Source organism: Tetrao urogallus (genome assembly GCF_951394365.1).
Source record: "Tetrao urogallus genome assembly, chromosome: 1".
In the NCBI taxonomy this organism is placed as follows: domain Eukaryota; kingdom Metazoa; phylum Chordata; class Aves; order Galliformes; family Phasianidae; genus Tetrao; species Tetrao urogallus.
The window spans coordinates 143,168,546-143,229,493 of NC_136813.1; the positions used below are offsets into that span (position 1 = coordinate 143,168,546).

Sequence of the window (60,948 nt, forward strand, 5' to 3'; positions counted from 1 at the left end):
ATGACCTTAGCACACAGTGTTGCCATCATTTCTGGGACTGTTGCGGTCTTGAAATGCCATGTGTGGCCACTGTCTGCTAAGAAAGGCACTGGGATGTACCATATGTAACCAAGGCTTCCTTGGCCTCAGTTAAAGTAAAGCAAAAAGTAAACTGATGGCATCAAATGTGAAGTAAAAACTGGGCTGCCCTTTCCCCCAGCTTTCCACTGAATACCACTGAGAGCACTACCCTGTATCCCCCTCCCACAGTCATCTAAATATTGACCTCCAGACAATGTGGAGCCATCTTCTGCTGCTATTAGCCCAAAATGATGGAAGAATCACAGGTCAGAAAAAGCTTTGTCTGATATAAATGTAAATGTCACTTTAAAGAGGACGACTCCAGCCTAACAGAAAATCCATCACCTCTCCCAAAGACTTTGTGAGCTCTTCTGGATGCCATGGTGTAGCTTAGAGAACAAGGTGGAACACAAGTGCTATTCTTCCAGATGCATCTACTCAGCTGCTGTGGTCCATTTAACTGTGGATGGATTTGTCACTGCCACAGGAGCTCCAGCTTTAAAAAGCTACAAAACAAGTGAAAGACAGTCAATAACTCCTTTTTTTTTTTTTTTTTCTTTCACTACCCAAATCCAGATGCCTGTGGTGCTGGCATGAATCCCATCCTCCATGCTACCCTGCCTAAATCCCATCCAAAGTGGTGTCAGGCTGGGAGTTCCCTGGACTCCTGTAAATTAAAATGGTTTTCTGCAGCTGAAACTGATATCCCACCTTCCCAAACTGGATCACTTCCAAGTAGCACAGTAGACTTCAGAAGGCTTATTACTCATTAGGTACCAGATCCTACCAAATAAACCGATGTATGCTACTGGCACCCTTCAGCAGAGCACTGAGAACCTGCATCAGGGAAATCTCAGAGAAATAACCGTTTGCAAAGCTCCCAGGTAGAAGCCTCTTAGGACTTTAAGGGTAAGAGCAGAGAGATGAAAATCTGCACTGGATTACTGAAACAAGCTTTGACTACAGCTCTCTGTAAGCTTCCTCTTTCCCTCCAGGTCTCAGTGGACTTCTGCCCTGTTTCCATGCTGGTGGGAACAGACTGATGGAAACAAAACCAGAAATTCTTCTGATATATGAGAACTGAAAGCTGGCTATACAAAAGAAAAGGGGATGGAGGGATACAGAGGGAACGGAAGGGCACAGATGCCAGGAAAGAGAACACAGGGCAGGAAGAGAAGGGGGAAGCCTGACAGAGAGAAGGGGAGGGATATGAAGGGATTGCCTGATGTCAAATCTGATAGAAAAGAGGATTTGTCTGCAAAAAATAACCTAGATCTAAGCCACAGTATCAGAGCAGCTGTGTACAGAGCTGTAGCTCCCTGTATTTGTTCCTAAACAAGAGCAAAAAAAGGGTTAGTGTTAGCTGCGAGGCAAGGTAGGATTGTGCCACGCCAGGATGCTGTCCATCAGCCTGCACCAAAATGAAGGAAAGGCAAACAAAGAGGGAAGGCAAGATAAATGAGGGTAGAGACAAAGTAAGGTAGGGGAAGGCAAGAAAATGCAGGAAAAGGCAGTGGAAGGCAAGACAAGCAGGTGAAAGCAGGGGCATGTCGGACCCGTCCCTCTCCAGGGTGCTGACCAGAGCTTCCGCCTCCCAAACCCTCTCCTCTTCCTGCTCTCTCCCTGACAAGAGGGCAAGGGCCATTCCAGAGATTTCAAGCAGTTACCAAAGCACTGTGCTCCGAGAGCGAGTCGAGCAAAGGGAAAATGACACATCATCAAAGGGATGCAAAAAAAAAAAAAACATTTTTCCTCTCCCTTACTGTCTTAAGGCAAGACTAGCTGACTGGTAGTGAAATGCAAAGATCAGTCATCATCTGAGTCTCTCTGTGCAGGGTGGACTTCACTATTCCTCAGTCTAGAGGTTAAGCTCTCAGTACTTCTATCCTGTGTTGCCCTGGATGTCTGAGTGCACTTTGAAACTGCTGTTGCTGTCTCCCAGGCTCTCAGCATCCACACTGGAAGAGTAGAGAATTAAATGGGATGATGGACTTGGCCGTTCCTCCTGCACATGATCTGTCTATAATGTATGATCAGGAATTGATTGTCACACAACTGCCGTGCTCTGAGCTACATTCATCACCAGGGAGCTTTTGGTGAAGAGGTTTTTTTCAGTGTCCCTATGGGTTACAAAGTTTTTCGTCTGAAACGTGGTTTTGAAACCACAGTTCACCCACAGGATGGACTGATGCTCTGTGTCCACAGTGGATTAAACCCCTCCTATGAACCATCACATTCTGCAAGATGGAAGGCCTAGAAAGGATCTGGCCTTCTCTGCCTCAGGTCCTGTACGTATCTCTGCCTTCTTCCAAACACAGCCCGGCCTCACCAGCCTTTTTTTTTGTCAGAGAACTGCAAATCAGCTGCCCCACAGAGGAGAAAGCAGTGCCCTAGAGCCTGACAGAGTTGCTTCATCTGGAAATCAATACTGGCACAGAAGAAACCTGCTTTTACAAGATCAGCTTGTTACCACTGTTTAGTTATCAGCAGTTTTCCAATCGGACACTAATAGTCTGCACCAGAAGAGCAGGATTTAGTACTTGATTGGAAAAACTTCTACCAGAAGGGTTGGAAGGGTTGTGAGGTAGCTGCTCCTTCTGCAGGACCAGATAACCCCCTGAGAGATTGATAACACCACCTCCTTAAACTTCTGAGATCCTAAAATGTGACCAAATCAGAGAGCAAGCTCTCCAGCCACAGAGACCATTGTGTTACCAGACTAATAGCTACATAAATATTTCTTTCCAACTTTAAATTTCTAGCAAAATGTCCTTTGGGGATGCAGATTCAAGGCATCAGCTGGGGCCATTTTCTCCTATCCTCAGAGCAGATCAGGGAGCCTCCATCCATCTGGGTCCATATCTCATGAGAATGTGCTACCCACCAGCAACCCAGCTCCACTTAGGGAGATGATTAAAGCAAGGAAAATACACCAGGAAGAGTCAGATGAGAGTAATACAGTCTCAGGCCAGCAAGGATGAACTACTTGTCTTGTGGCATCTCCCCCAGTTCAGGCCTCATTGGCTGTGCTTTGCCCAACAGCTGGCTGAGTAGTTATCCTTCTTTTGTAGACCAGCACCACATATCTATGCTGGAATATTATTTTCCATTTCTAGGAAATTGGATTAAAGGTCAGAGAATACCAACTGTTATTTACCTTTGATTGAAACCACCCCTCCTCCCACTTGAGCTGGAGAGGCCAATGTTGCTGTTATTTACTCTGCTGCCAAATCTGGAGTTCAATGCCTTCCCTGCAGCACTCAATAAAAGCCAACCCGGGAGGTGAGGGGGTACAGCAGGCAAGCAGAAGGGGCTGTGTGGGTGAAAGGGGAGTGATTATCCAGGTCAGTAAGTTCAGTTTGTTTATTTTGCTGTCAGGCTTTGGCTCAGCACGAGCCAGGGCCAAGGGTGCTGCAGGTGCCTACCTTGCTGGCTCACGAAGTCATCAGGGATCTATGCAGGGTGATGAGAAGCAAGCTCTGTTTGTCCCCATGCTTGTCCTCTCCCCTCAGCACTTCCACTGTCAAACTGCTTTCTTTTTTGCTTCTCCTCCTTCTCTACCTTTCTCTAGCCTCCACCTTCACTCTCCCCTCCCATAAGATCTTCCTCACCTCTCTGCTGCCTTTTCCTCCCCTCCTTCCCACTCTCTCCCCCCACCCCTATTTCTCATTCCTTTCACTCCCCCTCCTTCCCTCTTCCTTCACCCTTCAAGCTGCTATTCCAGGACAATAGAGCAGATGGCAGGCTGTTGATTTTATACATCCCTTTGGAAAACCAGCTCAGCTGTTGAATCTGCCACTTTTTCTAAAAACAGACATTGTCCAACTCTAGCTCAATGCCGTGAGAAAAGAGGGGGTTATGGAGGGGTCCTGTTTCCCTGACCATCTGCAAGGATCATACCAGGACTCCAGAAACTGGCCTCTTCAAGAGCTCGAAGTGGAGATTTCTGCCCCACATTTGAAGAAATAACACAAGTGGAGAGAGCTTGTCCAGTCTCTGCAGTCAGCCTCATTGCAGTCAAAGCTGACGGTAACGTGGGAATGGTGGGGCAGTGAGGAGGGCCAGAGTCTTTCCTGTGCATCCTGCTTCTCTGAGTGCCCGTGAGAGCCGAATTGCACCGGGATGTCCCCAGGCAGCAGCCATGCAGCACAGAGCAAATATTGATTCTCTTTTCCAAGCCCTACATTTCCTGATATGCCACTGGGGTAGCAATGTGTGAAAAGCCACAGGTCACTGTGTGGACTGAGGGAGATGCAGTGATGCAGTTCTTGCCTTTTTCTTTCCAGATTTCCCCTCTTTTTGTTGAACACCCAACCCTCAAAGGATCAATCTTCAGGCCAGCATTCATCAGCTACCAACACAGCCATGAAGAGGACATAGATTTTGTTCTGGTTCTTTACCCAGTCTACTTATCTATCCCTTCACCTCTCCATCCCCATCCTTCAGCTCCTTCATGGTATTTGTGGGTGGAGAGAGAGATTTTTCTGTGATTCCTGTCCTTCCCTGTCCCAAACATAATCTTTTTTCCCCCTACTCTGGTATGGCAGCACTATCCCACTGGTTTTATAAGCCTTTTCTACCATGCTTCTGCTTGTAAGGCTTTGGGGCAGGCACCATCTTTCTCTCTGTCCATCACCAAGCACAAGCTGGCCTGGACTCATGACTGGGTCTGTTGGATGAAACACCAGATGTTTTAAGGCACATTCTCCACCTGATGCACTGTGGCCAAGGGCACCAGTTGCAGTTTCTGTCTCTGTCTCATTTATAGAGATGGGAGAGGGAAAATGGAGGTTCAGCATAGCAGCATTTCTCCCCCTTCAATTGCCTTGTCTAGTTCCAATTCTTTTTCTTACACTGCCAAAATCAATGGTATTCTTCTCAAGCAGTGGCTGGAGGGTTAGGGCCATAAAATCCATGTACAAAGTGCTCTGTTTAATTTGTTCTCAAAGTTCTCTACAAATCAGATGCAGCTCCCAGTGAAACCAAAGAGGTTTAACCAAGGAGCAGTCAGACACAACATCTGAAGAGGCTCCTTAGCCTTGCAAAATCCTGGAAGGCAATTTGAGCATGACTGATAGGCAAGCAGCCCATTCTAGAGGTCTGTAATTAAGCACACACATTTCAAACAGAGATACAGATGAATTCCCAGTCTTCTTGGAGTCCAAGCTGGATAAAGCAGGAGTGACAAAAAAACTCATGCTTTCAAGGAATAGCCTTAAAGAGGTAATGCCAGCTGAGTGACAACAGCTCAGACCTCAACTCCTTTAACATCCCAGGTAATTGGGTAGAAAATCTATAGGAAAAATCCTGCAGTAGTTGGTGAAAACAGAAATGGGCATTTATATTTGTCACAGCTCTTGGTTTTGCTTATGTCTATGGCAACATTCACATCCTTTTCAGTGGAGCCATAAGCCCAGATTGAGATTCTTTGTGTGAGACCCCATGTCTGGCACCGACTGAGAGCAGGGGCCAAACCTGTACTCATTGTGTGGTTTGTTGCCTCTAATTCAAAGCTGTGATGGACACATGGTCCTTCAGCTTTGAGTTCTATGATTTAATTGTATATGGAGCCCACTATTTACAGGGGAAATATAGGTTAAATTAGAAAAAGAATGTGTGGTAGATGAGACATGAAAATGTGTCACTATGGATACAGAAACAGGTGATCAAGCATTTTTGTTTTTGTTATTTGAAAACCTAGACCCAACTACCTCACCCAAAGAAGGGCATAAGGCCTAGGAGTCAAAAAGAAGTGTGTAGAGCCCTGGTGGCCAGTAGTGCAAAAGGACAAGCCTGTTGTCCTGTGGGTTTATTCAGGGATTGGAGATAACAGAAAGAAATAAATGAAAAGTGCTGCTGAACACACAGGCACTTAAAGAGGTACCTGCATCGTAAGCATGGGCAGACAAAGACTCAAAATTAAGATAAAACTTCTGTGAGAAATTTAGTACAAATGGCATATCAGCTTTTCATAAGCAAACAAATAAGCAAACAAGCAAATAAAAAGAAGAAAATGAAGAGAGTTGGGGCCAGCCAATCTGACCTCTTCCAAGTTCTACTGCTTGGTTGCTAGTTTCCTTCCAATCTCTTTCTTCCCATTTCTTGCCCTTTGGTTTCTGTTTAATACACTGTTAGTCTTTGGAAGGCTGCATCTTTAGCAAGAGGCTTGGGGAGGGAGCTGTGGCTGCGGCCTTGGTACAAGCTCAGTAGATCCCATTGGGCCACTGAAATCTGTTTTCCTTCAACAGCAGAGCTGTTAAGAGGAATTGGCACCAGAAAAGCATTATATAGCATTACTATTCTTCTCTCCCCCCTTCCAGCCTTTAGCAACAATTGCAGTTTCCCTCCTATTTCAACTAACTTCGGTTTTCCCCCTGAAGAAAGGATAGTCATTAGCATTTTTTGCCCTGTCAAATTGGGCTTTTCTTGTAAAAATTCTTTGCAGTTCAGGGAAAAGCATAAAAAAAGTTATTGTTAACATGAAAGCTCCACTTAATACCTTACATTTCAAATACTGTAACTGGCTTTTTCCCCTCCTTCCCTTTTCTCTGAATCTTCAGTACACAGCTTAAACATCATTAATAGTGTTCGTTGCTATGGTGTTGGGCAGCTGAGGCCTCTGTACTTGAAATCCAGAGCTACACATAATGTTGTACAACAGCAGGGTCATGCCAACACCTTTGGCTTTGACCCCATTTTTCCCAGTAAAATAAAAAGACCACGTCTCCATCCCTTTTAGTTCTTGGGATAGACTTTTTTTTCTTTTTTTTTTTTTTAAACTGCAATGAGAAATGGGAATGTGAAAGAGGGAAAAGGAAAGAAAAACACAACATTTTAATAGACCCAGTGGAACTCTTTCAAAAAAACTCTTGACTGTTACAATCTGTTACATCAGAAAATCATGAAGGAGAATAAAAAAAAAGATCAGCCCATGGAAAGTTTCACATGAGATTGTTACTCATTTTCCCAAGCAGCTAAACATTTTAATAAACTAGGAAAATGAGACTGTAAAACCACAACATCTGACAGCAAGCCCCAGGGGCAGGAACCATTCCTGAAACTAATTTTAACTCAGGTTTTAACACTGATCAGATTTCAAGAGGAGAATGTCCCCTTAAGCTGTTTCTCTGTTCTTGGAGAAGCCGTGGTTTCTTATGTTGACTCTGAAAAGCAATTTTCTTCCCAGTGCATTGCTCTCACAGGTACATCAGGACCTTTCTGTCATTCATTTCTCTACAGCCCGAGAGATGCCCTGCCCAGACATCCCCTCATTTCTTCTCTGTTTTCTTATGCAAGAGGATATTTTCCACAGAAGTGGCACTGCTCCTGTATAAAAGCCTTATCTGAAATGGTCCCCATGCAGCCACTCAAGGACCCAAATCATTGAACAGCCTTACTGAAAGCACTGGGCCAAATCAGAACAGCTGAGGCCAGGATCCAACAAGACCTTCCAGTTTCTTTGAAGGGCAGTGAGTCTGCTGTACCAGCTTCTTCTTCTCAGGCACACAAATCTCATTGTGCTTTGGCTGATACTGGGACATCCACAGATAGGACTGGCATTTTCACAGCAAGACTCAATAGCATAGCTGTGAGTTGAATGAGGATAAAAGATAATATCTGGGTAGCGTAGATTCATAGAATCACAGAGTGGTTGGGTTGGAAGGGACCCCACAGCCCACTCAGTCCCAACCCCTGCTGTGGGCAGGGCTGCCCCCACCAGCTCAGGCTGCCCAGGGCCCCATCCAACCTGGCCTTGAGCACCTCCAGGGATGGGGCATCACAGCTTCTCTGAGCAGCTGTGCCAGCGCTTTACCGCCCTCTGAGTAATGAATTCCCACCTAACATCTAACTTAAATCTCCCCTCTTTTATCTTAAAATCATTCCCCCTTGTCCTATCACTATCAGATCATGTAAAAATTTTGTCTACCTTCTGTATATCAGCTTCCTTTATTTCTTCTCGTGAAAGCATTTTTCATCTTCTAGTTGAGTTCAAACAAAACCATTTGCCCTTTGGGTAGGACTATTTTATGCTGCACCGATTGTCTGATACCTGGGATGTCTCTATTTTGAGCTCCATGTCTCACACGGCTGCATGAGATGGAGCGCTTTGCACTTCTCCCAGAATGGTCACTGCTATTACGTAGTTCCTGCCACTGCTCAGCATGAATTTCCAGTTCAAAGACATATTTTGCAAGAGCAGAAAGAGGGGTTCTTGGCTGCTTCACAAACTGCCTAAAGCTCATAAGAACGACCAGGCTGGAAAGCAGCTCCGCAGGCCCCCTCTTTCTTCTTCATCAGTAATTACAGTGCTCATTCATTTCTAGGTCCCTCTTTGATGAGATAGAAGGTCTTTCTGATGCCTTTTCTCTAGGCCTCAAGCAAGCTGTAGGGGAGATGCTGGTGTCTGAGGGGTGAGGTGGGATGGGAAAATAGGGTGACCAGTTTCCAGCGTGGTAGAGGCATGGCGATAGTCCCCCCTTGGCTCTGCCAGCCCACCAGCAGCAGGCTTAGTCCAATCAGCAGCATCAAAGCTGAGCAGCTCTTTGGAGAAAGGGCACGTGTCCTTTCAACCAGAGATTACAGGAATCTCTCTCTGATTCCAGCAGTCTGTTTTGAAGCACTCTTTAAAGAGAAATACCTGATTGTGGTGCTGCCTGCCATGTAAAACAGCCCCTTTGCCTTCCAGCCTTCCCCGCATTGCTCTCCCCCAGCCATTTATTCATGTGTACAGGCACAAAATGGTGTCAAAGTCCATTCCCCATTGAGTGGAATTGTCTCGCTTTCGTGGCAGGATCTGTGCTGAGAAAGGGGTTATCCATAAACATGCCAGAAAGCCTGTAACCTATTTGGGCTGTCTCCTTCTCCCTGTTGTCTTAAGCAGGGACAGCATGAAGGCAGAAAGCTGCTCTTAGCATCTGGAAGAAAGAAATGCAGAGATAAAAAGCTCTTTGCCCTGCAGTTTCCATTCCTTCATGACTTAATTTTTTTTGGTCAGGGCACAGAGAAGATTTTAAAGGTGTAACCTCTAATCCGCTCCCGAGTGCTCCTTCTCCATCTCTTCCTTTCTCCTCTCTTTCAGCCAGTTTTAATCCTTTATGTCTCCTCTCTCACAGGTAGGAGTTGGAGTCTAATCTCAGACGACAGGTTGATAATTAGAGCAAAAGATTATCCTGACCCCATATCAAGCAGGTAAAAAGAGAGGAATAATGCAGGGCCATACAAGATCAAGCCTTCAGTGTTTAGAGCAGAAAACATCCTCATCTCCATCTCTCCTTCCATGATCCCCATTTCGTACTCTCTCCCTTGTCCTAGCCAAGGAGTGATTCTTGATTTCTTACATTTCTTGCCCACCTCCCCTCTGATGGCCAAGAGCTTTTTCAGCACTCATTCAGCACAGAAATGATCACATTTTCCATTTCTGAAGGGAGAGTGGAATCAGAGTTTAACGAGGCAGAGACTCAGCCAAAGGGCTGCAGCTGGGAACAGTGGGAAATGGGGGAAGCCCAGGCACATACAGAGAAAGAAGCCTCAGAGACTGAAGCCAAGGCACACTTCCAGTGATCCTCAGTCTGGCACTGGGTACCCTGATCCAGCATCCTTCTGATTCAATACAGTGAAACCACAACAAGGAACAGTGGGTCCCATCTCTACCCACATGCCCAGCAGTCACCACCCAGTCCTTAATCTGTTCAGGAAAGCATGCTGCTCTCATCTTTCGTAAGCATCTCAGCACAGATGGGAAGTCCATCCATGTGTCCAGCCCACGTTATCCATCTTTGGTACAGATCTCTCTTCTCCTGTATCACTGGTACTCAGCAAGGACCAAAAAGCCCCAACCACCATAAGTAAGGGGAAGCTGGGAGCACCAAGCTTCTTCAGTGCCCCATCCCCTACATGCACAAGCTGAAGGGATAACACCAGGACTCACTGTAGCTTGGGCATCACCAACCAACAGCCTGAAGGCACCAGGGGGTATCAGGATAGAGATGGCAGTGGAGAGACCGAAACCTGCAGGGGAAAGAGTGAAGGAACATCATGTGGCAGTTTTTACTGCAGAACAAGGTGGGGAGTGGAAGGCTTCTGTCTTGTGTCACATCCCACATCAGATGTGACCTACCACTAGGTATCACACCACTAGGTCACCTAACCCTAACCCTGCATTACAGTGCTCTGGGACCGGCTCATCTTACAAAGTCTTGATTTGGCAAAGCTGAGCAGCCAAGCTTTCCTCCAACACCTGAATCCTGCTATGGACCATGGAGCCCAACTCACTGCTCACCCTCACTGATCGCATTCAGTGAGATGGGGACTGCACCAGACCCTGCTAAACTGCTCTGTAGATGCCCTTTTAATTGCGTGGTTACTTCCCACCCCTTCTATCTCCAGCTAGAAGCTTCCTACCCAAGTTCTGCAAATAACAGCTTCAGGTTTGTTCACTCAAAGCAGAGCAAGTAAACGAAAGAGCACTTTTGTTTGCAGTTATCCTGAAGCAAACCTTTTTCTTTTCTCCCTTCAATTTTCTCACCAAAACAAAGAAAGTAAAATAAAGCAGAATTTCCTCTCCTGTGTTTAGAAGAACATTTCAGTTCCTGTCCCAGAGGTAAAAGGTTAGCTTGTTTTTTTTGTGTGTGAAATGAATGGCAAAACTTTTGGCTCAGTAGCTGTTCAAATAAAATGTTATAACACTTATTTTCTTTCCTTTCATCCAAAGTGGTTTGCAAAATGTGTGTTTGCAAACATCTTAATGTTGGTGTGACCCTCACTCAACAAGACCTGCTACTGCAAGGCTTTTGTCCCTCACTCTAGACCTCCTGCCCCCTATTTAGCAGCCTGTACCTGCCACCCTGCTGTCCTACAGCTCAAACCTCAGCAGTGCACTGAGCACTCACACCCCTACCTTGAGGGATCTTCCTGGGGTGAGAAGGGACCGCTGAGTTTGATAACGTTGAGCTTGTTCTCAAAGACACCATAGCTGAGTGTGACCTGAAAAGAGAGAAAGGGAGAAAGGAGCAGGGAGGGTGATGTGTTCAGGAATCTGCTTTGAGTGACAAAATCTCCCATTCTCATTCCATCTCTGGCGGCTCGGCCCCTGCTTTCCAATTCTCCTCTCCTCCTTTCCATGATGTAATACTGTAAATGCCTCCAGCCCTAGAAGCATTCAAGGCTAGGCTGGATGGGCCTTTGACCAACCTGATCTAGAGGGAAGTATCCCTGCCTATAGCAGGAGGGGCTGGAACTGGATGATCTTAAAGGTCCCTTCCAACCCAAACCATTCTATGATTCTATGGTCCACCATGTGAGTCACCTACACCATCTGTTATCTGCCCATGCAAGGCAGACATGGTGCAAAAATCTTTCCCAACCAGTCAGCGTTTCTCCTTGCCCTGATACCATGATCCCTCCAAGGTCTGCCCCCATCCTCCCCTCACTCCCTCTACACGTTACCCACCATCAATACACAGCAATTGGCATCAGTGCTGCAGGCAACATCTGCTCCTTATTGCAAGGAAGCACTCGTTGGCAAAATATCTTCAGAAGTGTGGACAATTGTTTCAGTTCACATCACTGCCACCAACTAGCAACGTCCCCCACGCCTTTTTCCACCTCCCCTTTCTCTGAAACATGTCTCTTGGTTCTGTTGCTCACCTGCTGCATGAGATGAGAGCTGGGGATGAGTTGCAGATTCTCCAGGTGGGAGTGGAAGAGCATGTTGGGCAGCAGCTGCCCACCAACTTTGCACTCAATGATGTAACCTATGGTGCAGTCGTCTGGCAGACGGATGAGCTCTGAGGTGCTCAGGAAGTTCTTGCCACTGGAAGAGAGCAGGGCTACATGAGTTATGTAAAGGAGTAGGAGGAATATAGGAAACCACTTCACTGAAAACCAGAGTAAACCTTGAAACAAGGAAAAAAATCCCTTAGTCCTACTGCAAAGATGTGGGAATGCGTTTCTGCTCTTCAACCATGTCCAAACATGCTGTCCCACCAATTGCTTGATGCTATCCCTGACAAATAGAATCACAGAATCATTAATGTTGGAAAGGCCAATGAGATCATCCAGACCAACCGTCAACCCATCACCACCATGTCCCATGTCATCATCACCACCACAACCATGGTTGATGGTTGGTCTGGATGATCTCATTGGCCTTTCCAACACTAACAATTCTATGATTCTATCCATGTCACTTGAATTTTACCCTGGATAACAGAATGTTGTCCTTTCTGGATTTTGAACAAAGAATGTATCAGGGTCTTCATCTAAATCAGTAAAAACTGACCATGAGCCACCTGATGTGGACCAGGTCTGTCTTTCTGGGTACGCAAACACTTGGTTAAGGCTGGCACAGATCATTCCTGTTGATGTTTACACATACAGTCTGTAAGATAAACTAGGGCATGCTGGAAAACATCACCATGTAGGTTGGACTAACACATGTCCCCGGGACCTACTGCCATTCCCTATGCATCAAGCTGAGGAGATAACCATGGACACTGTAAGCAGCTGAATAGAGTTTAAGGTGAAGGACTTGGAAATTAGATCAGGAAGGAGGCAGAGGAGGTTGGAAGGAGACAGAGCTCAATCTGAGCATTTACAAAAAGAGCCAGAAAAAGCTGAAAGAAAAAGGAAGGAAGGTTGAGGAATAACCAAAAGATGGAAGGAGTTGGAGGAGGAGTGTGTCATCGTGTGATAATGTTTGCTGATGTGCTATCTCCTGCCTTTCTTCAATCAGGTGGGAGATCCACCCACTACATCCTTCCTTCAGTCCCACACGCTTGCAGAACTGAAGTGTGTGGCTCTCTGCACCCTTTCAAACATCCCTGCAAACATCACATACACAAATCCAGATTTGACATTGGCATAAGTTATTGTGTGTCTGTGTTCCTAATCCCAAAGACTCACATACCCTGTGACTGTACAGCTTACCTGGCCCAAGGCATCATCTTCCTTGCCAGCCTGCGACTGATGCAAAACCCAGCTCCTCCTGTGGCAAACCAGAAGCGTACAGATTTCTGGAGAGAAACAGCAGAGCAAATCAATGGCAGAGGCTCAGATGACACCATGCTCCCTGAGCTGGGAATGCTACAAACACAGCTTTGACAGAGAGATAAAGAGCCCTACTGTCACCCCCCAGTTGCTGCCCAGTACAAGCACCTGTTGGTAACACAGTCCCAATTTTGATCTCCTCATATGGCTGGGAAGTCAGGATGAGCAAAGACTGAAAACATGGCACTCTCAACCAAAGGGAAAAGGAGCCAGCAGGGGTGAGGAGACCACTGGCCAAATTACAGCATGCATGCTAAGAAAGGCTAACTGGAAACCAAGGCTAAACAGTGCCAGCTGGCCCATTCGGAGCAGCCAAGCTCCTGCAGTGGAAAGTAGGCTGCCCAAGGCAGGCTGATCTCCCTGCAGATGGGTACCCAAAGGCACAGCAGAACTGTTGAACATCACCTTTCTTCCTCAGGTGAGATTGGAATGAGTCAACACATGCTGCTACATTCAGACAAGACCACACAGTTTTCAGCTGATGTCTCTTGCTCTTGCGACTTTTCTCTCAATCAGAGTAGAGCTATGGCCAATGAGTCAGAGCATTAAAACCAAACCCCAGCTGCTCCACCCTGCCATAGGCTGTACCATCTGGTTGTTAGACAGTGTTTCAGAGGCTCGAATGGGTCGGTTCAAGCTGGGTTTCCCTAGGTAGACATCCTTCATTGGAGAGTATGAGGACAGGAGCTTCAGGAGGGCCTCAGGGTTCAGATAGTTGTCATCATCCAAATGGCAGAACCAGCTGGAGAGAGATAGGAGGGAGTACACAAGAGATTTGCAGTAAGGAGGTGCCAGCATCCTCAAGAAAAAGTTCACTTTCACAGCAGCCCCAACTCACCTCTGGTCACTAGACAGGAATGCGTCAAACTCTGCAGCCATCTTGCAGGAGAGGGCTGAGTGACTGTGCTCAGTAGAGCAGTTGGTGAACACCACACGGTCACCTGTGGATAGGGAGAAGGCTGTTGCTTGCTGCTGGCCCATACAGACATGGAGAGGACTTCTGAGTAGGATGAAAGAGGTTTGCTCACAACCAGATTCACCGTGGTCTCTCAGTCCAAGCCTGCTGTGATGTTGGCTTCATCTCTCACCTGCTCAACACTTCCCCTCATCAACCTCAAGACATTCCCTCCCTACAAGCCTTCTCAAAAGGCTTGTAGGATAGGAACCTATCCTAACAGACCCTGCCAAAGAGTGTGTCCCATTCTTTCTTACAGCCTCCCTTCAGACATTGAAAGGCTGCTTTCAGGTACCCAAATGGAAAGACATTTGGTCTCCAAACAGTAAGACAACAAACAAGGGTTTCAAACTCAAAGAGTGAAAATTAAATTGTACATAATTGTACATAATAAAATTTTTCACAGTAAAAGTGAAGAGATGCTACTACAACTCTGCCCATGGCCAGGAAGGGTACAGGAATCAAGGAAGGGTTTTCTCCCATGCTGCTTGCACTGTGTGGCTACAGCCTGGAGCTAGCCATCCTGCCTGGCCCCCTCCAAAGGCCATGTTAGCTCATAGTGAAGGCAGAGATAGTGATATAGGAAAGGTGGTTACCCATTCTCTTCTTCAAGGCATCATCTTCTTCATCTGTGAAGACATATGTCTGGGGAGATGAGAAAAGGATGTTACCATCAGGTATGGAGCTGGTGCTTCTACTGCATTTCAGGCACTAGGCAACAGAGAGGAGGTACAGTGGCTGCCCCAGTCCTCTTCTTTCCCACTAAAGCCTCTCCAAACCCTCACAGGCTGTGCATGCAGACCCCATCACCACCATTATCCCCATGCCCTCCCATTGCTTCATGCTGCTTCCTTCCACTGGCCTGGAAGGGCCTGGGAAGCTTGCTTTGCCCTTGCACAGTCCCGGGGGTTGATCCCTGCCCTGAGCAGAATCAGCGTTCCTTTGTCATCCATTACACCCAGCCAGCACCATCCCTGTTTGCACTGCTTTATTTTCTCCTAAAGTTTCAGAAAGAGGAACAAGAGGACCTGCAAAACTGAGAGAGAGGGTGGAGGAGGCCTGGTTTAGGTGTCCATTGAAGAAAAATGAAAAGCACTGTGGCCAAGGAACGCTCAGGCTGAAAGGAGAACATCTGTTTGTGTGTTAAGTGTGCTCAGCCCCCTGCCACTTCCCTGCCTCCTCCTTCTCTTCCTCCACCCCCAGGCTCTCTAATCTGCCTCTATGCCATTATGTGGCACATCTCCCCCTCTTTGGGTCTGGGCAGGGATCACAGCTCGGGAAGAAAAGCTTTCCTCAAGCAGAAAATGAGCTTTCATGAAATCAAAAAGGAGTTGCAAGCCTTAAACAGTCTCTCCACCAGCTGCCTGCAGGCTGGTTAAACACTGCACCTGGGCAGGGACAAAAGGGACGAGGCAGATGGACAGCAGCTCCTAGGAGCTGTCACTGCTCTGATGAGATGTCCTTGCTTCAACACCGCCCCATATCACCGAGTGCTTGGGTTGGGTGATGTGCCCTGCATTAGCAATGTGTGGGAAGAGAAATGATCTGAACACACAAGGGAGGCGATGAAGGGCTCTCAGAGAGCACCCAGTCAAGCAGAGATGGCAGGGTGGACAATCTCAAACATGCAAGCTGTGAGTCGGCAAATTCCTCTCCTGTCTCACAGCTGATTGCAAAAACTGACTGTGCATACAGTCCTACCGTGCCTCAGCAAGATAAGCCCTCTTAGTTTAAACCACTTTCAAGGCGGTCATGGGACTGGAAGCAATTAGCAAAGTCACAGGTGAAGGAGTCCTGAGTCAGGTGACCCTATCTTAATGTTCAAACACAGCAGGAATTCCCAGCAGCATGGGACTCGCCGTGCCAGCACATCCAAAGGCAGAAATTTCCACTATGACAAATGTTTAATCTTAAGAGAACAATTCTGAAACCACTGAAATCTCCTGGCATTCAAAAAACAGAAATGTTTCTAGAAATGACTTGCTTACAGTTGCAAAACCAATCAGAAATCATGTGTCTAATAAACTTAATATCTCATTGCCTATCTACCTTTCTATTAATGGCAATACTCTGAACCACTCACATTCCCCTAGATGCAAAGGGGAATGCTTACTTGCAGACACCTGGCGCACTCCTTTAGGAACCCAAGGCCCATGGACACCTTCTCTGACAGGTGGACCAATGGGCCCACAGAGCTGTCATTCTACCACAGCTTCCCGCTCGCCTTCTGCACCTCACCTTCTCTAAGACCATTTCTCCTGTCAGTGATGGAGGGAAATCACACCAGGATCAGGCTGGAAGACATCCTTCAGTTCTGGACCAGAGAAGTTGGAAAAGATGTTTGCTGGGCGCTAGCAGTGATATGGAGCCACTGGTGTCCAATGGGTTGACCAGGCAGCTCTTTATGAACTTAAGTACACATGTGATGAATTAACACAATATTTAGAGGCTTCCTCAGACCAAACTGGAAAGTGACCCAAGCAAGAAAAATGAGAAAAAGGGAATAAATATGTGGAACCTGACAGTCCAGGATATTAATCTCCCAAGCTCCCAGAGTATTTCTTCCCCAGGAAAAAACAGCCTCCAAAATGCAAACACATCAACACGTGTAATGCTACAGCTGGGCAGGAAACTGTTCCCCTGCCCAGAGAAGAGATTCAAAATCTACAGTGTGTTCACAACACTGAAAGCATGAAAAAACACTTCAGGGTGGGTCACTCTGAGTTTTCATTTCCATCAGTTGGATGTTTGGGTTGCTGAAAGGAAGGGTGCTGGAATTTGTTTATATTACCAAATAAAATACTGTTTCAGACCAGAAAAACTAGACTTATCTCCATCAAAATGTGAAGAGGCCAACAGTACCAGCAACTTCGGGATGCTGTTCAGCCTAGACAGTCATCAAAACACTTGTGCTTAAATGAAGCTTTTTCTAACAAAAAGACTTTTCTTTGATAATTTGGCTCCCACACAATCTCTCCTAACCATAAAAGATCACAGCTGGTCCTGCCTCCTGCTGCAGTCACCTAAGCCTGGCCTTTGAGGTCCAGGTTACTTCCTCTGGGAGGGCACTGTGCAGGAACCAGGCCAGGCTTGGCATCAGAAGCATGGCCAGCTGACAAAATTTCCCCACTAGCTATATATTTTTTATTTGTTGACATTCATGTATTTCTCTTTGCCTCCCCATCCCTCCCCTGCCCTCAAGGGCATTTAGTACAAAAAGCAGAAGAAAAACATGGAAAATTGAGAGGGGCTAGGGGAAGGATAGTGCTGAGCTTGTAACAAAATTTGATAACAATGAAAAAACACTGTTTAAAAAATGCCTGACCCTCCCATTTGACCCCTTCCTTCATATCCTCCTACAAATGAAGTTTTCCTATGGGTGGGCAGCAGCACAGAAAATTCACTGCCTCTTCCCACGTTGGAACATCACTTGTCTGCCAAAAAGAGATGGTCTGGTGAATGCGGGGAGATGCTGTCTAAATCCTGCCATAGAAACATAGAATCACAGAATCATGAAGGTTGGAAAAGATCTCTAAGATCACCCAGTCCAACATCCAGCCCATCCCCACCGTGCCCACTGACCACGTCCCTCAGTGCCACATCCACACAGCTCTGGAACACCTCCAGGGATGATGACTGCACCACCTCCCTGGGCAGCCTGTGCCACTGCAGCACCACTGCTTCTGAGATTGAATTTTTTCCTGAAATCCAACCTGAACCTCCCCTAGTGCAACATATGGCCATCACCTCTCAGCCTATCATCTGCAGGACAGTAAGATGTCTGTCTGTCAATTGAACAAGAAGGGGAAGTTGAGCTGCTGTGTGCAAGTCCACTCCAAAAGCTCAGTTGGAACTGTTGTTGAAAGCGTGTGCCCAGGGAACAGTTTGGTTTCTCCAAAGAACTGTTGGGCTTAGAGGAGAAGTGCGTGTGGAGGAGGAAGCAGGGTCTCTCAAATGCTTAGGACAGTCACACAGACAGGAGAGGAAGTGTGTCTGAAATAGGACATGATTTCCTGTGACTACCACAGCAGCACCCGAAAGTGGAAAACCACCCTTACCCAGAAAACCCTGCACTGCTTCAAGCACTCTCCTACCCAGAACCTCCACCCCCGCCTCCCTTCCGCACATAGGCCTGAAGTCATCTTGTTGCATGCAGGCAGAGGCAAAAGGAGGAAAAAAAATACCCTTTGGGGACAGCCGCAGGGTTTTTTTGTTCTTGAGGAGCAGCTCTGTGAGGGGGGAGAAGCAAGGAAGAGAACTTCTGCCCACCACAAAGCCAACCTGCAGAGCAGCACAGTTCCATACCCTGCAAACTTGTGAGGAGATGGGAAGCCACTATTTCAGATAGGCTGTGGAAGGTCTGTTCTGTTCATCTGGGGTGTCCTGGGCAGTCTGTAGTGTTAGTCGTTAGACATAATGAAAGAAAATCCCTTCCATCTCAAGCCAAAGGAGTTGGGGTTAGGTTAGGCAATGGTGATGCTTGCTAAGAGCACTCATAAAATCATAGAGTATCTCGAGTTGAAACGGTCCCTTCAGGATCAAGTCCAACTCCTCAATTCACACAGTACCACACAAAAATCAGACCTCATGTCCCAGTCTTCATGGGAAGTGCCCACTTCAGCCCCTCTGACCACTATAACTAAGCACCAGTGGAAGCTCTTGAGCCTCTCTGACCACCCTCCCCATGAACCAGCTATCAATGCAACATTTCACACGATACCATCCACCTTTCAGTGTGAACAGCGATGAGCATTAGGGAAAATGAGGCAAAGGGAAGCAACACAGTGCCCAATCTCTGCTTTTGTTGGCTTTGTGCCTCCCCATAGACTCCTCTTGCCATATACACTCTCTGTAGCCCAAATCCACATAACCACATGCTCACCTGCTCTCTTGCCCGGGATATCCACGTGTCCAGAAGCAGCTCCATCCTGCTCTGGTGAAATCTCCTGGTGGTCTTCACAGCTATGAAAACATCCCCAAGGGTCAGGTTCCCTTCAGTCTTATATTTGTCCAGAGAACGGACCTGCAGGTTCTTCTGCCCAGTGCCACCACCTCCCTTGGCATCCTCTGGGCTCTCATGTGTTCGTTGCTCTGGATTCTCCAGTATCTGCTCCCTGAGCCCTGGGTATCCCAAGGTTTCCTGAGCTCCACGGTGCCGTACAGAAAGGAGAGCCACACCGACCAGAAAGACTACAGCTCCGGAGAGACCCCGTAAGAGCCGACGGCCCATGGCTTCTGGATAGCTCAAGCAAGGACAGCTTCAGCCAGCCTGTACCTCCATGTGAATCTCTCTGCTCTTCTTTAAACCTTTAGAAGGGTGAGATGAACTGAGAGTAAGGTATGAGTAGGATGTGGCCAAGGACTTTATCCAAGATGAAGACCAGCAAGATAAAGCAACAGATGAAATAAGGGGAATTTCCACAGACCAGGGCGCCGATCATCCAGCAAGATGCGGACACGTGATGGGAAAATACTCCAAAATGACTGGTGGGTGGCTGGCACAGGCTGTCAAAGGGACAGCAAGCATTCTTGCTCCTGGTCGTGAAGATGAGAGTCCTGGGATGGATGTGGAAGGGTCAGGAGAGGAGATCAGAGCCATCAGGGGGGTGTCCGGACAAAGACATCAGCTCCTCAGAAGACAGCAGCCAGTGTATCCAAGCCATGTGCTTATGGGGCTGGAGCAGGGCTGTGGGAAGGGGCTGCCTGGCCGTCCACCTGCTCCCTCTGCGTGGCTGGGTCCCTGCCAGCCCCCGGTCCCGCCTCCGGGTATGGGGCGGAGCGCCAGCCCCCGGGGAGGAAGAGGATGGAGGGGGGAGGATGAAAGGGGGCAGCCCCCAAGCTGAAAGCGGATTGGCTTCATCTGCTGCTCGAGATCCTCTGGCTGGGAGCACTCCTAGGTGACAAGCAGCTGATGGGGAAGGGCAAACCTGTTGTTTGAGTGGCTGTCCCCTTCCCCCGTGAAAGCCCAGCCCCCGCTGTATGGGAGGGCACAAGCCCTGTGCAGCCTTTCGCTGCTACAAGAGCATAGGGAATGGATTCAGGTTCAGGTCAACAGGATCTCACTAGTGTCTGGCTCACTAGTGTCTGAAACTCATCTCCCCAAACCACAGCGCCAGCCCACTCACTCTTAAAAACTCCTTTCCCACTTCCCCCTGCATTTGGGGTCAGCACCATGGGCTGCCCCATACGGTTTCTGGGTCAGCCACCTTTAGGCCATGCCAGCGAGAACTTGAGGGGTACGGAGAGGTAACCAGCCCAGGTTGGAGCTGGAGTCCACCCCCACCCCAGACTCGGTGGAGAAGCAAATATGGGGACAGCAGGATGACAGCGCTCCACATAAAAATCAGAGCACGTCCTTAGGGAGCTGCAAGCTGTGGGCATCGAGTCTGAGCAAAAAATAATAATAATGAAAGGGAGAAGAAGGGGGGAGCAGGGTGAGAGCGGCATGGTTCCCTGGGTGTGCTGTGTGACAAAGACCTTCTCCCTTGCACGTCTGATTCTGGGTAGTTATAAAAGGAGGTTAGGGCAGGATCAGGCTCTCTCTGTTGCACGCTCCCACTGTGTGGCTGGGACATGGGGAAGATCTCCCTGCAGGACTAAATCCTTATTCTTTTACATTGTTTTGAGGTGGGGGAGGGGGGCTGTCATTTCCTTTCAGGCCTTTACTGCAGGAATGTGAGGTTGGCATAACCAATCCACGGCCACCAGACTAGTGGGATTGCCCCCATGGCTCATCCTTGCTCCTGAACCAGAAATGACCCTCTCTAAGTACTTTGGCTACATCTGTAGGCCTAGGCAGATGTACAGGGGCATCTGGCACAGGTTACTCAGAGAAGCTGTGGGTGTCCCATCCCTGGAGCTGCTCAAGGCCAGGTTGGATGGTTGAATGGGCAGCCTAACCTGCTGGGTGGCAGCGCTGGTTGGGGCTGGGTGGGATTTAACGTCCCTTCCAACTCAAGCCATTCTATGATTCTGTGGCTCCCAAGCATCCTGCAGTACTTGCCATTCCTGGCTCAGGAGATCTTCTGGGAAAGAAAGGGGGACACAGGTGGAGGGTCCCCACAAAAGCCCACTGGGGGCTGCCAGGGTGAGCCAAACCACCTTGTGCAAAGGATGTTGTTGAGCAGTAGAGCAGGTTCTACCCAACCAAATGCAAACCCAAACATGCCGTAAGCTAGAAGTGACCTAAAGCTGCTTCAGCTCTGCTTGGGACAGCATGGGGAAGGGCTGGTGGCCTCCTGCTGTGACACACACACCACTTGGCCCCTGCCCTCCCTGGAGGGAGAAAGTTTGCTCTCGTTGACTTTACAAGGTTTTTATGCAAGGCTGGCACAGCTGGTAATTGATGCCCAGGGCTGCTAATAGCATTCTGCCCATTACCTAACCCGTGACTCATTCCTCTGAGCACACAGCTGCACCCCTGGGGACACAACTGAGGTGGGCAGGGGTGCGCAGGGCAGGGGAGCATTATGTTTGTCTCAGAGCCCTCTGCCCCTTTTCTCAACCATGTCCAGGACTAGTTGTAGCTGGATTCTGAAAGCCTCCAGGGAGACAAGATGGACAAAAGGAGGGTTTAGAGAAGGCTGGAGCAGCAGCCTGCCTCTCAATGCAACTTTGCTTTGCCTCAGTTTCCCTCCCAGTGAAACACAGACGACTCAGGGAGATGTGTGGAGAAATCTGTTTTGCTGGGGAGTAGTAGCTCCTCAAAGCTGGGGGTATTGCTCTGTAATCAACCCAACCATGAGGCTGGTGACAGCTCCAATGCCAGAGGGGAGGAGGAGTTGTCAAGCTTGAAATCAGTGCCTCACAAGCAGTATTTTCCCTCGGTACTCAAACTTCATTTTTTCCCCTGAAAAGCTGCAGGCTCCAACCTCCTTCCCTTGCAAACCCGGCGTGCTCTGGGACTGTCTTCTCATCTGCTCAACAAGAGCCCCACTTTGTTCACCTGCAGGGCATCTGCCCTCCCAGGGCTGACAGTGCTGGGATGCCTGGGCTGGTCCCCTGGAGGGGACAGCACTGGGGACCTCCTGGCTGGAGCCCCATTACACCAATCCCCTCCATAGCTGCACGGCTCCAGGGCAGATCTGGGACTTTGCTCTACATTTAAGTGACTGCAGGTTAAAGTATTCTTTTTCTTTCCTCCCCCCTTTCACTCTTGTCCTCATAAAAGACAGAGACAACTGTTTTAGAGCCTGAAATAACACCTCACAAGGGACCCATGAAGATCAGCAAGTTAATCTTTACTTGGAGCTTCAGAAGTGCATAGCAGTATCAGTTCCCTAATCATAGGGGCGAGGAGGATATGGAGATCTAGAGTCTGTACGTGCTGGTGGGCTCATTGGTTTTCCCGTTGACCCCAGCCCACTGCCCGGTCTCTTGCACCATAGAGATTCCCACAGCCACAGCCACAGCCCCCATTTTCCTTTTGTGTGGCTCAGGAAACCATCTATCCTTCAAATACTTAACCTTGTCCATGAGAAGGACAAGATGGTTGGCTTTTCACTTTGTGATAGCCAGGATATAGAGGGATTTGAAGCTCTAGGAACCTCAGCCAGACACCAAGTAACCTTCTCAACATGTAATTTGGATATTGGGAAAAATTTCTTCTCCAGTGGCTGGACACTGGAACAGTCTGCACAGGGAAATGGTGTAAACACTATCTCTGGAGGTGTTCAAGAAACATGTAGATGTGGTACTTCAGGACATGGTTTAGTGGGCAGTATTGGTGGTAGGTGGACAGCTGGACTACATTATCTTAGAGGACTTTTCCAACCTTGGTGATTCTATGCTTCTCCTTGACTGAACTAGAGCACCTTCAGCACTGCGGAGAGGGAAGCAGCTGAAAAATGGGGGATAAGAAGAAACGTGAGGAAGCCCAGCCTGTGGCACGCTCAACCTATCCTCTCCCTGTCCCTCTTGCTTCCCTACAACAGCAATGCTGTCTTCTACCCCTACAGGGCTGGGCAGATGTGTCTCAGGAGAAAAACATGCCCACATATCATCCAAGCCTTCCCATTAACACACAAGTCTGCAGCCAGCCTCCCATTCCCATTATGAATGGTATTTAATTCTCCTTTGCACACGGGTTGCCGATAAAAGGGCCCATTAATAATTTACAAGCAATAAAGAGTACAGCTCCCATAAAACGAGGGTTGGTTGCAAACTTAGTGTCAGTCATGGCTGCAGCAGGGTTTCTGCAGACAAACTGTGTTTCCTGCTCCGTGGGGCAGGAGATGAGGTAGAGAAGGGAAAATAGAGGTGATGAGAGAAGGGTTTTAGTGCACTAAACTCTGCACGCATGAGATATGCTCCTGATCAACCTCATCTCACATGTTTTCCTCACGTTCCCGGTCTCACCATGTACCAGAGCCAAAGGCTCAAGGTGATGGGGAACAGTCCATGAGATGTCCAGCAAGAAGGTGGAAGACTTCTCTCCAATCAAATATGGAAAGCTCAGGTGGGTGGGTCAGCATTCGTTACGTCCCCAACTCTTCATAGCTTCAAGTGGACCTTAAATGCTACTTGGTCCCATTACTGCTGGCTTCCCCTTGGAGAGAGAGGACATGCTACGTGAAGGACAACTCCTGGGGAAGGCTCTGTACCTCCTGATTCAGTCATCACCATCCTCAACCCACAGCGGGCGGTTTTGCTCCTGGAAGATGCAGCCCCGTACCACCTTGGGCAGTTCTTCTGCGTGGCTCCAGGCATGGGGTTCCACGCGGGCCCAGGAGCAGGGCAGGGCATGGAGAGCCCGCTCAGCACCACGGCATGCCTTCAGCACGTCCGCATCTCGTTGGCCTGGCTGCCCCAGCAAGCGCCTGGGGAACACAGAAACAAACATCACCTTCACATAGACAGATGGAGTTGGAAAACACCAACGTTGCCCCAAACAAGAACCTTCTCATGTGCACACAAAATGCTTTTTTTGCCCTTCTTTTCCCCCCACAACAACCAAAACCAAGAAACATACATGCCTCTATTGCTGCCAACCCTCTCTGAACCTTCTGAACAGAGAGGCTATAAGAAAGAACTGGACAGATTCTTTAGCGAGGTATGTTGTGATAGGACAAGCAGAAATGGTTTCAAACTAAAAGAAGGGACGTTCAGATTGCATATAAGGAAACAGTTTTTATGATAAGAACAGTGAAGAACTGGAACAGGTTGCCCAGTGGTGTGGATGCCCCACTCCTGGAGACATCCAAGGTCAGGCTGGAGGGGCTCTGAACACCCTGATCGAGCTGTGGGTGTCCTGTTCATTGCAGGGGAGTTGGACTACGAGACTTTTAAGGGAACAACTTCCAACTCAAACAGTGCTATGATTCTGGGATTCTTCGCCCGCTTGCGATGCCCTCCATCCATCCACATGGTCTTATCTTACCTGAGCCCCCTGATGTTCTTCTCAGTGACCTCAACGTGGATAACAATGGGGTATATCTCACGTTTAATTAGATCCCTCACACTCTGAACTCCCAGCTCCAGCAGGCAGTGTTTATTCTGGAAGGAAATTGAATAGATTTACTGATTTAAGTGGAGAAGAAATAGCTCCAGCCCCTGACAGATGCATTAAATCAAACCCCATACTGTGAAATATCATTGCTTTTCCAATAGTAATTCCATTAAATGTGGGATTTACAGACAAGGCCAAGATGGAAGGAGAGAATTACAGAGCAGGGTCACCCACTCCATCACAGCCAGCCCAGCCCAAGAGCCCACCAGATGTCTCACTCAGCCTCAGCCCATCTTCTCATCCCTTTTCTTATCATTGTCACCAACAGCCCCACATTTCTCCATTTGCCCTCAACAGAGCTCTTGCTGCTTTCTTTAAAACGAGGAACATGAAAGCAGGGAGGTTGCTTCTGCGTATGGCACTTCCCACTCTCTCCCCTACCAGTTCCCAGTTCCCATTTCTCTCACCAGGGCTTGAAAGAGACTCAGGGAAAAGACCACAGTCACCGATTCCCAGACCCACAGCACCTCGACCCTCCAAATCACACAGCCCTAAAATAGACAATTGCCTTCCCTTGTCCCACCCTTTCTTCCCACCTGAACATGGTACCCCATCCCAGCCTTCTCTCCCCAAACCACTCAGCACCTTCTCCATTGCTTCCTGGATCATGCAGACTTGACTGCTCTCCCTTCGCTCCTGAGGGGCATTTCTAGACACAGGGGGCTCCTGCACATGGGCAGCACTGGGGTTCCCTTCTGTCAGCTTCTCTGCAAGGGAAGAGAGAAAGGAGAGATGAAGAGGGAGGCAACATCCTCATCTCCCTCTTGTACATTCTACCTCAGATTCTGCATGCTTGCTATGGTGCTGATGCTCACTGAGTTCAGTGTTTACGGATTCTGGCGAGCTAGTCTAATTACACAGCATTACACGTTGGCATGGATTTCCTGCTGCTTTCTGCTTACAGAACAAGCAAGATATCACAGCTGAAGACCTTGCAGGGCAAGAGCAGCTCTTGTGTTGTGGTACAGCAGCATCCAAAGCTGTCTCCCATATCTGACCCCCCTTCTACACTGCTCCAGCCCCTCCTTGATGAAACATAGCAGAAAATGAATTATTTTATTTTGCCAGGTAATATATCTGCTAGGCTGGTGAGCTGCATGAGCTCACAGATGACTGGGGAAGCAGGGAGAGCACACATTTTGGTGCAGGAGATTGGGAGGAAGATGGGGAGCAAGCTGAACCTCCTGTTGGTGTCAACTCAAACCTCCTCTCTCTGCTCAGAGGTGGAAAGACGGCACCTTAGACCGTGCCATGCAGCAGAGCAGCAGAAAGGTGACGGTGAGACAGAGAACTGGGAGTAGAGTTGGTGGGACAGTGAAGTCTGGCATGATCAGTGCACACCACGTGCCCCCAGCAATTCCAGCAGAAGACGAGGCAACTCACACAGAGACCACAAACGGTAGTAGGAAGCTCTGAATCTTAGTATGGCTGAAGCAGGCACTCCAGCTGCAGTAAATGGCTTTGAAGCACGTTCCCGTGCAATGTTAGGGGGACCCTGCAGAGGGCTCAGTAGGACAGGATATATGGTCAAGTCACTCAGCTAAGAAGCCCAGCAACCACATTTTTGCAGAGCCATCCTTTTTCAGCAGAATAGCTTTTTCACCATCCCCTAAAAGTATACCAGTTCATTTTTCAGTCCAGCAGCTGGCAAAGCATGAACTCTAAACATGGGAAAGGAGAGAGATGGGAAAAGGAGGATGAAGGAGGCAGGAAGTAGAATTTGTCCTGTGTGAAAACACTGTATGGGAGAAAAGCTTTTTTCCTACAGCTCCTACAGTGGTGTGACAGTCTCAGGTCACTGGTGGAAAGAAGGATAATGTCATTCCCAAGGAGGAAAGGCAGGAGTGAAGTCAACCTACACATCCCATCTCAGGCAAGGGCTTTAGCCCTTGGAAGAGCCATCAGAGCAGCAAGGCAGTGCCACCATCACCCACTCAAAGAAACAAGAGGATCCCCATGTCTCAGAAGACCAGAATGGAGGACTAGCCTCCCTGAAGGCCAAAGGGATAGGATCCGATTAAGAACAGGAGGGAATGCGTAGCATTGGCCCCAAAATTGGCTCAATGGTTATCATCTGGGAAGGCTGAAATACCCCCACAATTAACTACTGAAGATGCACCTTGTGTCCTCTCCAAGAGAGTGTACACATCTCTTACTTCAGGACTTGTTCCTTGAACTGGACTTTCCAAGGCCTCCACAGAAATTACCTCCTTGAGCAGCATGTTTTCTTCCTACCTCATGGCTAGGAAGTGACAGGAGGCAACAAAGTGAAAACAGCCCCTTTTACTTAGAAAGCAGGCAACTTGCATGCTGTATGTCACTTAGCCATGGGCTCCTAAAGCAACTTTGTATGTGTCTGCCACTCTTAACCGCCTACCTGCTGGGCACACGTGGAAGTTCAGGCGAGAGGTGGGCAAGTCCAGCAGGTTCCTGATGAGCCGTGATGCGATGCAGCTGGGTGACAGCACCACGGGACGGGGTGTCTTGACCACCACAGGGTGCACCAGGCTGTAAGGCTTCAGTCTCCTGTCTGGGTCTGAAAGACAGGAAGAAAAAAGAGAGAGACAAAGGTGAGAATTTGAGAGAGCAGTCTGCCACCATCCCACAGACCATTCAGTTTTTCCTGCACCAGCCTCTATCATCACTCATGGAGACACCTACCACGCATCTCAAGTAGAGACCCTTCCCTGGTTACATCACTGCCTTGGCTTTTACAACCCTCTTTCCATTCCCTGGGCTTCACTGGAGCTGGACACCAGTAGCGACCTTATGACCACAGTGACCTCTTCTCTCTCCATAAAACCTTAGAAGATCCCAGGAACTACAGAAATGTTGGAAAGCCCCAGAAAGCCTAAGAGCAGGAGTTTTTAAATATGAATTGCCTTCTCAAAATCTCATTAGAAGGGCCCTGGCCAGGGAGACTAAAGCATTCCATTTGCTGATGTCCTCTCACGGGGGATGGCTGGATCCCCAGAGACAATTAGACAACACATCTAGCAGCTCACCTGAGCAGGGGTCCAGCCACAGCTGCTGACAGGGCTGTTCTGAGTTCTTCTGCTGTTTGGATTTCACCAAGCGCAGTTGGTCCAAGGCCCGTTTCTTTAGCTGAGGAGGAAGGGAGTGCAACAAGGTTGAGAGCATTGACCATTACAAAAGTGTGTTACAAAAACTCTCCTTGCTGGCTTCTCTGGCTTACGTTACTTCTGTGGCCCTTCTGCTGCCCAGGTATGTGGACCTTCTCCTGGATCTTCAAAAGCTGGTGTGCCCTGAAAAGACAACGGTGTTAACTCAAGCAATTCTAGAGACCTCAGGGACCACAGTTGGCTGTGATGCTCCTTCCCAAACCCCACAGGTATATCAACACCCTCACTCAACCTCCCTGTCTGTCAAGGGCACCCAAAAACTACAGCACTGGTCCCCAGCACAAGGTTTAAGGCTTGGAAATCCCACACAATGAAAAGGCAAACCCACACGCTTCTGAACTCCTCAGAAACGCTCTCCACAAAGAAACGGAGCAAGCACACCATGTTCATCCCTGCTTTCCTCCTTCCTCTGTTACCTGCTGTAGTTGGGCACCGTCCCCTTGTCCAAGTCCCGCATGGTCAAGGGATCAACACGGGAACAGTACCACTCCAGCCGCCCCTTGTACATGGTGTCTGTGACGTGGAGGATCTCCCGACATTTGACACATAGTGCATAAGGGTCTGATGGCTCCAGGAGGGACAGGTTGGTACGGATGTAGAAGGAGTCTCCAGAAAACTTCTTCCCTTCTTCCAGGGCTTCCTGCAGAGGCTGGTACCCTGGAGTAAGGGATGTAGGTCACTACAGGTGGGGACACAGTAGACAACCATAACCAACAAGATAGCCAAGCCTCCAGCACATCTCTGATGTTAAGGTTCGGAGGGGGATGCAGAGGAAAACAGACAGAAGGTCTGTACCTCCATTATGTAACAGAGGACATGTGACACCAGATAGGAAAATAACCAGAGCTATGGCCAAGCCCAGTATCACACCTGGTAGCCTAGGACCAAAGAGAAGAAGACAGAGAATAGCTGAGACTTACCTCCAGGGCTGGGTGAAAGGCTTGCAAAGGGAAGCGAAGAGCTCAGGCTGGAAGGAAATCCAGCTGCCAGGGCCTTACCTTGCAGGTCTAGCTGGAAGACAAGGCTGGAGGGCTCATCCCAATGCAGCAGGCTCAGGTAAGCAACCTCACGTGTACAGTTCTCCAGGGAAAGCACCTCTTCCTTCAGTGATGGGACCCTCAGCTAGCACAGAATGGATGCTATTAGATCTGGAAGTGCAGGCTCCCCTCCGCTCCTCACCCATCAGGTTTAACCAAGGGATGGTACAGGCCCAGGGCAAGCTCTGCCTGAGGACAAGCATCCTCATCAGCCTCTGATTCTCTCCTCTGCCTCTGAAACTGCTGCTGTCAGCCACCCCCCAGTTTGAATGCTGGGCTGATATGAAAGCAAACACATGTGCACAAACACGTGTGGGAGCAGAGGCGGGGAAGCTGGGTTATTTTCAGCTACAGGTGGGATATCAATTCAAGCACCGTGGCTGTATTTAAAGTGGTGTCATTCTTGCCAAAACAAATGCCCTTCCCTCCTTCCAGGAGCTCTCTTCACAGCAGTTATTCTCTGAGAGGGTCATGAAAGCCTGCGAGATGTCTCTCCAGAATTGATTGTTTTGCAACAGGCATATGCAGAATGCAAACTGCTCTGCAATACTACAAGGACAGGAAGCTCCAGGGAGACAGTCATATCGCTGCCTTAATCCATGTGGCTCCTTTTTTGATTTCCCCTTTCACACCTGAAGGAAGCATTTCAGCAAGACTGAGCATCATCACATACACTGGCATGTTTGAGTGCAGAGGACTCTATGCCTGTTCAAGCTGCATAAAGCTGTAGGCAAAGAGCAGAACTGGAAAACAAGAGAGATAGAGGAGGGCTTCAAGCGAACCAGAAGCCAGTTCACACTGGGCCTCACTCCATGCTCATGCATTCCAGGTCCAGTGCACATCTCCAGCATGATCCCACTCCCAGACCCACCTCAATGAGCCGGCACCCTTCCCTGAGTCCTGTGCTCTCAACTTCTGAGCCTGGCTTGACCCACTGGACATAAATCCCCGTCTTGTTCCCTCCAAGGATGGAGATGTCTGCTCCCAGCCTCTTCTCATGGGGCGACAGGCTGCTGGGGTGACCCATGCTTGTGAGCTGCACCACCAGTGACCTGGCAAGGAGAAACACCATCAACTGAAGCTTGCTGACCTTTCTAAAGACTAGATTCCCATGGCTCATGGTCCATCACCAGGGCAGGTGCACAGCGTTTGTGAATCCCCACATGCCTCTCTACCCCACTAAGCCCAATATGTTTATCTTCTCCCTTGCTATCAGGGAAGGACTTGCAGGACAAACAGCTTCCCAGGCATGACTCCTCAGCACCAGAATACATTCCCCCAAGCAGCGGGTCATGGTCCTCCTCCTGGAGGAAGTACCTCCTGGAGATCTCTTGGTGGCTGGTAAGCATAGACAAGCAGGTCTCTGACTTCACTCTGGTGTAGGTACTGCTGGAAGAGGAGGAGAAGGCCCCAGGTGGGATGCTCACAAAACCACTGCCTAGGAAAGAGAGCAAAAGGAAGAGAGAGGGCACATCACCTCTTGGAATGCTGTTCTATCCCTAACCCCACCACTTCTCCCTTGCTAAACTCTTTGGGGAAAGCTCCCACTCTAGTACCTGTTGTATCTTCCATGTTGCTAAAGGAGCCACAGGACAAGCTGTAGAGGAAACACAACGGTGAGATGAGAGGTAGCAGTTATTTAAAGCCTGTTTGCATCCCATTCTCAACTCCATCCCCACAGCTTTCCACCAATTCTGACACAGAAGTTTTCACCCTCAGCTCCCACTCCAGGTTCCCCATAGCAAAACTGCACATTCCAGCCCCCACAAACCCTGGATGAGACCCCAACTCAAGTAGTCACCTTTTGTAGGGCATGCACCTATCTTCGCGCTGCCGCCGAAGGATGGAGCCAATGCAAGGAGGGAAGGGGAAGGTAGAGAGGCGGTTGATGTCCTTCTCGCTGTCAGGAGTCCCCTCCTTGGGCAGAATAAGAGAGAGACGCCTGCTTACACCAGCACCTCTCCTTCCTTTGGTCTAGGTTGCTCCTGGGGTACCTCTCTTCAGAATTACCCTAACACCCAGGGGCCTTTTGCTTTCCCAAGGAGACAGCAGGAATGGAGACACCTGCCACTGTATCCCCATTTTTTTGTAATGTACACCCCCCAGGATGTGATTACAAAGCTTTCTGGGGAGAATAACAACCTTATATGGGGATGTTGATTTCTAGGTTGCCAGTTGTGGCACTGACGGGCATGGTTAGTGGAAACGGTGCTGATAGGTTGATGGTTGGACTAAATAATCTCAGTGGACTTTTCCAGCCTTAATGGTTCTATGTTTCTATGATTCTAAGAGTTTTACTCGCCCACTCTCCCACCAGCTGAGTATGGCTCCCTGCCCCACACCAAGCCTTCCACCAAGTCAAAGCCCTGTAGTGTGTCCCCACTGCCCCACTGATCAGCGCCAGATCCTCATGGTGCAGTGCTTACCATGCTCTGAATGGCGGAGTCCCCCGGGAAGGTGATGGCAGAAACATCCAGCGGGTCTGTGAGTCCACTTGTAAGGTCAGAAGGCTTGTCCACAAGGCTCCATGTGCTGCTGAGGTTGGAGCAGAGGGAGTAGGAAGAGCTGCACATCTGAGAGAGAAGGGACTCATCATTCTCTTGCATTTCCCCTGAGATTAACCCTGTCCTCAGCTCCCTCTTCTCTCCAGCCCTGCTCACCTTGCCCAGGCTGCGGTTGCCCCGGCACCGCTGCAGCTGTGCTTCCAGCGTGCTGTTTAGCCCTTCCACCCGGCTCAGCTTGCTCAGGAGCTCGTCCCTCTCCTCCTCCAGGGCCCGCACACGTTTGCGGTACTGATCCTTCTCAATCAGGCTCTGTGAGTATTGCAGCTGCACCCCATCTCGGCTCTGGATAGCCTACAAGGAGCCACGCTGGGGGTGAGAAGGACCACACTACAAAACCCTCTTCCCACTGATAGAGAAGACTCACTGGGGAAGGAGAGGTACCCAGAGCAAAGCCAAAAGCCCTGATTCTGCTGGCAGGCAGAGAGCACTTCACCTGGTCCCGCTCCTTCTCAATCTCCTCCAGCTGCAGCAGTACTGTGTTCATGCGGTGCTTGTAGAGATCGCAGTCCTTTTGCAGCGTTCGATATTTCAGCTGCAGGTCTTCCACCTCCTGTAGGTACTGGCAACAGTGAGCAGTGAACATTAGCCACTTAGTCAGAAGTGACTGCTGTGGCTGCATGCCAGGAAAAGGGTGGTGGTGATGGATGCTTTACCTTATCCCTCAGCTCCTCAGCCCACTGCAGCTCACTCTGCAACGAGTTGAGTTTCTGGCAGAGGTCCTGTCGGTCATCTTGGGCTTCCTTCCAGTCGTGTTCCAGGATGTCCAGCAAGATCTGCTCAGAGCCCGGCACTGGGACCTCGCCTGGAGTCTAAGAGATGAGGAGATGCCTTCACCACCTTGCCAGCACCTCCAGCTTAGCCCAGCCCAGCAGATGAGCAAAGGGCAGGCTTGAAAAACTGCCATAATCATCACTGGAGCTTGGACACCTTCAAAACCCACCTGGATGTGGCCCTGAGCACCCCACTCTGGGTGTCCCTGCTTCGACCAGATGGATGCAAAGCCCCATGCCAACCCAAACCATTCTTCCCCATGGGGTACCTGCAGCATGCCCTGCAGCTCCTGCAGTGATGCCGTCAGCCGCTGATTCTCAGCCCACAGTTCAGACATAGCGTCAGGGTGGCTTCGCTCCTCTGCATCCCGTTGGGGCATGGTAGTCGCTTGCTTCCTCAGCAGGCTGCACTCCTCCTCCAGGCTGGTGACTTTGCACTTCAGCTGATCCACCTGTGAGCCAGGGAGAACACATAGCCTGACAAACGTGCCTTGGAACTTCTGCCGCCATGGGAGAATGGGAGCTGGGCGGAAAAATGGCCTGGAGGTGAGGAAAGCAAGCTGGGCAACCACATGAGGGAGAATCCTTCGGCTAGGGAAAAGTTAGCACACTGCACACTAAAGCTTTTCCCTGCAGGAGAGGAGAGGAGGGTGCACATACATCAAATTTTTGCATAAGCACTTTCGATCTCTGACTCCTCACTTTGTGCAACAACTTTCTTGCTACCTTAGGGCATCTACTGTGCAACTGGCCTTGACACTGCATGGACCAGGGCCCCCAGGTGTGCTGCCAGTGCGGGTAGCTGGGAGTGTCCTCAAGGGCTTCCCGGCTGAGATACATCCACAGCAGAGTGCCCCCGTTTCCACAGGGTTTCTCCATCCCATTGTTAGGATCATAGAATCATAGAATCATTAAAGTTGGAAAATACCACTAAGGTCATTGAATACAACCATCAGCCCATCCCCATCATGCCTTCTGACCATGTCCCTCAGTGCCACATCCACGTGGTCCTGGAATACCTCCAGGGATGGTGAATCCACCACCTCCCTGGGCAGCCTATGCCAGTGCCTCATCCACAAGCAATTCAGTTCTCTGCTCAGAGGAGGCCTGGGAGAACGAGCGCAGGCAGGAACAACAGATAAAAGGTAGGGAAGGATTCTGGCAGGAGCAGAATGAGATAGGGAATGAACCGCAGGGCTGTGTGAGAAGCCCAAGGCAGGAGGGGAATGCCAGGAGGCACCTCCTGGAGCTGGGTTATTAAGAGGTTCCAGGTATTTTGGTCCTTGCCCAGACAGGAAACGGGTGCATGTTTGCTGGAGCTGAGAGCTTGGCAGCTGGAGTGCAGTGTCATTAATTCTTTCAGGTATGCAGCATGAGTCTCCGAAACGTCAGCAGAGGACGAGGAGGCAATGGGGAGTGCCAGGGAGGGGGATGATTCTTGGCCAAAGCGCTGCTACAGGCAGCGAGTCTAACTCCCCTGCCATGAACAGGGGCACCTACAGCTAGATCAGGTAACCTAGAGCCCTTCCAGCCTGACCATGAATGTCTCCAAAGACATGGGCAAGCTGAATGTCCCCCCTGGGCCATTCAACCCCACTGCTATGGGACCCCCCTGTCCCACTGATGAGCCATCTCCCAACACCCTACCAGCAGTTGCAGGTCACGGCTCCGCAGCACAGCCATGTTCTTTTCCTCACAGAGCTGTGCATAGCGCATGGCCATCATGTAATTCTCATCCTTCAGCCTCAGCAGCTCCACACTGTTAGAGTCCCACTCCTCCCGCAGTCGCTGGCAACGCTCTTGCACCTTCAGGAGCTCCTGCAGTCGCTGCTCCAGCCGGGCTTGCTCTTGCTCCAGGGTCTGGTTCTTTGCCTGGAGCTGATGTTCCTTCAGCAGGTGCTCTTTCCTCTGAGCCCTCATCTTCTTCACCTCCACCAGCAAGAACTGCATTAGCCCCTCGGGGCCTTCTTCATCTGTAGGAGACAAAGAAGAATCAGATATGGCTGCTGAAATGGGTAACTCCCAAAAAGCACCCATCACAGGGTGTCACAGCCTCCTGGAGGCGTGCAGCCTGGGTTAGCGGCACCACGGACCATTACACAAACGCATTTGGTCCCCTCGGTCCATTGCACGCATGCATTCAGTCCGCACCCTGCCAGATCCAGAGCACACGACTGTCAAGGCTCCTTGCACACAGGGACCATGAACCAGGGGTTTATGCATGCACGCGCCCATGCACATATTTCTGGCCCTTCCCATGCAGCAGTTGAAGGGAAGACGAGCACTGCCCCTACCCAGGATCATGGAGCAGCGCTGGGCCGGTTCCCTCCCTGTTAGTCGTGTGTAGTGCTCTGGGTAGTAAAACTCCAAAGACTCCAGGAAGGCTTCGTAGCCTCGCTTCCCCCGGCGCCGAAGGATGTCCATCAGGTAGCCTGGAAGAACAGAAAAGGAGTTAGGGCAATTCAAAAAAGCATCTCCACCAATTCTACTTCCCTCCATGAAATGGAGGGATTGGAGAAAGGAATGGGGGGGGAGCACTGCCTGCCAGTCTGTGCTTTCTCCCACCTGTCTGGTTGCTTTTGCAAGGGAATCGGCATGAATTGAGCACCTCCTCTTCATCCTGCTCATCTATCACACGGCATTGGCGCAGGTACGGGGTGAGTTTTGCAGGGTTCAGGGAGCGGGTCAGCTGGTGCCGTGCACTCTCTATCTTCTCCCAGAGGGCATCTTCTTCCTCTTCCTGCTCCGAGAGGCTGCAGGCTTGGAGAGAGGCATTCTCCAGGGCTGGCAAGATAAAAGGAAAGAGAAAATCTGAGGAGAAATGAATAAGCAAAGGACAAAATACGTGGGAGGACAAGTCAAGGTATGATTCTGCAAACGGTTCGATCATCAACCAGGACTCAGATATGTCAAAAGTTATTTTACAAACAACTCTTTCCAGTAGGATCTTAGCAGGCTCAACTACTGTCTTATACGTGCAGGAGGCAGTGGGGCATAAGGAATTTAGGAGAATATACTATAAGAAGACTGGAGAAGATAACATCTTCACCCCATAGTGTTCTTAAATCGTAGAATCATAGAATCATCAAGGTTGGAAAAGACCTCTAAGATCACCCAGTCAAACCATCAGCCCTGCCCACCATGCCCACTGACCACGTCCCTCAGTGCCACATCCACACGGCTCTTGAGCACCTCCAGGGACGGTGACTGCACCATTTCCCTGGGCAGCCTGTGCCACTGCATCACCACTCTTTGTAAGAAGAAATTTTTCCTAATATCCAACCTGAATCCCCCGGACCACCACACATCTTCCCCTATTCCAGAGAACTGGAAACTCGAGCATAAAAGTATTTACGCCTGAGACATGTTTCTCATACTGGGGTAAGAGGGGTGGGTTTCTCTGGGGATCCGTTTGCCCTGAGCACCGCCTCCAGGCAACAGTGACTGAACTGAAGGTCTCAAGAACAGTGTGCAATGGAGCAGCTTGGCTGCAGGTAATGGAGCCAAAGGGGGGATGTCAAAAGTGTATCTTCCACGCATCTTCCACACGTGTGTGCAGAGCACTGCAAATACTCAGCAACAAGGCAAAGCTACAAGGCAATCATTCCGTCTACCAAAGCAAGAAGGACCTCCTAAAGTCAACAGGCCAAAGCCTCTTACAGCTGGTGAATGTGCCCCATGGATGAAGCAATGGAGCAGGTATCCATAGGGCCCTCTCTTCTCACTCAGGTATCAACCCAACCAGAGCATCTATTTTCAGTTGAGAAACAACACTCACGACACCAGCCAGCACAAATCCTTTTATAGCAGGCAAAGTACATCCAACTCCTTCACAGAGGGTGCCATAACCTCCTGTTCTGGTGCTGGCACCGAGGGCAGCTTTCCTACCCCAGCCACTAACATCCTGAGCAGCAGTCATAGAATCATAGAATATCCCAAGTTGTAAGGGGCACATAAGGATCATTGAGTCCAACTCGCGCAGTGCAGAGGTTCATGTTGCATGAAGGCAGAAGGAAGAAAATCTCCCTCTTTTTTTTCTTTTCTTTTTTTTTTTTACTTCTATTGTTGGGAATGGTATCGCACTATTTCAGAAGGCCAATCAGCACAGCAAGGAGGGTGTCTGAGAGAGGTGTGCTGAAGGTAATCCTCCAAACAGAACTACAGAAGGCTCAGGGTCTGCTGGGTGGAGGATAACAGGACGAGGGGACTCTCGAAACCACAGAAGATACACAAGTGTCTGATTCCCAGCACCAAAAGGCTTAGGAGCATAACCACTGCTACAAATCTGGATCATCCTGCTGACAAGGAGGTTGAACAAAGAAAACAATCTGCGTTTCTTGCAGAAATGGGCTCAGTCCCACAGGGAGATGAGTATGTGCGAGGATGCAACAGAAGTGCTGTTCTGAGCCCTGCTCCTCGGGCTCTAAGTCAAAGTTTATGCTTTCAAATCCAAGTTTCACTCCACAAAACCCAAGGCAGCTGTGCGAGAAGCTTCTCGGCAGGCAGAGCCGGGAGCAGGGATCCTCCTGGGATCGGGGTGGGGAGCGCAAGGCAGTCGGAAACCCGTAGAGGGAAAGAGGGGAAGAGGAACAAACTCCAGCAGCGCGGTCGCCGAGGCAAAATCTGTACTCGGGAGTAAAATTTGTACTCGGGGGCAAAATCCACATTCGGAAGCAGAATCCACACTGGGGGACAAAGGCAGTAAGTGGAAGGGACGCGCTCCGAGGGCTGCGGGGAGCTCAGCCTTACCTGCCATCCCGCTCCGATCTCCGCGCCCCGCTCCGCCGCTCCCGCCCCGGCAGGTGTGTCTGCAGCGCTCTCCCCACCCCGCTGCACCTTTCCCCCTCCCTTCCTCCCTCCTTCCCTTCCTCCCTCCTCCGCACCCCCCGGCAATGCGAAGCTCAGCCCCGCGCCCTCCCCTCGCCGACACTCACCGGCGGGGCGGGGGCAGCCTCCCCTCGGCCGCCGCTCACCTGGGGGAGCCGGGGAAGGGTTTTGCTCAGCCCGTGGACCGTCTGTCTCTTCCAGCTGCTGCTCCGGACTAAAGCTGATCTCCGGAAGGATGTGGTTCACCGGCAACTTCTCTTCTGAAATACGACCGCTTTCAGATCCCTACAGTTGAATGGGGTTAAATGGGGGTACGCGGTGTGGCCTCCCTCGGTACAAAGGTGGGGCTCTTTTGTTGGAAGGGTTTCCAGAAATTGTATCCTGAACCTTCCAGATATAGGGCCAGTTCTAGATGGAAGGGGGTTCAAGCAAAAACAGAAAATGGGAGTGGTTGGGAAAAGCCAGTGGAGGTCAAGAATAATTGCTCCAGCCTTAATTTCGGTCCCTGGTCCTCAGCAATGTGTGCAGGTGGAGCTGGGTGTGGAGGCATCCCCGGGAAGTGTGACTGAGCCCAGACCCAGCACAGGGCTTCTTGGCAGGGAGCCTTCCCCCAGCCCAGCTCCAGCAGGCACAGCCACCCCAGGAGCAGGGCTGGAGTGCCCCAATGGGCACACAAAGGACTGCTCTCACCACTGCCATCTTCCTTCTTGTCCAAATCAGCCTCTTGCCACGAGGACAAGGAGGGGTCCAAGAGAGGTGAAAATCAACAAAGTGTAGAACAAGCTCCAGGGATGAATCAAGCCTCCCACCATAAAAGAGCTGTAGGTTTCACCCTGGACCCAAAATCATAGAATCACAGAATTAAACATTTGAGTTGGAAGGGACCCTTAGAGGCCATCCTGTCCAACTCCCCTGCAATGAACAGGGACACCCACAGCTCTACCAGGGTGCTCAGAGCCTCTCCAGCCTGAACTTGGATGTCTCGAGGGATGGGGCATCCACCACCTGCGTGACCCAAACCTTTCTGTTTCTCCTGCAGGAGCTGGTGGAGGCACTTCCTCTGGTCCCCACCGTGTCTTTACAGAGTTCAGCACAACCCCATCTAAGACAAGTTTAGAGACTCACTCCCAACATTTTCCTCTGTACATCACACAGCTTCACCACTTTTGCTGTTACACACCCAGTGAGCAAACACCAGGCACATGCACATGCAAGGCTTCTGGCAAACACCGCCTCCTCTCACATGGCATCTGTCTCACCTGCTGACACCTGGGTGTTTTAATTCTCTGCTGACTCACCCATTCCCCTGCTAGGGGTCCCCGCCCCCCCTTCGCACTGCCCCCTTCCTATGGATGCAGGACCACCAGCCAGGTCCTCAGGCAGGACATGGCTTCATCTCCAGCCCTTAGCTCCAGCCAGAGGCATCCAGTTGCAAATGAGTGATCAAAAACAAGTAGGAGCAAGGCTGCCTGCAGGGAAGGGTTCTGACTCAAGCCCTGTCGATTTGTGCCTGCTAGTTATTCTCTTGCAAACATCCCAGGTCTCTTTCTCTCTCTCTCTCTCTCTCTCTCTCTCTCTCTAGAGAAAAGATTTCCTGAGCAGGATATTATGTAGTGATAGAAAATAAGATCTTTGCCCCTTACAATAAAAGTCCCAAACAGCTTTGGTTTTTCTCATTCACCCAGACAGAAGCAAACTTAAGGAGGGCTCTCCTCCACCCGCCCTGACCCCACCGGCAATGGCTGCGGTGCTTTGTGACTCAGAGCACACGGAAATCAGACAGAAATCAGACAGAGTGCTTCCCACATCAAGTGTTATCTGTCACATCTATTCTCAGAGCTGGGCAGGAGTCCTGAGAGCTGCAGACCACCCCAAAGGCCAACAGAAAGCTCCAGAGAGGATGGAGATGTCCCATCCCATATTTTGACCATGGAACAGAGGCACAGTGGTGAGGATCTCACCCTTTGGAAGACAGCTGTACCAGACAGCCCACTTTCAATCACAGAATCAGAATATCCCAAATCAGAAGGAACCCATAGGAATCATCGAGTCCCCCAGCATAACCCAAAAATTAGACCAGTTTGTCCCAATGTCACCGCACGGCACACACAGCCAGGTATCACGTTTCCACACTGGCTCTATCAGTAGTACCAACTCCTGTGCTGATACGGTTGACTTCATACCAAGAATGCCGCTGTGCACTCTGTTGTCTGGCTGGGTTGGTGGTTTCGTGTTTTGTTTTCTTTTTTTTTTTTTTCAAATCCTGACCAAAATAGTTGCACAGTTAAGACTTTCCAAACACCATCGGCTCACACAGGAAACCTATGACAGGCCAGCAAACGGTGAGCCATGCAGTGTTTCCACCGAGAGAGGAAGGGTTTAGCATATATGGCCCACGACACTATGGGTCTTCTGTGAGGTCTACAAACCTGCCCAGAATCCTCCTACTTTACATGAGCTAATCGTAATGCCTTCAATAAAATACTTCTGGTTTTCATGGGATCATAAAATCATAGAATGGGGTTTGTGAAGATTTACACCTTCCAATGATTTTTCAGGAGGGAGGTATGCTGAGATTCCAGCTGGTCTCCACGGTCGACTTCAGAGAGCTTGAAACCACCCCCCCTGAACTATCTCTCCCCATACTGGCTGCCCAACACCACTCGGTGTCACAAAACCTCTCAACAGTTTTGTTCCTCTGTGGAACAAATGCTCAGAAGATGTCGTGAAACAGAATTCTCGACTCCAGCACAGTCTGATCACTGTCTCACACCAGCTTAACTGACAAACACAAAGAATAAAAAACACTTTTATTTTTCCTACTATCTCTCACAGAGCTCAGTGCTTACATCAACAGCCTGTGCAAAGGCTCTGGCTGCTCATCTCCCCAACGCTTCTCTGGGCCACAACAGGACAGCAGTGATTTTCTCTCTCCATGGCAGTGCAGATGTCTGCAGAAAAGGGGAACAAGGCCTTCATGGCAGGAAGGAAATGCACACATGTGTGGAGATAGGAAAACAACCGAATGCTTCCTTCAGTATTCCTCCCACTCACGCACACACCCATTGCCTGGGGCTAAAAGAGGGAGAAGCATGTGGGAGCTCCTTGGTTAGGTGTTGGCAACACATCTCCGTCCTCATCAGGGCATCCAGGTGTGTGGGGTGGCAAGTGAGAGCTGAATTAGAGCAGGCTTATGGGATTCAGTCACTAAGGTGGGCTTCTTTGCTCCAAAGCTGCCCCACGGCTAAGGGCCTCCATGTCAGCAGGCTGGGACTGCATCCCAACTGCATTTCAGCTGCAGCACACCGCAGCTCATTAAACCCACCCAGTTTCCCTCGGTGCTTTCCTTGCACGCTGAGGCTGCAGCCACCAGAGGTCAATGTGACCACATCAACCTCAGCCAGCTGGTGGGTGCTGCACCAAGCCCTTTGAACTCTAGGATACCAAACAGATACTGTTTTCCATCTCTGTCGAAATAACCGGGGTAAATTTTTACATAAGCCAACATGCACAGCCCCAGTGCTATCCTGAAAAACGGGAACAGAGAATGAAGCTCTCCCCAGCAAGCATCCCGCAAACACTGTGCATTGATACCCTGCCACTTCTCCATGGTTCTTCAGGACCCCATAAATGCTTCGGCCATTCCAGGCACATCTCCTGCTGCTGGTTTTGGTGGCACTCAGATGGTTTACACCAACCTCAACCCTGCCCTGTTAGCAATAGATGGAAACGGGGTGTATGTCCTTCCTGACCATCACTGCTCCTCCCTGGGGCACGAGGTCTGTCACAGGGAATGAAGTCTGCCACAAATACAGGCTGACTGAATTAAATGAGTAACTGACCCACAGCCAGAGGGCAAATGGGCCAAAAGGGCAGGGTCATCAATCTGTATTAGAAGTCAGACAGGGATGATGGCACTGTGCAGAACAGAAATCAATATGTCTAGATAGCTCTGTAGCATTCACCTGCACTCCTGCACATACCAGTTATCTTCCCTCCACTCCACCTATGTCCTCCCCTAGACCTCAATCAGTGCTGGAAAGGTTCTTTCCATCTCTTTCAACCTATTTCCCAAAAGGTGATCTAGCTGCCCAGACTGAGCGTGCTTCTACCATCTCATGTCAGCTCAAGTTTAGAATGGGAGTGAAGACAAACCAGAATAAAAATCCCATCTTGTGTTGGCAGAGCAGCTGAAGTCACTAGCACCGAGACAGTGAGAATTACAAGCAGCAGCTCAGATGCCATCATACAAACTGGCTGTGAATAATCTGAATTCAGAAAAATAAAATATCTCCAAGAGATCAGACACTTCTCTGGGAGCTCTGCTTTGACCACTTCAAAAATACCGCTGGTCCCCTGTGCAGCTTGGAAAGAAAGAAGGAGAATATCATGCAAATACTACTTTGATCATCTCCTCCTCCTCCCCAGGATGGTCAAGGTCCCAAGTGGCTCCTCCTTTAGTGAGGCACTGGAACATGTTACCCAGAGAGGTGGTGGATTCCCCATAGCTGGAGACATCCAAGGTCAGCCTGGAGGGGCTCTGAACACCCCGATCGAGCTGTGGGTGTCCCTGTTCATTGCAGGGGAGATAGACCAGATGGCCTTTAAGGGCCCTTTCCAATTCAGATGATTCTATGATTCTCTCCTAAACATGGACATGAGCACATCTTGGGGTCTCTGGCATCCAGAGTCCCCAAAAGCAACTGTCGGGCTGAGATTGGCCAGATATTGATGGAGTAGAGGCAGGAGGGGACTGCCATCCCAGGAGAAAGGACAGGATTCACGTGCCAGAGAGGGAAGATGCTGCTTGCCCAGACCACCAGGAGATATGTTCCTCTGGGCAACAATCTTTGCCCAGTGTTTGTAGAGCCTCCAAAAGCTCTCTGCTGCTACAGTAGCTGGGGCTTTAAGTGCATGGGATGCCAATGCATATGAGAAAGCACATTGTTTTTTCTCCTTGAAATTCACTACACCTTCAGCAGAAACTGCCAGAGGAAAGATCCCTGCTCATCTGTGCACCTGGCCTTGTGGTTCATGTTTGGGTAACAAACCCCAGCTTGCTGATTTCCAGCCTCAGGAATACCTGATTGCCCCAGGCAGAACAATGCAAGTGCAAGAGACAGGCATGCAGAGATATTAGAATTACAGAATCAAGGGATGGCTTAGGTTGGAAGGGACCTTAAATTTCATCTAATTACAACCCAATGACCACCTAATTGCTGGGGTTTTTGTGTGGCAGGACCAGGACAGGACTTTTCCTCCATGGCTGAAGAACAATCCTGTCCAGGATGCAGAGAGGAAAAGAGCTGTGCTCTAGCTAAAGGGAGCCAAGTCTTCCTAGAGAGGGAAAAGAGCAGCAAAGTGCCACCCACACCTGTAACACTGCTGCAGAGCCATAGGGTGGCACCACCCCACCGTCCTAGCCCTTGGGGGAATATGTGGCTGGGGAAGTGCCAGGGCCAAGCCCAAAAGCTTTGGGTCAGCGTGGCCTCATTTCGGAGCTCTTACAAAGGACGTGGGGAGCTGTGCCCAATTCCTGCCATGCAGATCAGATCTTCTAGGGCTCCTTGCTCCTTTCTGCTGGGGCCCTTCCCAAGTCTCTCCACCCTGGAAATTCTGGACCCACACCAACTCCTGTCCTTTAAGGGTGCCATAACTCCCCTCTGCTCCCATTGGTATTACCTATTGGGATGTGCCCTCCAGTGGTGGAGAGCTAGAGGTGGGTCTGCCCAGCTCACCCCTCAGCCCACATTTGGCATTACCAAGGGCTACCAAGGGGATCCAAAGCTGACAATCTGACAAAAGTGGTGCAGATCTGACCAAAGCCAGACTGAGTGCTGGAGGTAAAGGAGCGAGCACACCTGGAACCTTATTTCCTTCCATGTACCACCAAAGCTTCCATAAACAACCTGCAGGATGTGGCCCTAGGTGACACGGGAGGTTCTTGCAGTCCTTTTGCGTGCTGAGTGCTGGAGCCATCCTGGTTAAATGCTGTGTTATATGAACACTTCCCCTACGCATTCCTCCACACCTGGCATTCCCAAGGCCAACACATATATATGGGATGCAATAAGAGCCATGCCTCACTTCCTTGGGAGTCTGCTCCAGCTTGCCCCCCCTTGACCCAAACTCAGCAGCCCCAGCCTCTGGCTGGTGCAGGAGCTGGATGCCCACACACCCTGGGGTAGGGTTAGGGTTAGCCAAGACTTCCTGCAGGGATGCAATCCGCAGCTCTCGCTGGAGCCTGCCCAAGAGCAAGGCACTTTCCAAGCCCTTTCCCTTTCTCGAGGGTCTGTGAGTCACATAAACAGGAAAAGCCTGGCTCTCCCCCTCCCCCTCTCCAACGTGATGCAAGACCCCGCACTGGGTGGCTGGCCCCCACGGGAGGAGCTGCCACAGGCCCCTGACCTCCAGGCTATGCGTTTCCTGCAGCAGCTGAGAAAGGAGGTGAGGCCCCTTCTTCCAGATGCTGGGGCTGGGCATAAGGGGGCTGCTGCAGGCCAGCCCAGGGACGTAGAGATCGTGGTGGTCCTCCTCCAGCAGTCTGAGGATGCAGAGATGCCAGATGTCCTGACAGAGACAGGAGCATCCCTGAGACCTATCAGAGGAGAGTGTGGCTGAAATGACAGGGTGAGCACAGCTCTCCAGTCCTATCCCTGCAAACCCTTCTTTATCTCCTGGCACTTATTTCTGAAAGCTCTGCGGTCTTCCCTCCTAAAACCAAAGGCATCCACGCCAGGCTGGGAGGGCGTGCACACATGAGCAGAGCAAAGCAGAGCCCAGAGCAGTTAACCCTCGGCAGATGCAGCTCTCTGGATGGCAACAATAACCCAGCTTTGCTGAATAAGAGGCAGATTTCCCATCCCAGGTCGCCATCCATGCTTTCCCACCAGGCTCCATGCCAGCCCCAGCAGAGGCAATGAGTGGTGCCTGCTCCTTACTGCATGGCCAGAGGCATGGAATGGCATCCCCAGCTCAAATCTTCTCGCATGCCTCAGCACTGATTTCCACTCTGCCCTGGAATGCGCCCGGCAGCAGCATGTGGGAAAGTGGAGTCAGCAGAGACCTTGGATGTGTCAGCTTCCATCTGAGTAAACAAGAGGAGCCCTGGCAAGCGTTCAGCCCCAAGCATCCAAGACCTTGGGAAGGGGTATGGACATAGGGAAGTGCTTCTTTCCCCTTCTTGCTCAACCCCTATAGAACATCTCCTAACTTCTGCCTAACCTCAGGTTCTCACCTCGTTTCCTCTTACCCCACATGTGGAAAAGCAATGGCCAGGGAGAGGCAGCTCCAGCACAAGGCGGATCGAACACTGACAAGGAGGACAAGAACGGTCTGGTGTGGAAGGGTTGGTTGTCCAACCTGCAACACACACTCATCCATGTCCCTTGGTCACCAACATGCTGGGATGCCAAATTTGTCCCGTATCATTCCTGCAGGTTTCATAGGGCCAAGGACAAGGGAAGTGTTGCCCCAGTGCCACCTCCTACCTCTCCCTTTATCACCTCCTCCATAGGGTGTGCTTACATGAGACCACTCCTGATATAAGGCATAGGTTGCAGCAGGGCAGAGGGACAGGCTGGGAAAGTCAGCCTGCATCCAGCCAGCTCTCCTGGCATTGTCCCCAACTGTCTCCTTGGGGCGGACGAGGCCATGCCTCCTCCTGGCCGGGAGCCCGTGTCCCCTATCACTGCTGGCCAGGCGCTGACGCCAAGAGAATGAGCCATTGTTTCCCAGCTTCGCAGCCTCTTCCTGTCCCCGTAGGGCCCAGAGACAAACAAAAGCGGAGCCAGACTCTTTGGGGAGGAGGACAGGCCTGCTCCCCTCCTCCAGATCCCGCAGCAGCCCCACAGGCAGCAGACAGACAGACGGATGCCCGCCTTGGGGGAATGGGCAGGGACACCCCTATTTTTAGCTGCCTCTGCACCCCACCCCCTTCCTTCCGTGGACAAAAATATGCAAGCTCGATGGACAGGCAAAACCATTAGGATTAAAGAGCTGTCCAGGCCCCATTTCCACCCACTCCCCTATCTTTCCTTGGAGCAAGGCAGGTTCCTCTTGTATGGTAATCCTCTCAATCCACGGATGACTTCTCTCTCCATCCCCATTCTTCTTTCCCTATATCCCCACAGTGCTACCTTCTTTCCACACATCATGCCGTTCCTCATCCCCAAGCCTTGCTCCCAATCATTTCCATGGACATGCCACCCCTGGGGACCTGTTCCCTTCTCTTGGGACTGTCAGCTCCTCTTTTCCTTCATTCCTTTGAAATCCCACAGAATGCTCCCCTCCTCATCCAGCAAAGGGCCCATGCCAGCAAAGGGCACACGGACCCACAGAAGCCCCTCTATGCAGAGAGCTGCTTCTTACTGCAGAGAGGAAAGCTGAGCCCACCCCCAAGTCCCTCCTACACCTCCTTAGGTTTTATGAAAAGGAGCTGGAGAATCAGGTGGTGGGAGATGTAATATCCATATTTAAACAGATATTTGCATTGCCTTTCCCAGTGCACGGAATCACAGAGGTGTTTCCAGGCTACAGGCAGCTGTTCTAGGATTGCTTCTGCTTTATGCAACAACCCCCATCCCTCTCCCTGCTGTGTCGCAAAGCACCCCTTCCTTCCCTTCTGTGCCAGAGTTTGCATCTCCATCTTCAATCCGCAAAACCCCCACGTCCACAAGCATGAGGAGAAGGCCATGGGCAAAAGGAGGAAGAGGATGAAAACATTTGGGATAGGAGGAGATAGGCAGAGGGCAGGGAAGCAGAAGCCTGAGAACTTGTCCCTACCTCCTCCTGGGCTTTGGTAATCCCCAAGGCTTAATATTCCTGGCCCAGCTTCCCAGGAAGAAGCACCCGTCCCTTTGCAAACCCAAGAGCAGGATGTGGTTGATCCTATTCTCTTGGTTTCCCCCGTCCCAGAGCATAAATGGACTCTTACAGTGTCAAAATCAGCCTTTCTCCTGTGAGCGCCATTCTGCTGTCTGCTTTCCATCCATGGTGCAGCACAAGGATCCTTCTCCCAAGCACCATCACCAGGATGAGGGACCACCATCCCAATGGAGAAACCATGGGGTGATAGCAATGCGGTGCCCACAGAGCAGGGCAAGCAAAAGGGTACCCCACTGAATTAATCCATCACCCATCTTGGGATGTGCTACCATCCCAGCCTGCTCATTGCAACATCACGGTGAATGAACCTGGACCCACAGTGGGATGCATATCCTCCTGGCCCCCCATTGCAGCAGGGGCTGCCAGCAGCACCTTTCAGACCATGCAGTATGCATCCTCATGGTTGCCGTGAGAAGAATGGAAACATCTGGAAGTCGCCCACAAACGAGCAGCACTCCCAGTTAATGAGGAAATATGAGCCGGGGAGCCTGGGCAGCAACAGGATATGGGCTGCTGGTGTGTGGAGCGGGAGCCCCTTCTCGCCTGCCCTCCCCTTCACAATCCTTCCCCAAGAAATTTCCAGGGATGGGGCTCAGGAAGAGGTATAGGTAACCAGGGCTGGATGCCCCATCCCCAGGTTGGGGTGTTCTCACTAAGTTCTCCCAAAGCAAAATGGAAGGAGAATCTTCACGTCCTGAGAAAGGTCCTTTGCTGCCTTCTCCACCACACCGGGACACCCCATGCCCCCCCAATCCCTCACTCCCTTCCTGTCACACCAGCAACACTTCAGCCCTGCAGTGCTCTGCCCCAGGGGGAGAGCATGAGGAGGAGAGGGGTCAATTTGCACAGCCCCAACTTTGATGTTGCAGGAATCAAAGCAAACATCACCAGCACCCAGGGAAGCTGCAGGGCCACTCATCTGCTCAATGATAAGCTGGATAGCCAGTCTCTCTCCATCATGGCTAGACTGGTAGCGCTGCCTGGGGTGTTGCAGAGGGATGAAAGGCAGAGGTGACTCAGGGTAAATGAGGCAGCTGGGTGTCTGGGGCAATGGGGCTGGGAGGGGTCCAGCCATTAGCTATCGCCATGGGCACCCATGGGTTTTGCAGTGGCTCTGCAAGACCATCCAGACCCACCACATCTCTTGCAAGAACAAACAGGGGCAGATTTACAGCAGAAGGGGAGGCTGGGAAGCAGGTTTATACAGATACACTTTCCAGGCAGCTGAATAGAAAAGGAGGGGGATTAAGGAGGAAACAGCCCAAGCCAGGGTATAGTGGGGCTATTCACATCACTTTGTGCCCAAGGGTTGGGATGAGGGCTGAGTCCTGGAGTCAGCACATATCCTACAGGTCTCCAACATGCTTCAATGTCATCCCCAAAGGGACAGCTTGGCTGGCACAGACACAAAACCACAAGGTTCGTAGAGCAGGAGAGGGGGGGTTCCAGCTGCTTTCCTGGAAACAGAGCACAGCCCAGTGCACAGAGATGCTCTGAGCACCAGCGAGGAAGAGAAGGAGAAGAAAGAGGAGGAGGGGGCGAGCTACAAAGAGCTGAGCATGGCCCCTGCCCCATCTGGAAGAGATTTGTTCTGCATTCCCCAGCGGAGTCAGCTACCACTCCCCTCTACAGCCCCCGCTGCAGGGCACTGGGATGAGACTGGGGGCAGAGATGCCCTGGGAGATTGCAGAGGGAGAAGAACTGAAGAAAGCACCTTCCCCTGCCTCTTCCATCACCTGTTTGACTCCCTCTGGGTGGGAGGTGCCCACTACAGCTCTGGCAAGTAGGGGTGAAGTAGGTCATGAGTTCTTCTCCTTTCCCCACTGTTGGCATAGCTCAGCCCCTGTCATACTTGAGCTCCCATCACCCTCCAAGCTACTTTTGGGCCCTCTAGATATACCCCAAAAATAGGTATTTTAGGGGTATTTCAAGTCTTGCACTCATAACCAGCATCACATCTGGCCTTCATGGAAGGCAGAAATTGCAACCATTCCATTTCACAGGGCAGAAGCCTGAGGCTGAGAGGCTGATGCTGTGCCAAAACCCTACAGCTGCCTCTAAGCAATGAGCGAGGCACCGAGCTGCTCTGCTCGCAGCCTCTGGGAAGTGGCATGAAGCCTATCTCCAGCAAAGAGCTTCCTCTCATTATCACAAGCAGCACACGCTACAGATAAACATTGGATTATTCACTGGGAAGGATAATCCTCGAGAAGCACAAGTCAGAAAAGGTTCGAGCCAGAGAAGCCACAAGTAGTGGTAGTCCTAGGTGAGAGGCCATGGTCTCCTTCCTCCAGAAGCAGAGCTGGAGCTGAGCTGTATGGCCAACAACATGTTGCCCATCCTGCCCAAGGCCACTTGAGCCAAGTGAGAGGCCAGGCTCCATTTCAACATCTCTGCAGACATTTTGTCTTTCCTCAAGCTTCACCCCAACAAGTCCCATCTTGCCTTCACCAGCAGAGCCACCTCCCTTCTCCTCCACGGGTTGGGTGCAGTGCTGATGTCTGGTCACACATTCCAGGAGAGCCACTGAGCCTCATCGCTAGGCCATGGAGTCACCAAGGACACAAGCAAAGCTGTATCCACCAGCGTTGAACCCCTTGGTGGCACTGGTAGGGTCTTCTGTCCTGTGACCATCAAGGGACAAAGCAATGAATCGTGGAGGGACGCAGTGTCCCATAGGTGGGCAGAAACTCATGCCACCTCCTCAAGTACACCTAGTGCCACTTCCACGTGGTGGCACCAATATAATGCTTGTCCCAATCCCATAACGCTTGTCCTGACCCCATAATACTTGTCCTGACCTCTTAATGCTTGTCCTGAGACCGTGATGCCTATATGACCCCCCAGGGTCAGCCTGCAGGGAGGCTCTTAATCCGCCAGTGCTCACCCCAATATTGCCTGGAGGTCCCGGTGTGACCGCACATTGCAGACTTGGGGTCTCTCTCCCCATTTGATTTGGCAGCTCTGTATCGTGGGTACTGGGGACTTCCCATCCAACATGGTCTGGAATGACCCCATGTTATCACAGAGGTTTTCACACACCTCAAGCAAACTCCTTTCCTTTGCCAGCCTTCTCCAAGCAGTTTAGCAGAGGCCTGGGCTTTCCCCTTCCCCCAAATTCACCCGGGGAAGCAGGAGGCAGCCAATGCTGAAGGAAAGGAAATGGCACTGGGGAAGCAGGGCGGCGGGGGAAGGAGGGGAGGGAGCGGGGGGAAGGCAGAGAAGTTCCTGAAGTTTTCTGTCCTGGATAGTTGGAATAAATCTCATTTTCTCCGGTCTCCGTGCCGGGACGAGGATTGGCTCGGTAGTGCCGCAGCCCGCCCCCTCCTTCCCGCGTCCCCTCCCCGCCAGCTTCGCTCCCTCGCTCCCGTGGCACCGGGGCGTCAGGCACCCAAAGAGCAGCCTGGGGAGCCAAGCTTGGGGGGACGGGCGTGGGAAAAGGGGGGCGCACCTCCCCTTCCCCGCTGGGACGCAGCGCCGGTTGTCCTCACAGCCAACTTGGAGGGACGCACGGAGAGCGTCTCCCAACTTTTCGGCCGGAGGAAGAGACAAAAAAAAAAAGAGTGGCGAAAATAAGAGGTATTAGTATACTCATTTTGGTATGGATGTGCGGAGAGATGGGGGGTTGTATCGGAGGAGAAGGGGAGGGGGTTGTAAGAAGGGGAGTGAGGAGGTGGGAAAAGCGGGAGGGGTGGCAAAGCGATGGGGACGGGGAGGATGTGGAAAAAGAAAGGGAGATGGCAGGAATGCGACTGGAAACGGGGAGGAGAGGAAGGAAGGGAAAGCGGGAGCAAAGAAAGGGAAGCAGGGAAATGAAGGGGACCCAAGGATGGGGGAGAGCAGCAGAGCCCCCTCCTCATTGCTACCCCATTGCTACCACTCTCACCCCAGGAAGCTTTAATTTGGAAGTTCGAGAGCACAAGAGGGAGTAGGGAGGGGATGGCTGGAAACGTCCCAGAGCGCCTGCTTGGAAAAACACCCTTGTTATAGGCAGAGATATAAATATATACATAACAGCAGGCAGCACAGAAGCTGGACTTGGGATCGTTCATCCACTGCTAGGCGCTGCTCCAGGATTGTGGGAGAGCCCCAGCCCATTGCCCCCTTCCTGCCTGCATGGATCCCAAAACCCCGTTTCTTCCAGTTTTCCCTGTCCCAGAACAAAGTGAGCAGCTGGAGGAGGCTCTGCCTCTCCTTCTCCTCCTCCTTTGGGAAGAGGGAGTTTTTGGCGCTTGGGAAGGCTGGGAAAGGCTTCCCGGCCGCCCACAGCCATTTCCAACCTCATCCTCCCTTGTTGAGACCACCCCAGACTTCTCCTCTCCCTCTCTGGAGCTTGTCCCCTTGGGGTGTGTGCTAAGAGAGGAGGAGGGGGGAGGAAGGGGGAAAGAGGGCTGTTTTCAGCAGCTCTAGCCAACAAGACATCTGGATTATTTTCCCCCCCTTGCTGGTTTCCGCTCTTCCCAGCGAGCGGAGCAGCTCCGGCCATTCCTGGCGAGTGGAAAACCAGTGGAAACCAGCCGAGCTCAGAGGGGACACAGGGCGGGAGGAGGAGGAGGAGGAAGCTCCCGGCCATCGAAGTGAGGGGGCTTCCCGCAGCAGGGAGCTGGGGAGGGGGAGTTGGACAGGCCAGTCAGCTGGACAAGGCTCCCATTGCCCAGTGGAGGAAAGGAGAGCACGGGTCAGCCTTTGCCCTGGGAATCATGAGTTCCTGCAACACTTGGGTGGAGGGAGGGCAGAGACGTAACAGAGAGCCAAGGATCCCCATTGAGGGTCCACAGACCTGGGAGAGGTGTTCTTCCCCTCCTCCCAGCTCCTGTGCCTTGTGCCAGAGGAACATGTCCCGCCACCATCCTCCCATTCCAAACCTTCCTTGTGTCCCCCACTCTTGAGGCTTTGCACAGCCACAAGAGCCACGGGACTGAGGATAGGCTAGGCAGGAAGCAATGCTGCCACTGTCCTAGTGTCCTCACCGGTGCCACCAAGGGAGGCAGCCAATGGTGGCAGCCTCCCCGGGGGGAGGTGTGTTTTCCCTTCCCAGGCATTAACCCCTGGCAGATAAGAGGGGCCCCGGGTGAGCAAACAAGGCCAAGGCAAGGCGAAAACACATGTTCTGCCAGGAGAGCAGCCCAGTGCCCAGGGCTCTCTGGCACTTGCTCAAAGGTGACATGGGGACACAGCTAGCAGGCAGAGGGCATTGCAGGGGGAGATTGATGGAGATACAACAATGGGGTCTGGGCAAGCAGGGGCTGAGCTGTGTAGGGTTTGTGCATCTGCCTTTGGCATCCTGACCACCACACACTGCTGGGGCCACGCAGATCCCAGCATCCTCCTTGACATCCTGTTCCCCCAGAGGCCATGCAGCCCCACGGTCATTGCCCCAGCACTGCAGCCTCCAGCACCGCCTGCCTCCCCCCATGCTCAGCTGCTGCATTCTGCATTCACGCCCCAGCAAAGCACCTTGGGATCCAGCCAGGGAAGGACAAACAAACCAATACACAAATATTGCATTTTTCCCTCTCTGCTCCTCCTCCTCCCTGAGAACTGTGCCATACCTCAGGCCTCACCCTCTCCTGAAGGGTTTGTCTGAGTAGTGAGAAGCAGGGAGAGGTTTCTCACCCCATGAGGCAGGGCATGGGGAAGAAATCCTCAGCCAGGATTGCAATGGGCAGAGGGAAGGGCACATTCTCGGGGACACTTCCCCAAGGCCAGTCAGCCCCATTGCTCCCAGGAGGAAAGCCAGTGAGACAGGGAAAATTCTCTCCAAGGACTTCACCTTTCTTTGTTTTCTTTAGGAAATCAAGAAGCTCTCCCAGCCACCCTGCAGCTCCTGGCACCCACCTGTGCAGCAGTTCCCAACATTAGATCAGCTTCCAGTAGCATCTGGGATGACCACAGACCCTCCTGGGGACACCTACTTGCCATGACCATCATCATCACCGGGTGAGAAAGTTTCCTGAAGAACTCACTTCTGCCAAGGCCACCAACTGCTGGGACATCCCCACGCTGGGTGACTTCATGAGCGTAACGTAGAGCAGGGACACAGGGGCAGGCAGCATTGCCACCAGATCAAAACCAAAGCAAGGCGATTCGCACCTCCTGGTGATGGGGATGTGACAGGCCATCCCGTTGCTGGAAACTGGTTTTGGGTTCTTTGGAAGGTGTGGAACAAGGAGGATCAAGATGAGCCTGGGGAAGCTGCCAGTGCTCAGCTGGGTGTCGGGCTCCCATGGCAAGCGGCGGCTGAAGTCGGAGCTGACACCAGACATGATCAGCCCACCGCTGGGGGACTTTCGGCACACCATGCATGTGGGACGCGGCGGGGATGTCTTTGGGGACACCTCCTTCCTCAGCAACCATGGTGGGGCTGAGCCAGCCAAGGCCAACAACTTTTTTGCCCGCACACTGCGTCATGTCCGACGGACACCACAGAGGAGACGGGGCAGCGGGAGCCAGGCAGGAGCATCACCCGAACCCCCGGCCATCTCGCCCATCATCAAGAATGCTGTGTCGCTGCCACAGCTCAATGAGACAGCATATGACAGCGATGGTGGTTTGACCAGCAAGTACTCCTTCAAGAATGCCTCAAACAGACTCTCCAAAGCACACCAGACCTACGGTGAGTGCAAGGATGGGGGTGGTAGCTGATGCCCAGACACCCTTATGTCCCACTGTGGCAATGCCCATGCCACAGCACAGCCATCTCCACCTCCGTACTGAAGCCCCCAGCAGCCCCCAGGTGTCCAAATCCCTTCATCTCCAATGTGTCCCTCAAGGGTCTTTATCCCTCCCTTTCCTGCTGTTCCTTCACCCCATCCCGCTGGCCAGCATTCAGGAAGGCCCCATTTGGAAGGGATGTGGGATGGGTGGATGGGACAGCTGAGGGGATCTTCTCTAGCCTCATAGCACTGGGCTGTGACTCAGCTTTTTTCCAGAGGCTGAGGCCGAAGATTTCAGGAGGGTCTGGGTGCCTGTGGCAACCAAGGGACATGGTTGGGCTCAGAGGGAAAGGCAAGCTGAGGCAATGCTGCCATCTCCTGGTCCCACCCACCCTGCTGCATTCCCACCGGCCTTTTACCATGCTTGCTGCCCGCCAGGAGACCACAGCCCTGGGCTTTGGAGATAGCACCCCTGGGCTACAGTAGTGTGATGCCACTGGGCCCTATAAGGGAGGTAACCTGGCCAGTGCCACCAACCTCCACTGGCATCGGCATCCCTTGTCCCATGGCCACGTAGGCTTTGTCCCACTGTGGCACCCTGGCTGTGCTCACCAACCATCACTTCTACTTTGCAGGGCTGGAGTCTGGGTTTTGCACCATCCCTCGTGTCCCTCGCCTGGAAAAGGCTCAGGAGAGCACCTTCCCCGGGGAAGAAGAGCTGGATCGCTCAGACTCCCTGCTCTCTTTCCGCCTGGACCTGGGGCCCTCTCTCATGAGCGAGCTCCTCCAGGCAATGAGCTTCTCTGAAACCAATGGGAATCAGGTAGCAGAGGATGGCCAAGACCCACCTGGCAGCTGTGTGCTCCCACATAGTGAGGGAACCAAGGACGGAGACCCTCCAGGACCAGACAAATCCCATGGAGAGCTGAAGGCAAAACCCAGCTTCTGGGACCACTCTGGGCAGGCCGGCTCACTTCTGGGACTGTCCATCCGTGCCAATGGGCAGGCACATGCCATTGAGCAGCCCAGAGAGGACCCAGCACAGGCCTCGGCACCAGGGGCAGTGCCCGGAGGGACCCTATGGCAGGGGCACTGGAACGACTGCTCCATTGAGGCAGGAGAGTTCGAGCGGGCAGCCCAGGTCCTGGCTCGCCATTATGGGGGGACAAGCACCCCACGCAGCTCAGAGAAGGGTGAGGGTGCCCGGCAAGTCTGGACACGGGCTGCCTGGGAGAGCCCCAGCAGCAAATCGTGGCAGCCACAAGTGACAGCAGCCAGACCGTCCCCGGAGGACACCTGGGACCAAGGAGAGGAGGAGGACGAGGAAGACGAGCTCCCCAGCCTGCAAGAGGGGTACGTTGGCACCCAGGGGGGCCGCAGCAATTCTTTCGAGTATGCCGACGAGGAGGAGGACGATGAAGTCAAGGTGTGAATGGCCATCCCACCATCACAGCCCCACTTCCAAAGACATCAGTGCTGTGGTCATCACCTTCCTTCTTATCCCCCACCTCTGGTGGCAGACCCAGCAGGCAACTTCCTGGCCTTCACCTTAGGGCAACAGAGTGCAAGGCGGGCAGGAGGGGGCCCTATTTCCCGCAGGGCCCCCAGGTCTGGCAGGGTGCTGCAAGGAGGGGTGAGGGCTGTGCACTGCACTGTGCCAAGCTACAGCCCTTCTCTTTCCCTATTAGATGCCAAACAAACATTCCCATGTGCCAAAGAAACCCTCGAGCCCCTTCCCACCCCAGCCCACATCCCCCTACAAGCAAACGATTTGCTCAGGAAAGGAAGCAGTAGTGACAAGCAGGGATCAGAGAGAGCCCACAGACACTGAGCTCGATCCCTTGGTGCAAAACCCTGCCTGAGAAGGTAGGGGTGACCATGGAGGTGGCAGTGGCAGCCATGGAGGTGGCAGTGGCTGCACCAGGCACCCAGCCAGCATTCCTCTTGGGGTACCTTCCCCTTGCCTCCTGCTGCTGAACACCACTGAGGAAGTCTCTTTGTCCTTGCAGGGAGTCTCCTTGCAGCAGGGAGGGGGAGAAACTTTGTGGTTTGCCAGAAGTGAGACTGTCTGGGCACCAAATACTGCCTTAAAAACTCCCTTTCCCTTCAACCCACCTCACAACAAGGAGACTCCCTCTCTGCAGCCATTATTCCCCACCCTTGTCCCTCTACCCATCCCCCCCCCAAACACCCCTCTTTGCAGAGTGCCTTGTCCCAAGGACACACACGGAGGATGCTGAGTGCCCCTCTCTGAGCATCCCCGGGTGATGCAGCCACCCTGGGACAAGCGGCCTCCACGTTGCCTAGCACAGAAGCGCCTTTGTGCTGTGGTGTGGAGCCAAGATGTTCGGGGGCTGAGGTCACCAGAAGGACCCTCACAGCACCCTCCTTGTTCTCCGGGACAGACGGGGGTGTACAGTGGGGGGAGATGCCATTGGGCTGCGCTCCTACGTGGCTCACCCGCCACCCAGTCCTTGTGCAGAATAAAGAGGCTCCAGCGTGCGCGTGCTATACGTGGGAGCCAGGCAGTCATTGCAGGCAGGTTAAGGGCAAGCCCTCCTCCCTCAGCCCCCCCAGAGCAGTGCCAACACGTTCCCAGCTTCAACCATCAGCACTCAGCAGGGCCATGCAGGGTCAGCATCCAGCCCGTGCCAGGGAGATGGCTCTCAGGATGAGCTTCCCCTGTTCTCTCCTTCTTGGACTGTGGCACAAGCTCCAGACCAAAGACTTACGTCTGTGAAACAGCCTTTCTGCCCCCACTCTGTACCCCGTGCACTTATTGTCCTTATTAAAGCAGTTTTGATACTAACTTCTCTGGTGCATCCCTCCCTCAGTTGCAGCAACCTTATCATCTTCCCTCAACCACTTTGGTCGAGCCACTCTGATCCCTGTGGGATTTCCCAGCACCTCTCCTATAAGTTGGGCTTGTTCAGCCTGGAGAAGAGAAGGCTGCAGGGAAACCTCACTGTAGCCTTCCAGTAATTGAAGGGAGCTTATAAGCAGGAGGAGGACTGGCTTTGTACGCAGTGTGATAGTGATAAGACAAGGGTGAATGCTATTGAACTAAAATAGGGAAGATTTAGATTAGATGATAGGAGGAAAATTCATTACTCAGAGAGTGGTGAGCTGCTGACACAGAATGCTCAGAGAAGTTGTGGGTGCCCCATCCCTGAAGGTTTGAGGCCAGGTTGGATCCTTAGGCAGCCTGAGCTGGTGGTAGGTGGCAGCCCTGCCCATGGCAGTGGGGAGGAACTGGATGATCTTTAAGGCCCCTTCCAATTCAACATAAACATCACATGTTGACCAATGAGGGCAAGGAGGCGATGCTTGTCCTCGCATTCAGCCCTCCCCTGCTCTTCCTCCCAGCGCTGTTGGAGGCATTGCAATCTCTCTGCTTCCTCATTTTCTGCATATTTCATTCTCCCTCCCCAGGGATATTGGGAACAGGACTGACCCAGCACACTCCAGACCTGCCTACAAGTCCCTGCAACTGGCGTGATGCTTCTTAATTAGATCAGTGGCATCAGATCAAGCACTAATAGCCTGCAGTCCCATGTGAGAGACACAAGTAGGAGCTGCCTAACCCACCCAAAAACACTCCTTCCTCACCGCTCTCCCCTGCCTCACTTTCCCTTCAAGCAGGCTACAGCATGGTAATGTCAGAGTAATGGGTAACCTATCTGGAATGCACCAGCAGATAAGTGAGGTGAGATAAGGGGGAAAGCCAGAGACAACCCCTTATCACAGTAGGAATGCCAGTATGGGGCACAGCTGTGTTCCCATCCCCACACAGCCTGGCACTATACTAGCAGGAGGGCACACAGCTCTTCCTTCTACCTATCAGAGCAAGCAGCCAAGAGGAAATGGTGAAGCCATGCCCTGAGGTTCCCAAACCTAATGTTTAATTATGTACTTTTGTGGCACCAAATGCCACATTTCTCACATCAGTCTTTTTGTTCCCCCTCCTCCCCCCTCCTCTCCCAAAAATGTGGGTGCAAGAAGAAATGGTGCATTGTGACAAGGCTCAGCAAGCATTCCCTGAGCAATCATATCCTGTCTTCCTTTTCCTTTTTCTTCTCCACCCGAACTCCACCTCCAGTGTGTTTGGCCCTGTGCACTGCTCAACCCCACATCCTGGTCTGAACCAGAAAAGCACCTGGTCTTATCTAGCAGCTATTTCCTTTTCTGTTAGTGGACAAAGCTCGGTCTTTGCCAGCATCTCTCATAGAGCCACAGAGCCAGAGACCTCACAGAAGCCAGAGCAGCTGGAGCAAGCAGTCCCAGCTGGGTTTTTATTAGCACTAGGAAACGGAACTCATCACTCCACCTTGAAGGAGGTGACCTTGAATCCTCCATGAATGTTCAAGTAGCTGATCTTGTCATAGCCATGCCGGTTGGGGAACTCCACTTCATGCCCATCTGGTAGTTTCACCACAAATTTGTCTCCCAGGAATTCAATGATGATCTGCGAGGAGGAAAGGAGGAAGGGAGGGAGGGAGGAAGGGATGGCAGGAATTGGAGAGAGAAGGAAAGGTAAGCATCCACTCCAAAGGCATAATGCTACACATGAGGGTCAGACCTGGTCTGGAGGCTGTGCTGGGGGAGCTGCAGAAAATGAGCCATTGGTATTGAGGATCTGAGCTGGCAATCGGACTATGACCCGGGGACAGGATCTCTCCTGGGGCTGTTTCAGCTACTCAGGTTGTAAACTTGGAGCAGATAAACCTAAGTGCTGCCTTAGCTAAATATACCACATGGCTTAGATTTGAACAGAGTAGAATGAACCTGATGTTTTATTGCCCTCATCACAGCCAGGAAAAAGGAGTGTTAGCCGTAAACATGCTCAAACAGACATAACAGGGACTCATCACTGATCATTGCAAATAAAAGGGACTTCTCAAAGCTGTCACTTCTCCACTACTTCCCCAGCATTCAGCCATGACTGAGGAAATAAGACTCTTCTCTACAGCCATATGAAATGGTCTACTCCTGAACACAGCCCTAGTAGCATCTTGGGACATAGGACAGAGTGAGGCAGCATCCCTGGCAGGAGGAGAGGTAGGACAGATTGTCAGTGTACCCAAAAGTAATTAGGACAGAAGAGTATTTGGGGACCGGAGAAGATAGGGAACCACACTGCTTCCAGCCCAGGTCTGGCTTAAAACCTGTGTTTGCATAGGAGGCAATTAGAGAAATAAGATACAGAGCAGCAAGATCCTGCTTCCTGGAAACCTCCTTTGCTTTCACACATCCCTGGGCTGGAAGCAGTTGTAAAGCCTGAAACAGAGAAGGCTCACACAGAGTTCCACCGTTGATTTGAAGGAGAAGAAATAGCAATCAGGACCAAAAAGCCAGAGGATGAAGTAGCAGTAAAGAGAAAGGGAGGCACTGGGCAGGCAAGTGGGAGGATATGGGGTACAGGAATCTCTCTCACCATCCCACAACCCCACACCAGCACAGAGCCCTCACCTTGACAGTGGAGCCCTTGTGGAAACAGAAATGTTTACTGCGTTGCTCCTGCTGCCAGTTGTCAGAGCACAAGGAGTTGCAGACGATGACAGACTCTTTGAAACGGGGGTTGAAGTGAAGCGCCAGATCCGAGGATTTGCAGCCGAGATTGATGGCAAACCTGTGGGTGAGTAGGAGGAAGGTCAGCTGCATGAGCAGGACAGGGTCTTGGAAGAGCTAGGATCCAATACACAGTTCTGCCCCCAAAGCCTCCATCAGCTGTGAAACTGTTTCACACCGCCTGCTCGTGAACTCACCTTCAGCGTCGGTGAGTTTCTTTGCACTTACCTATCAGCATCCTCAGATATATGGCCTTTGATCTTCATGGTGCCTCCAACCTTCCAATCCAGATTAAACATTTCAAACGTTCCCTGAGACAGAGACAAAAAGGGGTCTGTGGATTTCCATCCGCCATTCCTCCCCTGTCACCACACTGCTTGGAAAAGGTGTCCCAGCCAGTACAACATCTACTGTTCTCAGCAGAGGTTCCTCTCATGGCCTAAAATCAATGCTTCTCGATAAGGGGAAGAGTGGGCTAAGCGCAGGCAGCACACGACAGAGAATGAGAAAAGAGAGGAGATGGTAACAGGCTTGCCCTCAGCACAAGGAAAGATAGAGCTTGAGAACAGAGATATGAAGAGGATTCAAGCAGAGTGGTCCAACCCCCCATTTGGTGGACAGCACTGCTCACAGCCCAAGAAATGCAAGGAGTGAGAGCAGAGGTCTTCATGCCTTATCCCATCCCTCACACAGCCTCGCTGACTGCATGCCAGCCTGAACACCCTGGGCAACAGCAGGCAGGAGCAGAAGCCCTTACAGCCATCTTCCTTGGAGGGCAGTCAGCAGGCAGGGAACCACCAGCAGTTTAGCTCAGAAATGCTTCATATAGATGACCTCACATCCCTTCACTTCCCTGTGGATTATATATTAACATATTAAGCAGACTGAGTCATGCACATATCTTTCCCCTAGGGACCAGCCTCTTTGTTGAATTCCCTATGGAGGCACCATGCACCATGCACATGGCCCTTAGTGGTGCTACTCCAGCCACCATGTAGGACAAGCAGCTCCCTAGCTTGCTACGGAGGTCTGACCACCGCGTTCGTTTCTATTCTTGCTGTAACAGCTCAGCCAAATAAAAAGCTTCCCAGCTCCTTTCTTTCTTGTGGCTCTAGATTCATCTCCAGCTCATGGATCGCACCAGCAATATGTGGAAGCTTTCTGCAATCTCCCATTCAAGTTGTACTGAATCCTAAACCTTTGAGATTCAGGAGCCAAGCACAGCAGGTTTGATAGCTCCATCCTCCATAACACTGAGAAACAGAAATGGGGAGTGTTACTCCACTGGTATCCTTGCCAGAGATGGGCTACAAGTCAGTAGACAGTTCCTCAGATTTGGTAGAACTTGTTGCTGTATTTCCAGAATCCAGAAATCAGTAGAAAAGCAAGAGGGAAGCTCAGAAGAGCAGCAGCCCCTCAATCCCTCCCAAGCCCCATCCCTGCAGAGAGCAGCTGGGAGGCAGTTCCTGCCCTCCCCCAAAGGCTCCAGATGTGACAAGAGATAAAGGCTGATAAGCACTCCTTCCCTGGAGGTACTTCCTATTTATCTGTGACCAGTGGGCCATAAAGACCAGCAGGCTCTGGCAATTTATTTACTGTTGAGGTCACTGAAGTCGCTGGTGAAACTCCCCAGGGCTGAACTTTGGTCTGCAGGAGCAGGTGATGTGGGTGGTTGCATACAGACAGTGGTTTCCAGCATTAGGTCTGTTTGCCATCACGCTGCGGTGCGTCCCACGCACACACACATGTTCACATTGCCTTCATCATGCCCACTGATCCCCCTGGCAGGGGGTGAGGCTGCCCACGAGGGAGAGCAGCACGTGTCCTAGGGATGGGGAAAACCACTTGCGCAGGGAGTTGTGTGCAGAGCTGTGGATGTGAGAATATACACAGGCAGGGAGAGAGGCAGGAAAGAGGAGAGGGGCTGTGAGATTTCTTCGAGATAACAGTAACCCCCCTCGTGCAAACGCTCAGCAGGGGCGTTCACCCCTTTGCCATTTGCCACTGGGAACAATAGTGGGAAACCCGGCAGCAATTCTGCCAGTGCTGGCGACTTCCTTCGTCTGTAACCTCTGCATGGTCAGGAGCCAGCTCTGTGCAGATGGTCTGGCTCCTGCAATGGGGTGTGCTCCCCATGTAGGAAGGGAACCCTAGAAAGGCTGAAATGCTCCAGTGCAACAGGAGGTGATGACTGGGATGACTGGAAGAGGGAGGAGACAGGTTGGTTATTTCCCAAAGACATCACAAGCATAGGGAAATGCTGTGATGTGATGGAAATGTAAACCCCAAAAAGAGAGGAAATCTGGCTACAGAGCATCTACAAAGGAGGTGAAGGTGCTATGCAGTGAGGAAAACATAAAGAATGGGTGTGGAAGCTGGTGGTCACCTGTGCAAGGGACCAAGGAACATTTCACCCCTAAAGAGATCATCCTACAATAGGGATACAACCCCCTGACCTGAAGGTCCATCCCATGCCAACCCTGGCTGGAGGGCAGCTGCCTACACTGATGTGGGATGGCCACTTTGACAATGCTGGAGCTGGAAGAGGCCTTGCCATGTTCCTGAAGAGAAAAAAGGTCCCAAAAGGTAGGGTTTGGGGTTAACACTCCTTCCTGTCCTTCCCTCTATCCCTCTGGCCTCAGGCCACCAGGAGCACCCACGGGGGGGCTCAGAGTCCTTTGGGTGACCCCTGACAGCACCACCTATTGCCACCACCACTACCACCCAGCAGCCACACTGTATGCCAGAACCAACGCTTCCCTCCTCAGTGGGCTGCCAGGATCTGCATCCGAGGCACCAAGGAGTCTGTGCTGCAGACCAGGATCGGCACACGTTCAAGGCAAAGAGGAGCTGGAGAGAGCACGCATTCCTTCTCGGAGCAGCAGCTGCTCACTCTGCTATTATTTCCTACTGCTTCATATAATTTGT

The 60,948-nt window shown here is 51.3% G+C and overlaps 4 protein-coding genes across 4 annotated transcripts; 1 reads left to right on the forward strand and 3 right to left on the reverse strand.

Moving 5' to 3' along the window:
* Positions 1-10,001: 10,001 nt before the first annotated feature.
* MFNG (MFNG O-fucosylpeptide 3-beta-N-acetylglucosaminyltransferase) lies at positions 10,002-19,292 on the reverse strand (the record flags this gene model as incomplete). Its single annotated transcript, XM_079547720.1, has 8 exons — positions 10,002-10,068; positions 10,958-11,043; positions 11,707-11,872; positions 12,988-13,073; positions 13,696-13,849; positions 13,946-14,048; positions 14,659-14,707; positions 18,945-19,292. The coding sequence occupies 8 exons, from the start codon at positions 19,290-19,292 to the stop codon at positions 10,002-10,004; spliced, it is 1,059 nt and encodes a 352-aa protein (XP_079403846.1).
* Positions 19,293-23,672: 4,380 nt separating this feature from the next.
* CARD10 (caspase recruitment domain family member 10) lies at positions 23,673-51,918 on the reverse strand (the record flags this gene model as incomplete). Its single annotated transcript, XM_079532702.1, is given in 25 exon segments — positions 23,673-23,880; positions 24,441-24,556; positions 25,155-25,276; positions 26,947-27,105; positions 27,575-27,674; positions 27,766-27,835; positions 28,129-28,369; positions 28,633-28,834; positions 29,621-29,801; positions 30,067-30,187; positions 30,306-30,346; positions 30,551-30,666; positions 31,176-31,322; positions 31,410-31,604; positions 31,747-31,872; positions 31,967-32,122; positions 32,353-32,535; positions 33,731-34,056; positions 34,378-34,515; positions 34,649-34,867; positions 37,018-37,170; positions 41,922-41,948; positions 41,951-42,071; positions 43,319-43,480; positions 51,763-51,918. Coding segments are annotated over 25 exon segments (3,786 nt in total).
* Positions 51,919-51,976: 58 nt separating this feature from the next.
* Positions 51,977-53,884, forward strand: CDC42EP1 (CDC42 effector protein 1; the record flags this gene model as incomplete). Its single annotated transcript, XM_079549095.1, has 2 exons — positions 51,977-52,412; positions 53,088-53,884. 2 exons carry the CDS (start codon positions 51,977-51,979, stop codon positions 53,882-53,884), a joined length of 1,233 nt encoding a protein of 410 aa, XP_079405221.1.
* Positions 53,885-56,770: 2,886 nt separating this feature from the next.
* LGALS2 (galectin 2) lies at positions 56,771-58,690 on the reverse strand (the record flags this gene model as incomplete). Its single annotated transcript, XM_079532714.1, has 4 exons — positions 56,771-56,917; positions 57,922-58,081; positions 58,249-58,331; positions 58,652-58,690. The coding sequence occupies 4 exons, from the start codon at positions 58,688-58,690 to the stop codon at positions 56,771-56,773; spliced, it is 429 nt and encodes a 142-aa protein (XP_079388840.1).
* Between the last annotated feature and the right edge of the window lie 2,258 nt (positions 58,691-60,948).